General features: G+C 38.8%; 1 protein-coding gene across 2 annotated transcripts; it reads right to left on the reverse strand.

Moving 5' to 3' along the window:
- Nucleotides 1-16820: 16820 nt before the first annotated feature.
- On the reverse strand, nucleotides 16821-59379 carry ccdc71 (coiled-coil domain containing 71). 2 transcript variants are annotated; one of them, XM_051921510.1, is made up of 2 exons: nucleotides 59087-59379; nucleotides 16821-20818 (listed from the first exon to the last, which is right to left on the reverse strand). In XM_051921510.1, the coding sequence occupies exon 2, from the start codon at nucleotides 20759-20761 to the stop codon at nucleotides 19631-19633; it is 1131 nt and encodes a 376-aa protein (XP_051777470.1). In that variant the 5' UTR covers nucleotides 20762-20818; nucleotides 59087-59379; the 3' UTR covers nucleotides 16821-19630. The 2 variants fall into 2 exon arrangements, with proteins under 2 accessions (XP_051777470.1, XP_051777469.1); XM_051921509.1 differs by lacking the exon at nucleotides 59087-59379 and adding an exon at nucleotides 45322-45594.
- Nucleotides 59380-72089: the final 12710 nt, after the last annotated feature.

Consider the following 72089-nt stretch of genomic DNA (forward strand, 5'->3'; position numbering starts at 1 on the left):
GCTTTTTTAATGTCAAAGTGAAAACAAATGGCTGCAAAGTGGTCTAAATTAAGTACAAATAGAAAGCACTAAATAATGGATCACATAAGTACTCACCTCCTTCAGGTCAGTACTTAGTAGATGCACCTTTGGAAGCCATAACAGCCCCTGAGTCTATGTGCTCAGGTCTCCATCAGCTTTGCATATCTGCACACTGCCATTGTCTCGCATACTTCTTTTCAGATCATCTCAGGCCCTGTCAGTTTGAATTGTGAGGGAACAATCTTTATAAAGTCCAGCCAGAAATTCTCAGATGGATTGAGATCTGAACTCTGACTCGGCCACTCCAGGACATTCATATAGTTGTTGTGTTTAAGCCATTCCTCTATAACATTGGCTTTATGCTTGGGGTTGTTGTCAAGCCATCCTTTCCCAAGGTGCAGGTTTCTTCCATGCTTGATCAGGTTATCCTCCAGGATTTCCCTGTATTTTGCTGCATTTTAAAATTAAAAAACGTCTAGGACCCTCTTCAGAGAAGCATCCCCACAGCCTGATGCTGTCACCACCATGCTTCACAGTGTGACACACCCCGTGCTGCTATTCCTCCCCCCTTAAGCCCCCAGTTGCATGAGAAGGCTTCACACCTCAACCGAACCAGAGCAACTGGAGGCACACGTATGCTGCGTGGCTCTATTACTGCACTAAAAAAACAATAAAAGCACTAGAAACAACCTGTTTATAAAACAAAACCCAAGCCCCCTTTATAAAATTGGGACATAAAAAGAATGAGAACTTTAAGTGACTGTAGCTGCGTTTTTCCAAAGTTACCAAAGTTCAGCAGCTCTAACTGACAAAATGGGATTGAACAAAAGCCTGACGTGCAGAAATGATTCCACAGACAAAATATCATTGTTTTTAAAAGTTTAGTTAAAATTCAAAGTAAAACAGTAAAGGAAAATTCTTATGAAGAAAAGTTCTGTACAAAGCTTAAATCTTGTTACATCTGAAATCGTTACTATTTGCTTAACATTTCTGAACCATTTCAAAACGGTCAGAAAACTGAATGCTTATCCCATCTCTGAGTTGAAAACGCGTCTTTCAAGTCCCTGTTTACTGGGACCTGTTCTACACACAACTAGATCTATTATCACACTGTTTCGCAGTTACAGTAATCCCTCCTCCATCGCGGGGGTTGCGTTCCAGGGCCACCCGCGAAATAAGAAAATCCGCGAAGTAGAAACCATATGTTTATATGGTTATTTTTATATTGTCATGCTTGGGTCACAGATTTGCGCAGAAACACAGGAGGTTGTAGAGAGACAGGAACGTTATTCAAACACTGCAAACAAACATTTGTCTCTTTTTCAAAAGTTTAAACTGTGCTCCATGACAAGACAGAGATGACAGTTCTGTCTCACAATTAAAAGAATGCAAACATATCTTCCTCTTCAAAGGAGTGCGCGTCAGGAGCACAGAATGTCAGAAAGACAGAGGAAAGCAAACAAATCAATAGGGCTGTTTGGCTTTTAAGTATGCGAAGCACCGTGGCACAAAGCTGTTGAAGACGGCAGCTCACACCCCCTCCGTCAGGAGCAGGGAGAGAGAGAGAGAGAGAGAGAGAGAGAGATAGAGAGAGAGAGAGAGAGAGAGACAGAGAGAAAAACAAACAATCAAAAATCAATACGTGCCCTTTGAGCTTTTAAGTATGCGAAGCACTGTGCAGCATGTCGCTTCACGAAGCAGCTGCACACAGAAGGTAGCAACGTGAAGATAATCTTTCAGCATTTTTAGACGAGCGTCCGTATCGTCTAGGTGTGCGAACAGCCCCCCTGCTCAATCCCCCTACGTCAGGATCAGAGAAAGTCAGTGCAAGAGAGAGAGAGAGAGAGAAAGTAAGTTGGGTAGCTTCTCAGCCATCTGCCAATAGCGTCCCTTGTATGAAATCAACTGGGCAAACCAACTGAGGAAGCATGTACCAGAAATTAAAAGACCCATTGTCCGCAGAAATCCACGAACCAGCAAGAAATCCGCGATATATATTTAAATATGCTTACATATAAAATCCGCGATTGAGTGAAGCCGCGAAAGGCGAAGCGCGATATAGCGAGGGATCACTGTATAGCAAGAAGGTTCTATCTCTTACTAACTTATAGGGGGAAAAGACCATAGCATTGTTTATGACTATGGAAGAAATTATATTCTATTCAAATTAAGCAAACATTAATATGAGTTTAACTCAAAACTTTAACTTTCTAAGATTAGCTCTTACAGTGACAATAAAAGCAGCAATAAATAAATGTTCATTAAAAAACTCAGATCTAAAGATGTACTCCTAGGCAAGATAAGTTTGTTATAATTTAAAAGGTTTTGCTTGATAGGTAAAATGAATACACCCGTAAGTTAATTAAAACTGGTAGCACAAAGAAGAATGGGGTATGTAACATCCTGTCATAGTTTAAGACATCTATGGTGGATAACTGATGCAAGGTGTGTATTTTTGTTTAGTGCATTATAATACTGAAGAAACATTTTCACTAATCTGGTTAACAATTGTAAAAGATGCCCGAACACAGACAGACACCGAGACAGCCAGATGTCCAAAAAGCACACACGTTTATTCTTCCTTTAATATTCAACGCACAGCACAATACCGCTACAATGAACTCACACGGCTCAGTCCTTTCTTTAATTTCTTTTCTTCTGCCGCCTCCACTCCTCTCTTGCAATCTCAGTCTTCTTCCTTTTAACTCCGGCTCCTCAAATAGAGTGAGGAGGCCCCTTTTATAATTCACCCGGATGTCCTGCAGGTGCTCCCTGATGACCTTCTTGCAGCACTTCCTGTGCACCTGGAAGCACTCCAGGTGTACCTGCTTCCTGGTCCAGCAGCACGTCCTGGTATAGCAGAAGTTCTGCGGTCCAAGGCTCCATAGTCCTTCGGGCACCCCTGGAATTGGTCACGGATCCCCACAGGGTTGGTCCTTCCAGCTCCGTGGCTTCCACACCATCCAGGATGGCTGCCCTCTTGCGACCTAGGGAAGGAATTGCCCCTTTCTAGGTCCCCTGCTTCTCCAGGTCTCCCGGTGGGGTAAGGTCCCTGGCCATCCATCACACAATGTAACGACTTGCTACATTAGCATATCTAGTGGTGATTCACGATGTATGATACAAGACTGGGAACTGAGGGTCTAGGACAGGGTTATTCAATTACAATTTTAGTTGGGCCAGATTTTCAAACCAAGAAATTTAACTGGGCCAGACGTTTTCAGCGGCCGGTAAGCAGCAGGTAATAACAAATTTTAAATCAACACAAATGAATGCATTTAAAAACAAGTAATGTTTATGCATTGTTTCCCTTTTACATTTGGTCACATCTGACACACGCACATCAACAATATACTGTATGTATAAAAAAAACAAAAAAACTATAACTGAATAAATCCACTTAATTCGTTCATTATTCATTATCTCATTGAAATTCACCATTTGGAATTCATGTCCGTCTCATCAGCAGCGCCGTGTAGTTAGAAATATTTTCCTACGCGTGTCTCCAAGTTGAAATATGAGATCCTCCCCTAAATTAAATTTAAATAACAGAGAAGGCACCAGGTATGGCGTGAAAGTGGATTGGTGCATTTATTTTAGTGATTTGTCTTTAAAATGTCTTTGTACACAGTTCTTGGGTGTCAAGTAATGAATTATTACTATTACTATTTTTTTACTAAATCTTATTTTCCTTGTTTTTTTGTTGATGAGCTCCCTTTGAAGAATTTATTGGTAACAGAACATATAGTGCTCACACCAAAACGACTGAAGTAACAACTAACAAAGTGGCATTTTTGATACCATTTTAACAAAGTTTACCATCCATCGTCAATCACACAGCACCCCGGTAAAACGACTGCAATAAACCTTCAACCTTAAAATGCAGACTTCATCACTTCTCTGTGCATGACGAAACAGCGGGTAGGCGACTGCATGTTTGCTGTCGGACAGGCCGCCATTTTGCATGGAGTATGAGTTAAATCAATAGAGAATCGGTATGCAAAGATGCGTGAACACAAGGAGATCGGTGACAATCGCATCATAGTGTGCCATGCTAAATCAGAAGGGACAACCGAATTTCACAAGGCACAGATATCATCATAACAGGGGACCATATGATGAGCAGATGAATTTCAAATGTTTTGCATGCCTACCTTTTGTTTTGTTGACCAGTTATGTCACATTCAGCCCTTCGTTCATTATTCTGGCACAAGCGTAACCAGCCTCATTGAAATTCACCGTTTGGAATACACGATCGTCTCATCAGCAGCACCGTGTACTTAGAAATATTTTCCTGCGTGCGTCTCCAAGTCTGATGTCATTTTCGCCACGACTACCCAGAGTGGGATATAAACCAGCCTTTATACAGCTCAGGGATATTCCAGGGGGAGCCCGTCCCGACACATATGTTAACAACATATCCGCCTAACAATAAACATCCATCCATCCATCTATCCATTTTCCAACCCGCTGAATCCGAACACAGAGGTCACGGGGGTCTGCTGGAGCCAATCCCAGCCAACACAGGGGACAAGGCAGGAACCAATCCCGGGCAGGGTGCCAACCCACCGCAGGACACACACAAACACACCTACACACCAAGCACACACTAGGGCCAATTTAGAATCACCAATCCACCTAACCTGCATGTCTTTGGACTGTGGGAGGAAACCGGAGCGCCCGGAGGAAACCCACGCAGACACGGGGAGAACATGCAAACTCCACGCAGGGAGGACCCGGGAAGCGAACCCGGGTCTCCTAACTGCGAGGCAGCAGCGCTACAACTGCGCCACCATGCCACCTAACAATAAACATCTGTTACAATATACAGTAAAGTCTCGATGATTTCATTCGCAACTGGCGAACTAAGTAGAAATGATAATTGCCAAAGCCTATTTTAGGTTTCATTTGAGACCATTTTAGTTGCAGTCTGGAGCCCTGGTGGGAACATGGGCTGGGCCACTTGGAGGTTGCTTCTGGGGTGGATGTGGCTCATGGGTCGCCATTTGAATAGGCCTGGTCTAGGATTTCCATCAATAGTGTTCTCTATCCTATTATACAGTGGTGTGAAAAACTATTTGCCCCCTTCCTGATTTCTTATTCTTTTGCATGTTTGTCACACAAAATGTTTCTGATCATCAAACACATTTAACCATTAGTCAAATATAACACAAGTAAACACAAAATGCAGTTTTTCAATGATGGTGTTTATTATTTAGGGAGAAAAAAAATCCAAACCTACATGGCCCTGTGTGAAAAAGTAATTGCCCCCTTGTTAAAAAATAACCTAACTGTGGTGTATCACACCTGAGTTCAATTTCCGTAGCCACCCCCAGGCCTGATTACTGCCACACCTGTTTCAATCAAGAAATCACTTAAATAGGAGCTGCCTGACACAGAGAAGTAGACCAAAAGCACCTCAAAAGCTAGACATCATGCCAAGATCCAAAGAAATTCAGGAACAAATGAGAGCAGAAGTAATTGAGATCTATCAGTCTGGTAAAGGTTATAAAGCCATTTCTAAAGCTTTGGGACTCCAGCGAACCACAGTGAGAGCCATTATCCACAAATGGCAAAAACATGGAACAGTGGTGAACCTTCCCAGGAGTGGCCGGCCGACCAAAATTACCCCAAGAGCGCAGAGACGACTCATCCGAGAGGTCACAAAAGACCCCAGGACAACGTCTAAAGAACTGCAGGCCTCACTTGCCTCAATTAAGCTCAGTGTTCACGACTCCACCATAAGAAAGAGACTGGGCAAAAACGGCCTGCATGGCAGATTTCCAAGACGCAAACCACTGTTAAGCAAAAAGAACATTAGGGCTCGTCTCAATTTTGCTAAGAAACATCTCAATGATTGCCAAGACTTTTGGGAAAATACCTTGTGGACTGATGAGTCAAAAGTTGAACTTTTTGGAAGGCAAATGTCCCGTTACATCTGGCGTAAAAGGAACACAGCATTTCAGAAAAAGAACATCATACCAACAGTAAAATATGGTGGTGGTAGTGTGATGGTCTGGGGTTGTTTTGCTGCTTCAGGACCTGGAAGGCTTGCTGTGATAGATGGAATCATGAATTCTACTGTCTACCAAAAAATCCTGAAGGAGAATGTCCGGCCATCTGTTCGTCAACTCAAGCTGAAGCGATCTTGGGTGCTGCAACAGGACAATGACCCAAAACACACCAGCAAATCCACCTCTGAATGGCTGAAGAAAAACAAAATGAAGACTTTGGAGTGGCCTAGTCAAAGTCCTGACCTGAATCCAATTGAGATGCTATGGCATGACCTTAAAAAGGCGGTTCATGCTAGAAAACCCTCAAATAAAGCTGAATTACAACAATTTTGCAAAGATGAGTGGGCCAAAATTCCTCCAGAGCGCTGTAAAAGACTCATTGCAAGTTATCGCAAACGCTTGATTGCAGTTATTGCTGCTAAGGGTGGCCCAACCAGTTATTAGGTTCAGGGGGCAATTACTTTTTCACACAGGGCCATGTAGGTTTGGATTTTTTTTTCTCCCTAAATAATAAACACCATCATTTAAAAACTGCATTTTGTGTTTACTTGTGTTATATTTGACTAATGGTTAAATGTGTTTGATGATCAGAAACATTTTGTGTGACAAACATGCAAAAGAATAAGAAATCAGGAAGGGGGCAAATAGTTTTTCACACCACTGTACATGTGACTAATGCAGCATTGTTTTATGTAATATATTCACTCTACCCTTTCACCCTCCTTAACTCCATTTGTCCTTTGGCCACACAATTTAGTGGCAGTTCAAACCTCTCCAGCTCAGTGGCAGTGTTCTGCAGATGGTGCAGACCTATAAATACCTGGGAGTGCAGCTGGATGATAAATTAGACTGGACTGCCAATACTGATGCTCTGTGTAAGAAAGGACAGAGCCGGCTATACTTCCTTAGAAGGCTGGCGTCCTTCAACATCTGCAATAAGATGCTGCAGATGTTCTATCAGACGGTTGTGGTGAACGCCCTCTTCTACGCAGTGGTGTGCTGGGGAGGCAGTATAAAGAAGAAGGACGCCTCACGCCTGGACAAACTGGTGAGGAAGGCAGGCTCTATTGTAGGCATGGAGCTGGACAGTTTGACATCTGTGGCAGAGCGACGGGCACTCAGCAGGCTCCTGTCAATTATGGAGAATCCACTGCATCCACTAAACAGTATCATCTCCAGACAGAGGAGCAGCTTCAGCGACAGACTGCTGTCACTGTCTTGCTCCACTGACAGACTGAGGAGATCGTTCCTCCCCCAAACTATGCGACTCTTCAGTTCCACACGGGGGGGTAAACATTAACATTATACAAAGTTACTGTCTGTTATACCTGCATTGTTATCACTCTTTAATTTAATATTGTTCTTTATCAGTATGCTGCTGCTGGAATATGTGAATTTCCCCTTGGGATTAATAAAGTATCTATCTATCTATCTATCTATCTATCTATCTATCTATCTATCTATCTATCTATCTATCTATCTATCTATCTATCTATCTATCTATCTATCTATCTATCTATCATGATTCAAAGTGACTGTACCAATGACTCTTGGTCTGCTGCACATAGTAGTTGGTGAAGGTAAGATAGCTGACTGAACAAGACACAGGTCCCTCACATCACACATGAGGCAAGCTGACTGACACAGGGGGCAGACTTGCTAGGTTAGCAATATGACAAGAAGATAAGCAACAACCAGCTGTTCCCTGCCAAGGCAGGATATTCAGGGAAAGAAGGAGTGTGCAGTGACCCAAAAGTGGCTGTTCTATCTTCTGTTAGTGATGAACCAGCAAACCAGAATGTACCCGTGTTTGGAGCTTCCATGATTGCGTTTCAGACTCCTGGACTGTAGAATTTGTGTAACTGCTTAGACATTGCACAGAACAACAGAGCTCCACTATGGAAGGATAGAAGACTTCATTTCTGTCCGTGCCTAAGACAACATCCATCCATCCATCCATCCATTTTCCAACCCGCTGAATCCGAACACAGGGTCACGGGGGTCTGCTGGAGCCAATCCCAGCCAACACAGGGCACAAGGCAGGGAACCACTCCTGGGCAGGGTGCCAACCCACCGCAGGCCTAAGACAACATGCTTTCCCATACTCTGTCTCAAATTTGGACAAGCGCCGATCACAGGAAACCCCGACTGTGTTATCATTTGAGTGTTATGTATTCTTCTGAGTGTTAAGCTTATATTAATCAGAAGCTAGTAGAATTTTCCTTGAGTGTGGCTGATTCTTTATTCCATTTAGAATAATTGTCGTACCGCTAGGGAAAGATACATCTTCATGTATACCGTTGGGTTAGTAATGGCTGCAATCTCTAACAAACCTCTTCAGAGGGTGCATCGATCTCCTTAGGCTGGAGTCTCACAGGTTCTTTAAAAGTCTCGCACCACACCCACTTGCAGTTTCTCCTTCTGTTCTTCATTCCCCACCGCCACGACTCATCCCACCGCTGCCACCAAATGTGACACCCCATGCTGCTTAGACACAGACCCACTGTTTCACAGAGTTGTAGTGTTCAAACATGAAATTTGGTTTGATGGCCAAAAATCTCAATTTTGTTCTCTGGCAATAGAACTTCTTCCAGCTGACTTTGCAGTGCCTGACTTCCATGTGCCTTCTATCGTGATGTTGGGTTAATTTTTTGTTTTATTTTTAACAGTGCTTTGCCACTCTCTAATAAAGCTGAAACTAGTGAAGCTCCCATGCAGCAGTTGTTATCTGCACTGTTATCTGTCTCTCCGGTCTCAGCTGCTGCAGCTTGCAACTCCTTCAGAGTTCATACAGGTCTCCTGATGGCCTGCTTCACTCATCTTCTTCTTGCCTAATCGCCCAGTTTCTGCAGACAGCTTGCTGCAGGTAGATTTACAGCTGTGTCATACTCTTTCCCATTCTCAATGACCGAATCAACAAGCTAATCAAAAGGAACAGCTCAGTTATGGGACACATTCTGGACCCTCCTGGAGGTCGTAGCAACAGCAATATGGCTTTACAATGCCTCGCTGTGACTTCCAAGTCAGAAGTTTTCTTTTCTTTTAATATTTTTGGGTTTTAGTCATTCTGGTGTGGGTTCAGATCATAGTGTGTGAGTGTATTTATTTATGTATGTATTTATTTGAAGAGCTTCTGTAAAAAGACAAATTTGCCCCTGGGAACAAATCGAGTTCTATCTATGTATTTGCATTAGCTTCACCAAGTCAGATTTCATACAACTAACACATTATGTCAATAAAGTATTTACTATTTACAAAACTATTCACAATATTGCAGATGAGGGTTCACAAATGTGCTGAACGGCTTAGTCAGAGTGACCTCCTGTGACTCAGAGCCACCACATCTCACCTCCTGTTTGTCACTTCTGTGCCCTGACAGGATGGGCATACAATGAGTCTGAAGTCCCAAGCCTTACCCCCTAAATGGGGTACCTAAAGCAGCCATCTTTGGCATCCTCAATGTTTTGAACTAAAGTGACCAAACAACCTTTGACTTTGAAGCTTTGTGTATTTTCTTCATAGGTAACTGCCTTTCATTATTATTATTATTATTATTATTATTATTAAACACACAATTTTCTTGGGCCCCTACATACGTTATTTGTTAATAACTCATCTCTGACTCTCCAGCAAATTGCTCTCTGCAGTGTGCACACTTCTCTGTGAGTCTGAAAATAAATGATATATTTGGACAAGTTACCATTCCGATCAATCTATCTGTTGAATACATTATCTATCTATCTTAGTGCCTTTCCCTATCTGTTTATCTATCTAATTATACAGCCTTTCTCTATCTATCTATCTATCTATCCATCCATCCATGCATCCATTCATCAATTTACCAACTCGCTATATCCTAACTACAGGGTGACAGGGGTCTGCTGGAGAGCCAATCCCAGCCAGCGCAAGGCAGGAAACAAACCCCAGGCAGGGTGCCAGCCCACCGCAGGGCACACACACACACACCACAAGCACACACTAGGGACAATTTAGAATCACCAATGCACCTAACCTACATGTCTTTGGACTGTGGGAGGAAACCGGAGCACCCGGAGGAAACCCACACAGACACGGGAAGAACATGCAAACTCCACACAGGGTGGATCCAGGAAGCAAACCCTGGTCTCCTTACTGCGAGGCAGCAGCACTACCCACTGCACCACTGTGCCACTGTTCTATCTATCTATCTATGTAAAATAAGGCCTTTATTTACCTATCTATCTAATATAGAGCCTTTCTCTATTTATCTCTCTATTTATTATAGAGCCTTTATCTATCTATCTACCTATGTAAAATAAGGTCTTTATCTATCTATCTATCTATCTATCTATCTATCTATCTATCTATCTATCTATCTATCTATCTATCTATCTATCTATCTATCTATCTAATATAGAGGCTTTCTCTAGTTATCTGTCTGTCTGTTATAGAGCCTTTTTCTATCTATCTATCTATCTATCTATGTAAAATAAGGCCTTTATCTATCTATCTATCTATCTATCTATCTATCTATCTATCTATCTATCTATATGTAAAATAAGGCCTTTATCGATCTATCTATATAATATAGAGCCTTTCTCTATTTATCTGTCTATTTATTATAGAGCCTTTCTCTATCTATCTATCTATCTATCTATCTATCTATCTATCTATCTATCTATCTATCTATCTATCTATCTATCTATCTATAATATAGAGCCTTTCTCAATCTGTCTATCTATTATAGAGCCTTTCTTTATCTATCTGAGTGACTTGAGTATTTTCTTGTCTCCATCTCCTGACTTGTGCTCTTCACTCCCCTCTTCATGGAGTTGCTTGAAGTATTCTGTGCTCTTCATCGTGTAGTTTAGGACACCACATGTTGGACCTTCCAGATGAGGTGCATTTACAGGATACTAGAAAGAATTGAACCTGCAGACAGGTGGTCTCCACTGTGCTAATTGTGGGACTTCTGAAGCCAACTGGTGGCACCAGTGATATTTAGGGTTGTCATATTGGGTCCTGTGAATACTTTTGAGATCACATATTTTGTGTTTTACATTTGTAGTTAATTTAGATTATTTTGCAGAGATCTGTCTTCATTTTGGCAATTGTCAAAAATGTCAAATTAAATTTAGCGTAATGTGAAGTTGTATAATAATAAGAGGGTGAATACTCTTTCTATGCACCGTATTTAAGATACTATAAAATGACTAGGACGGGGACACCAGCCAGTCGACCAGGGTCATTAAATGTACCTCTCTGATTTATCTGACTGTGCGGTGACTGCCCCATACCCCATCAGCCTTTTAATATTTCAGTTTTGACATTAACACAAGACAGGACAAAGTTCACTAATCACTGTAATTGCTCTGTTCTACGCTGTTTAATGCAGTGCGTCTTTACAGTTTAGTGCTGTTACATTATGGTTGTAAACACGTGCAGACAGTTTGCAGCTTTATTTAGTGATAAGCACAATACAAAAATAAATTGAAACTGAAAACATCAGAGTCACACCTTCAAAGTGGTCCCAGTAGTTTTTGCCTTTACGGTTGTGTTACAGACTGATTGTGGCAAGAAGGGGAAATCAAATGATGTGGAAGAGCTGAAATCTAAGACTTTTGGTTCCTATTCTGTGCCGTCACATTTGACAGTTTCATTTACAATTTTGCAGCATGTAATGGTGTGTTTTAATCATGTAGCAGTTTAAAGTGTGATGGAATTATTGTGCTTTATAAAAGCAAACTCCATATTTGTTAAAACAATCAAATTAGGCTGCAATCACAACACCCTGGATTGAAGTAGGCTGCATAATGGAGGGATGAAAGGGCACTGATTTACGACAGAGGCGTTTTCCATTTGGTCTTGTTTCTTGTTGTTCTACTAATGTTTAAAGTTAGTTATGTACTGCTTAGTGACCTCAAAGGTTGTTTTGCTTAGAGTTGTAGTGAAAGATGGCTTCCACATACTTTTATTGGCATGCTTTGCTCATCTTCAGGATGAATGCTAACACATAAAGAGGACATTGTGACATCAGGGACAGAGAGACGTACGAAACCCAGTGAAGACAGACGATTCTTAGTGGTTTCCAATCATCAAAAGGAACATCAGACTGAAACAGATATGATTCATGCCTTGCAGTCAGTTGTTGATGTTGTGACAGGCGCTGCTCTTCCGGTGAATCATCCCAGCTGCAGACTGGGCCTGACTCTGCCTGCCTCCGTTGGTTTACAAATTGTATCACTTTGGCATCTACCATGAAAATTTCTGTGTAATTTTTTCAGGAAGCCGATGCATAATAATAATCTTTCCTGGAAGGAAAGTCCATCTGCATCTGGACGTTTTAGTTAAGACAATCTCTGATAACCAAGCTGTTGGCAGTGAGCTTTTGCTCCATTCATCATACCTGAACAAACAACTGAAATGAATTAATTCTACAGACTCCGCCATCTCGATGGCGGGGGGCAAAGCAGACACCCTATGCCAGGCACACCTCCTGCAAGTTGCATTTCTTCAGGAGTGGATCCCAACATGGTCCACCAGTGAGCCAGGTCCTTAGGCGAGATTTGGATGGAGATGTTTGAACGCATTCCATGACCGTCTAGTGTGGCACACAAAGTAGCCAGCACATCGGTAATTGGGCTTCATAGCATAGACAATGGCACCTGCCAATACAGACTTCTTCCCGAGGTCATCACTGGTCAGGCCTTCCAGATGATGTAATCCCAGTGCACGGTGAATAGGGGACAGCCTCTCACACCAAGAGCTGTATAACAGAGCTTGGGCAGTAGGACGGTGCTGAAGATGTTTGCCCACAACATGGGGTTCTTCGTCTTCATCAGGACATCCATGATGAAGAATGCCCATGCCACTTCTTCTCACATGCATAAAAATACAAGTACATACGGGTTTAAATATTTTAATAAAGTGACTTAAAAAGACTTAGTTTTACTCACTATGAAACCAAAAATTAGTGGGAGAGCAGATTATTTCCACACAAGAATTCCCAAACATTTTTTACCTTCCTTGTCCCACTATAAATCTCACCATGCGATGGCCTGAGTACAGGACTTCAATAGTGTTGGTGGACGAAATTCCCCAACATGTTTTTCAGTTTATATGCTTGTGACCTCGGTCACCAAATATTTTACTGAAGATCTGTAATGTGGCCAGCTCAGCCAAACATTCTTTTTCCAAGCTCCCCATGATGCTTTGTGAGGCCAGTGTGACGTCTCAGGGAGGTAGCAGCCAATGTTGGACGGGAGAGCCCCGCCCAAGTATATAACGTTGATCCTATTTGTGGGCTTCAAAATGTGACTAAAATCCATTTAAAAACAAAATGCACATGCAGAATGACACTAGAAATGAGTTGGTGTATTTGTGCCTTAACGGTAATTTCTTTTTTGTAAGGACTTCTATTATAGAAACAACAGATGCACATATTACTGAAATAAATCTCCATAAAAGCAACAGGTAGCGTAAACTGCTATATACAATAACACCTTGGGCCACATGTATAACACTTTGCGTAGAATTCACACTAAAATGTGGCGCACAGACAAAACTGGAAATGTGCATACGCACAAAAAATCCAGATGCATAAAAAAAATTGTATGCCAAGTTCCACATACTTACCCTTTATAAATCCCAATGAATGCTAAATGTAACACACGTGAACAGTTTTTGCATGTCTGAATATGCAAATCAATATAAATAGCCCTTTCCATCCAATTGTTTAAGACAATGGAAAAAGAACATAGAGGAAAAAAAGAATTTTAGCGAATGCAAAGTGGAGGGCAAGGAAAGACATACTAGTTGGTGGCTTAAGCAGTGGTATAAGCAACCAAAGGAAAGTGATGGAGTGATACGGAAGTTCAGAGACACTCAAAAAGTCACACTATGCCCAAAATAAAAAAAAAAAAAAAAAAAAAAAAAAAAAAAAAAAGAAGTGGTCAGATATCAAAATTGACATCACATGTTTATTACATTTTAGACAATATTACAAAAGCTGACCACCGCACCGAGGACACGACTCCAGGTTCTTCTGTGCCCAGCACATCTTTCCGCACTGGTTGCACACACATCTCTGCCTCGTAAACCACTGGGTGACCATCTGGCTGTGTGCTGACAGACGCGGTCCTGGAGTCGCAAAATGCAATAGTGGACGCTGAAAGAGTTGTGACCAATGGACTAAGGAAAATAAGGGCTGTACTATGTGATATTGACCACAAATTAAATGAACTGGTTAAAAAATAAATGCTGCATCTTATTACCTGTTTTTACATTCTGCTAATTACATTCAAATGAAGTTGTAAGACTGTCCGATTTGGTTGATCATTTGGTGGGTCAGATTCATAATAGCGCATCTCTTCAATTACGGAAAGCCACAATTATGTGCCACATTATGCTACATGCTTGCACAATGCGACACACTTTCAGTAGACTATTGAGGAGAACATTAATAGAGTGGAAATGCTTTAAATTTTCATAAGCAAATTCATTCTCTGAAGGCCCCTTTACGGATCGATTCTCTACTCTTTACATGACTCTTTGAGGTGACTTACTATCCATATAAGGGACTGCTTACCTGTTGCTGCATTAGTTTGAAAAAGCACCTGCGACTGTACAGAGTTGCCATTTTTATTGGCTCTCCTGCTATAGATGATGTAAGGTCAGCTCATTCTTTTGGCGATTCATCCCTGGCTGATGAGTTGTTCGGCATCATTGCAATAGCATATGTGTGTAGTTGACCACTCCAATTACATTTGGAAGACTGGACGTTGCTGTGAATTGCACTTTGATATTTCCCAGTTCAACCACAGTGTAAGGAAATCTTCTATACAGTAATCCCTCCTCCATCGCGGGGGTTGCGTTCCAGAGCCACCCGTGAAATAAGAAAATCTGCGAAGTAGAAACCATATGTTTATATGGTTATTTTTATATTGTCATGCTTGGGTCACAGATTTGCGCAGAAACACGGGAGGTTGTAGAGAGACAGGAACATTATTCAAACACTGAAAACAAACATTTGTCTCTTTTTCAGAAGTTTAAACTGTGCTCCATGACAAGACAGAGATGACAGTTCTGTCTCACAATTAAAAGAATGCAAACATATCTTCCTCTTCAAAGGAGTGCGCATCAGGAGCACAGACTGTCAGAAACAGAGAGGAAAGCAAACAAATCAATAGGGCTCTTTGGCTTTTAAGTATGCGAAGCACCGCCGGTACAAAGCTGTTGAAGGCGGCAGCTCACACCCCCTCCATCAGGAGCAGGGAGAGAGGGAGAGAGAGAGAGAGAGAGAGAAAAACAAACAGTCAAAAATCAATACGTGCCCTTCGAGCTTTTAAGTATGCGAAGCACCGTGCAGCATGTCGCTTCAGGAAGCAGCTGCACAGAAGATAGCAACGTGAAGATAATCTTTCAGCATTTTTAGACGAGCGTCCGTATTGTCTAGGTGTGCGAACAGCCCCCCTGCTCAATCCCCCTACGTCAGGATCAGAGAAAGTCAGCGCAAGTGAGAGAGAGAGAAAAGTAAGTTGGGTAGCTTCTCAGCCATCTGCCAATAGCGTCCCTTGTATGAAATCAACTGGGTAAACCAACTGAGGAAGCATGTACCAGAAATTAAAAGACCCATTGTCCTCAGAAATCTGCGATATATATTTAAATATGCTTACATATAAAATCCGCGATAGAGTGAAGCCGCGAAAGGCGAAGCGCAATATAGCGAGGGATCACTGTATCTGGATATCTTCTAACAATGCTAAAGCAGCTATGGTAGTTGGAATAGTTTGGCCATTCCGTGCACCATTATATAGTTACGGAATGATTACAATCTAGTGTCTTAAATCTGTAAATGATATGCAGTTAATTTTGATGTATTTGATAAATCCCGCATCATGGATGGGAATACGAAAAAGAAGGGAATGACACAGAAACAAAGGCACTGCTTTGATGCTGGGTGCCGCCAGTTTGCAAAACAAGCTGAATGTGTATGCACAGTGTGAGGCTGCTGTGAAAATATGCGTGGCTTTACACTGTTTAGTTTTTATACATCTCAAAGTGCGCATGGAAATGGGTGTACACAACATTTTTATGTTTATACACCGTTTATAAATGAGGCCCCTAGTGATTCACAGGGTTTAGGGGGATGCAGGACCCCCATGAATGTTTTGGGCCCATGGTTGCGGTATAGTCTAAGTTTATTACACAAAACAAGATGCACAAAGTTGCAAGAAACAAGAGACACGGCTTCACTGTACAATCAAATCACAATTAAAACTGGCGGGCCCCAACAAAGTGTGTAGTTCAGCAATTCTTCAGTGAACTTTAGAATGCTCTTTCCTATGATTTTGTTTATTATTTCCTTGGAGCCATCAGCATTCACAGGATGCATTGGACCTCTGTCAGTATTTGGTCAAACACAAGAGGTGCATTCATGTGTTATACCCCCTCAAAACATATTTAAAAAGAAAATAAGTAAATACTCAAAACAAAAAGGAGATGGAAATATTTTTTTCTCATTAAATTGCATTTCTGAACTTTTTTTCTAGTTTCAATTCCAAAAACACCTACCAATTACAGGTGTAAATTAATATTTGACAATTTTAATTAAGGAACTTTAAGAAAACAAATTAAAGGTCTCATTTATTACAGCAACATATAAAATAATATTTTTCTAAAATTAGTGGTTATGTGTTTGAACAACTCTCTTCATAAAAGCCTGGACACAATGTATGCTCTGATCAGAAGTAAAAACATGAAAACACATTTCTGCGGGCAGCCACACACTACTCAACAAATTTAATGAAAAACAAGTTTTTTATTTCCACAATTGTTGAACAGTAATACCGAATATACAACACTGACAGCACAGCCCGCTAACATATTTGACATTATCCATAAAGCATTACTTGGAATAAGAACAAAAAAAAATGGGAAACAAAGTTAAATCTACCTATGGTTTGAAACATTTTAAGCAAAACAAAATAAAAAAAACAAAAAAAAAACAAATTACCACGGCGTTAGGTATAAAGTTTGAGTCGAATGCTCTTTTATTTACTCCGTGGCAGCAGAACAAAAGTGCAAAATTGTAGAGAATTCACGATTGGCGGCTCCCTGTAGTCAGTGTCCATGCAATACCACATGTTCCTCTAATTCAAACTAGTCAAGACACTCAAAATGCAGACAAGAGTCAAATGACAAATTAAATATAAATTCATTAAAAAGAAAGTAAAAAAAAAATGGTGACAAAAAAAAAAAAGAGAAAAATGAGTAACACTAATCAACCTGCTACAACCTCTTTAGTCCCGTCACTCATGAGACACACAGCTCACTAAGGCTACTGCCACCGAGCTCAAACGCAGGCCACCTTGAGGCACACTATCGACATCAGCCACACTTGCACTACGTGTTGGCTTTCAGAAGCAAACACAAAATCCGTCTTGACTACCTGTTCAGGTCGTGAAAGTCCTACAGCAAAGAAAGTGCACAAGAAAGAAGACTCATTGGCTGTCACCTACCGCACACTGGAAAGAGCACTTTTATTATTTTTTTAACATATTTCAAAATATTTTCTTATTTTAACGGTTTCCGTTGTTGCTCCAAAAATATATGTTTATAAATAAAAGTTCACATAAATGTAGTAATTGAAAAAAGTTACCCCACAATTCTATATACCTAAGGAGCCCTCCCTGCCAAAACTAGTGGGGAAAACATACATACATACATACACACACACACAAATATATATATATATATATATATATATATATATATATATATATATACACACACACACACACATACACACACACACACACACGCATACATAACATGAAATAAATTAATACAAGTGGTCTTTGGATAGCAAACTCAGGTATTCTTTATAGAACTTTTCTGGTTGAGTTCTCTACTGCTTTAACAGTGCAGATCATAATTGCCTTATTTATTGGGAAGCTCAAGCAAATATTATTGACAAAATCATAAAAAAAAAAAAAAAATAAAATAAATTAGGACATAAACAATATAATACAACCGGTGATGAATAAAATGCAAAAAGAAATGTAACACTTCTAGCTTGAAAATACACTTTAAAAATATTTCCTTGCAGCAGCATTTACCAAATAAATATCTTTTACTTTTTGGCCAAAATTGGGGAAAAAAAAAAAAAGAAAAAAATTGATGACATTGACTGCCTTGGCCTTTGATGGAAACCATCATTTACTTTACAATAATAATGCAGGGCGGCACGGTGGCGCAGTGGGTAGCACTGCTGCCTCGCAGTAAGGAGATCTGGGTTCGCTTCCCGGGTCCTCCCCATATCTGCGTGGGTTTCCTCCGGGTGCTCCGGTTTCCTCCCACAGTCCAAAGACATGCAGGTTAGGTGCACTGGGGATTCTAAATTGTCCCTAGTGTGTGCTTGTGGTGTGTGTGTGTGTGTGCGCGCCCTGCCAGGGGTTTGTTTCCTGCCTTGCGCCCTGTGTTGACTGGGATTGGCTCCAGCAGACCCCCGTGACCCTGTAGTTAGGATATAGCGGGTTGGATGATGGATGGATGGATGATAATGCATGCGCACGTTTGTCTGGAAAAATGAACTACTCCTGTAAGCTAATTTTGCATTTTGCAATTTACTATTTATAACTGATTTTCAAGCAATAAGTGCTAACTACATACATTTAAGAAAGATTATTACTAACCTTGCTTTACCTGATGAAAAATGCACTAAACTACCTTTTGCAATTTAAGTAATAACAGTTAGACCTCATAAAGAGCCATAAATATACTACATTGTGCAGAAGGAATAAGCTGTAGTGGAAAATAAAATAAATCAATCATGGCTAACTAATTTCTATGAATCCACACAATTAATAAAAAAACAAAAGAAATCCTAAGAGAAGAAAGCACAGGCCAGAACTAGCATGACACTGTTCAATACAGTATATAACCACCATGCTTCAGGCACATTTTAAACAGATGAACAACACTTAAATATGGATTTCAACCAAGATGGCACCAACAGAAGGAACGCCCTTAAAAAGAAAGGAAAAACAATTATAGCTTGTTACGAATAGAAATCTTACCCTAAAAAAAAAGAATATTTCTGCTCCCTATTAAAAATACATTATCAATGGATACTGCATAGTAAAAAGATGACATGGCTTATCTATCATTCAACATTTTGATCCTTTACAATGGGAATTCAAAAAAGGAAAAAAAAAAGATCACAGTGCAATATATTACAAAGTCCAAGGTTTACTTTTTAACTTCACTTGAAGTCTTCTAAACATCTATGCAAAAACTGCACCATTTTAAAGTAGCAGGGGTGAACAAGTTTTAGAAGGAGAAAAATATATATATATATATTTATGCACACAACAAAAATGACCTCCAGCAGTTCAGTCAGACTTCTATGGAGACCACTGTTATGCCTTCAAGAACCTCTTTTAGTTGCCATGAGTACACGAAGCAAGTCTCTCGCTGCCCCAGCATGGCCTTTCTCAGTCACACTCAAGCAAACATCCAGCCAAGATGGCTCCCCTTAACCAGTCATTTGCTTGTATTTTGAGGCTGGCCTGCACTGGGATTTGTGAAAACAAGCTTTCCCCCTGCAAGGAGTCTCAGTAAGTGGAATATGATACCAGAGGTCTTATTTCTATTACTGGAGAAAGGTTGACCATCAAGATCTTCTGGGCTTTCCGTCTAACGTCTTCATCTGAAGAAGAGTCATCTACCTTGATTACCTTGGATCTCAGGCTGTTTTTGCTTAGGTCTGCTTTATCTTGACTATAATCTGTTATCACTGTAGCTTTGCCCTTTTTTCTTGGGTGCGTTTCTGCAGATTCTTCTGGCCGTTTCCTCTTTATGATATCATGTTCCTGCTGGCCATTCAACACCTTCACAGATTTAGCTCGCCACACATTTGATCTAATTGGAGTGGCTGTGCTTGAACCTTTGCAGTTTTTCACTAACGTGGTTTTGCAGTTGTTGCTTTCCCTCAACACTCTTCCATTCTGACATACTGGTGGGGAGCCGCCAACAAGTTTCACAGTCATTTTAACTGGGCACGAGTTCACTCTCGTTCTCTCCAGTTTCAGTCCATTTGGTGCCTTTTCCAATGGCTCTCCTGGTACAATGCGGGAACCAGGCCTGGAAATTCCTAGTGCTCCAAAATCTGAATGTATCTGTAGTTTGGCTGTAGGGCTCCCTGTTGGCACTGCTATTTTTGTCAACTTCAAGCAGGGCTGCATTCTTTGATCATCTCTGATGCAAGACGTGGAGGATGACTGACTGGCAAGGACTGCTACGGTGCGTCTCAGGGACTCCTTCGAAAGGTTTGTTAACATTATTTTAGGCTGCCTTTTCAGAATGATTTCGGCAGTTGAATTTAGTACAGTACAGTCTTTATCCTTTTTCTTGGATGTTTTTCGGGCACGCTTTTTCACTGGCTTTAATCCCTTTGTAACTTTGGTGCTGGTGTCAATAGGCTTAGAGACCTTCTCTAGTGGTGGCGTCTTAGCCATGCAGGACTCATAACCATAAACGTCTTTACTTCTTAAAATTGTTGCCTTGTGGCCCTCCTCTTTTAGACCTTGAAGAAATGATACCAGCTGTGTTTCAGTGTCAAGAAGGTCTTTGGACATTGGGCTAAACACCCTCAGTGCTTCTAGCAATGCAGTTTCTCCCGCTGATGAAATTCTAGACCATGAATGGACTGCCTTCTTCTCTGCAGTGTCTTCTTTACAACTCATGGCATAAGCCAAAGACTAAGCAGCAAGTCCTTAAAGTAAGTTGTGAGCAGAAGGCCCCTGTGGATAGACAAATAATAAATCAGATCAGAGACCATGTAAAGCAGATTCTCCAACTAAGTACACAACTGAAGGCAGCACATTTACAGTATGTATTTCTTTTTAAACGGCAAAGCATTGTTTAATGGAGAATTTCTTCATTCTGTGTGCTTACTTTTACATCTACCATGTATTTCATGACTAGCAAAGCAAATGCATATTTTTCTAATGGTTGAACAGTAAAAGTTCCCCCATAAAAAACATTTGATTCAAGACACTTATGTTGTCACTGAACTTTTTTTTCCGCAGTTGGTTAATAATTTTCTCAAGGTGTTCTCTTTGATTTCCAATCTGTTTGACAGATGTTCTCAAGGGCTGTAATCGGCCCTCAAGTCACTAAAAAGCAAAAATAAAACAAATGTTTACTTGTAGTCAAAGCAAATGTACCTCATGGTTTTTGTCTTTCATTCAGTGAATATTTCAAATATGTTTCAATTTGAACTTCTGTTTTCTGATCCAGTATTATTTTTTATAAAAGACAAGAGTTATAAAAATATTTACCTAAAACTTTTTTTATAATAAACATCCACTGTAAAGAAAACGACAACTAATTAATCCAACACATCACAATGAATACAATGTGAACGGACTTGGGTATCCTGGGAAAGTATCAGATGTACATTTGATGCATTTTTGCTTCTAAAGATTTCTTAAATCGTGCTTTTGTGCAAACAACACAATAATTGTAAAGCATGAAGCTCCAAACATCAAAAAGTTACACACGGTCATTTGTAACACGGTACATTTAGTGAATAATTCAAGAAAACAATCCCCTTAATGCACAGGCTGGCAAACTATGGACCACATTTGATGTAACCTGTTAATCTGGCACTCTGTCATCCCAACAAAATGTTAAAAGTTAAACCCCCCAAACACCATTAAAGTACACAGTATGAGAATTTAATAAGAAAAGGAAAGAGCACTAGTTATTCGATTTGTAAAAAAGTGACTGACTCATCCACTATTGGTTCCTTTTTAATCAAAATAAATTATGAGTTTGTTACACTCAACTGGTTTAATACAGGATGGAATGATAAAAGAAACAAGTCACTGTTATTTATATAGCCATGCGTGGAGTTTGCATGTGTCTGCATGGGTTTCCTTCCACTTTCCAAAGAAATGCAGGTTAGGTGGATTGGTGATACTAAATTGGCCATAGCTTGTGGTTGGATTGTAGGTGTGTGTTTGCCCTGCGATGGACTTGGTGCCATGTCTGGCACCCTATGCTAGCTGGGAAAGGCTCTGGCAACCCCCTGTGACCCTGTTCAGGACTAAGCAGGTTAGAAAATGACTGACTGATTTATAAAAAATAAAACTCCACTTCAATTATAATAAGAGGCAAATTATTTAGTAATAAACAACATCAGGTTGACACAGGAGGCAAAGCTACGACTTCATGTTTTAATTTATCACAAAATGCGCCACAGAATGACCCACTGGTTAAAGGGCCGGAATGAAAACCTCAGTGGTTAACATTAAAGGGGAAGTTCAAATTGATAGTGTATACACCTAAAATTTATTTTATCATCATCATTGTTAACACAAATTGAGAAAAAGTTGAACACGATTAATGGTTTGTGAATTAGAGCTACTTTCTAAAGTTTAGAAACATGTTTTGTTTATTAAAAAAAAAAAAAAATTCCCCTTGAGACACAGGTACATTTCTTCAGCCTGGAAAGCTCATTGAAAAGCTTAAAAACAGCACTTTTAAGGGCATAATCTTTCCTTTTTTAATATTTTTAGTTATTAAAAAAAATGAAGGGCTTGAATTATACATTTCATATTACATATTATTTCTGAGCTCTGAAAAGTAGATGAAACTTTCATGTTAAATTCATGTCAAGTTTCATCACTATCAAAATTGGTGTTGCAAAAAATAATTACTTGAATTACAAATGAAATAAACCTGCCTGTAAACTTATTTTTACTTGTTCCCGTTAGTCTTGTAATATGTGATGTAGCTATTAACATAACTTGGTTCAGGCACTGTAGTCACACAGTAAAGGAATCCAGTCTAGATAAAATCATTTTTTTTTTCAGTTTTCACTATTTGATCTGTGTCAGCACTTTTCCTAGTAGTTTCAGTGTATCTTGACATTGGGAATATTTTTAATGGTTGCTAAAGAAGATATGCTTTCTTTCATGAAAGTGCTTCAAAAGGTTGAAAGGTTCACACTAATGTGATTGTAGATTACTGATTCTACATTTTTTTGTAATTCAGTGTGTATTTACTTCATGATTTATGTACTTATTTTATGGTTACATGTTTTAACGTTAGATGTGATTAATTGCAATTAATTACATACAATGGTGTCATTAGTTAATTTTTTAATCAATTCTCAGAACTAATTTTATATATATATATATATATATATAATAAAAAGAAATCCTGTCCTGGAAAGCAAAAACCAAGTCTATGATACGTGATCTTCTCGGGAGACATTTTAAAGACCCGCGAGATCAAAGACAAATCCTACTTACAATCTATCAAATAGGACAATAGGCAGCAAAACATTCAGTCTTGTGAAGGATTTGAGCACACACAGATCCAGGGCTCTCAGCGCATATAAAGCGTATAAGGAGAGTACGTTATAAATTAAATGTCGACATATAAGCGAAGAAGAAAGCAGCGCGGAGAAAAGAGACTCAAATGCGTTGCAAAGAAAAAAGAGCAAAAAAGAATAATCGAGGTGCAAATTCGGAAAGTAATTATCAGCCCGGAACAAGTGGAATTGAAAAAAAGCAGGTCCAGTCCGGCTCAGAATTAAATGACAGTGAGTAAAAGACAAAGTAGAACTTCATAAAGACGTTTACAAATGTTGGCGCTAAACACACGCAGAGCAGGTTAGAGAGTATGAAACCAGGGCAATTAGAAAGGCTCAAAAAAAAAAAAAAAAAAAAAACCATTGGCGCTATACACATGTGGAGAAAGTTAAAGGATATGAAAGTAGGAAAATTAGAAAATATAAAAAAGAAAGTAGATAGCAGTAGCGCAAACAAACAAACTGCCTCATTTAACTATGCACCAGTCTAACTTTGGTTTTGCACAATAATTACTACAGTATTGCACCTTAACACTTAATTCTACTTTATTCACATAATTTTACTTATTTATTATGTTCTACTATACTGTTATCTTTCAATCTATGACTTTTTGTTAATCTAACTGATATTCTTCTAACTTTGCAAAGTTTTGGATAAGAGAATCAGGATGCATTTCACTGCGTGTTGTCCTGTATAACTATGCACGTGACAAATAAAGAATCTTGAGAATTTCAAAAATGGAGTTTACCACACATGCATTTATTGGTTACTTTGTTAATTTATCCGTCTGCTTAGTTAAAAAGCTAAATTTACCCCAGGAGTCAAAAATGTTCTGCGTAGCCCTTGTACAAAAACCTAGACAAAAGCTGGGGTATGACCTTGGTAAACCCATGTACTTTTGGAACTGTGAGAGGAAAATAGCACGACTTTACAGACAGGAGTCCAATGCAGAACTCTACTTACTTTTTTACTTTGTAAAAAAAAATTATTAACTGCTGATGATGTCGATCGTTTTGTCTGTGCTGAAACTCCAAACAGAGAAACCTATCCTGACCTCATTAAAAAGATTCAGCATATTGGGACTCGCAAGATTACAAATATTGTTTTTACAGAAGTTCTGAAATAAAAGGAAAACTAATGAAATAGCTACAATAAAAAAGAAAAAAAAATCTTAAAAGTGTGTATCCGGAAAACCAAACACGGGGGTTGGCGAGCGAAGCGAGCAGGGGGCAAAGCCCTAGTTACCAATAATTCCACATCAGCTTTAATGCAGAATGATGAGGGATATAAAAACATAGCACTCTTCTGACTGTAGAAATTGTGGCGGCTTATCAAGTTCCATAAAGAAAGCTGCATTTTTATTATATACACCTAAAAATCATGACCTACTCACATATACACAGTAAACACCTTAAACAGTCACTTTGAGACTAATAATATATTGTTATAATAGTTTCTTAATACATTAAACAGTTTTTAAACTTCTAATTAAGAATGACAATTATCCTTGTTGTAATATAAAACCTTTACTCCTGCCCTGGTTATGTTAAAAAGAGCACCTTGTCACACTTTTTGCCATTATAACTCATTGCATTGTTCGTTCTCACCATCTTGAAACCATCTGCTATTAACTCTCCATGTAAATGACGGGTGTTGGCCTTCCTGCATGACACATATATAGTGATGCATTGCTTAAATGTAAACTGCCGAAATTTCTAAATCCGTAGAATTCTGAGCTAAGGTAAACTAAACAGTTTGCTCTCAGTCCTTAATTATATACTTCATCATTCTGGTGTGCTCAGCCCCCAGACCCCCATTAGTCCTGGACTACTTTTCCCCCCTACATCTAAAAGTTGGTCTTTCTTTAATCCTGAGCACCACAACGTCCTCCACCCCATGACTAAGCTATTTACAAATAATCCTTTTCTCCCCCCTCTGTGGTAGTTATTTTCCTGTCTTCCACACTATAGCTTGTCCTACCATCCCAAATGATACTGAAGTGTAAGATTCTACATTGCTTTTGAAGGACAACATAATTTATACCTTTTCAACTGCCATTTGACATCTCTTAAATAAGTGCTGTAGGGTTGACGTCATCTGATAGATAGTAAGAGTAATATGAAAACAAAGCTAATTACAATTAAAATAAATTTTAAAACAATGTTTCATATGATGAATCATATTAGGTGTACAATTATTTTGTTACTGCTGTAAACAGTACATACTGTAGAAAAATGCCTCTTTGTTAATCAATAACAATAATTACCACTGCAGTGGCAGCAAACACTAGATTTAACTTGAGATGGCTTATCATTTATATTTCCCAGAAACTTATCTGTAGTATGTTAACATAATAATTAGGAGTGCCTTGCTAAATATACAATTGGCTTTCCTACTGGAAAGGGTGTTTCCTTTTCCCTCTGTTAGGCTGTACATAGCTACCAGAAGACTAAAACATTGTTGCTGTATGGTAAGAAGAAAGAATCACACCTGAAAGTACAAAAATATACAGTACATTTTTGGAGGATTACCAAAACATGCATGACACAGAATTTTATCTCAGTACCATATTTGAAGAGAATCGCCAGCTTGCTAGAGTGTATCATGCATTGAACTGATGAATCAAACTATGGAAACTCACACTACAACATAAAAGAGTTGATCATCTCAAACAGTGAACCCCATTCTTTCAATCATAATGCCATTTGATTTTTTGCTATTATGATCATATTTCTGCTTCTTTTCAAACAATTTTGTTACAGATGGCCCAGACAAAGCTGCTGCCGTTACCAGTTTTGCTGCTCTCACAGCATTTTTAAAGTCAGTGTGCTCAGCAGAGTGATGTACCTACAAGTGTCTTATCAAATTAGTCATATCAAACATCAAACACTATGACTAACTTTCCATTACAAATGTCACAGGTAGATATTCTGTTACATTCAGATATCTCCACACTGCAAACATTTTCAACATTTTTCACTGAGCTTAACATATTCTGCATCAAGATCCATCTTACTAACCGAAGGTTGTAAACCGGATATGGACGCAGGGCGCTGGGCACATCGAGGCGCACGCGCACTGCCGCCCGCCACAGAGCAAAAAAAGAAACGAGAGGATTCGAAGGTTGTATTACAGTACAGACGGAATCCCCACAGGTCCATGCTGTGACAACGCGCGCGCCTACAAGCGCTTGCGAAAGGAGTCACGGCTCAAACCAACTGTGACAACGCACGCGCCTACAACGCGCTTGCGAAAGGAGTCACGGCTCAAACCAAACAAAACACAGAAACGAGACTACGACCTGTCAACTACACACAAGCGTGCACGCCGGGTTGTACAGCCGACCGGACGCGACCGCCCACACCACCGCATATACCTTCCATGATATGTCTTCACGCAGCGGCTTCCCACAGAGGCGCATATTGCGCTGTGGCGCTCGCCCCACAGACAGACACAGTGGCTTCCCAGAGTCAGTAGGTGGCCCCCAAACAACACAACCTGTTCAAGAAGTCGGTGTCAGTGAAGGCAACAGACTCGCGTGCACTGCCGCACTGCAACGAGCCCGCCGCCTGTAAACTAGACTTGCTCTAATCCACTGTGCCAGTAATGTACATCACATGACGGTCATTCACTTTTGCGCCCGCCCCAGAGTCCAGCGTCAAACGCAGCGCCGTCCCACAACGCTGTGGCGCCCGCCCCAGAGTCAAACACAGCGACTTCCCGGAGTCAGTAGGTGGCGCCCAAATAACACCGCGTAATGCGCCATGGCGCCCGCCCCAGAGTCAAACACGTCGGCTTCCCAAAACGCAACGGCTTCCCACACTCAGTGGCTGGCAAACGAACACCACAACCTGTAAACTGAACTTGCTGTGCAAAACTCTGCCAGCAGTCGGTGTCAGCACAGGCAACGGAATCACGTCTCCACAAAACGAGACCACTTTACTACAGATATGCTTATGTAGTTAAATGACATTTCCCCAGACGCACCCACCCTCCATGATATGTCATCCATCCAGATATCGGACGGAACAGAAACTGATTGCCATTCTTGGATTTCCGATTCGCGGGCTTACTAGTATCATCAGAATTACAAACCACAGTCTGTTTTAACCTTTTATTGTGAAATCTGCTTATTTTGACTGTGGGCCAATTGATTCACACACCATTAGATGGTATGTAAGTTTACTAGAAAGCCACTGAAAGAAGGCAGCCTGTTACACAGGGCATTTTTAAGAGTTAACACAATGTCACATGGAGCACCTCCCTGTTCAGAGCTGCACGCAAGAGAATAGCCACTTCAGTACAGGATCACGCTAAAACAAAATTTTGCATAATGTACTCTATCTATTGCAAGACTTGGGAGGCTATATTGGATATAGATCAACAAATAATAAAAAAAGAGAGAGAGAGAGAAAACCTATTGCATCTGGGTTTCATGCTGGCATGGGTATATGTGTGCAGGTTTCAGGGCAGATTTTGCTTTGTCAGTGTTCCAAAATTTGAATGCAGATCTTGCCCTATCTCAGCCTGATATACTGTGCAACCAAAGCATTTTTCTCTCTTTTTTTTTTTTATATAAAGAAGTATTTTAACCAATATAAAATAAAAACAATTCACTGTGATAGATATAGAGAGGATTCTTAAATGGCCAATTTTTAAAGTACAGTTAGGTCCTTAAGTATTTGGACAGAGACACAATTTTCATAATTTCGTCTCTACACCAAATGGACTGAATTGAGGAAATAATTATATGATTTTAGTGCACCCCATTTTCAGAGGCTCAAAAGTATTTGGACAATTGACTAACAACCTGTTGGCCAGGTGTGAGCAGGTCCCTCACTATTTCATTAACTGCTAAGCAAGCAGAATGTCTGGAACTGATTCCAAGTGCGAAATTTGCATCTGGAAGCTGTTGCTGTGAACTCTCAATACAAGGTCCAAAGAGCTGTCCATGCAAGTAAAAAAAGGCAATGATTGGGCAGAGAAAACAAAACAAACTCATCCAAGTGATAGTAGAAACATGAGGAGTGGTCAAATCAACCATCTGGTACATTCTTAAAGGAATGCACTGGTGGGCTCTGCAACACCAGAAGACGTGAACACCCATGCAAGACAACTGTGCTGGTTGACTACAGGATTCTTTCATTGGTGAAGGGAAAAAAAAAAAAAAAAAAAATTCATGACATTTACTCAAACCAAGAACACTCGCTGGGAGGTAGGCCTATCATTGCCAAAGTCTACAATCAAGAGAAGATCAAGAAAGTAAAAACAGAGGGTTTACCACAAGGTACAAACCATCGGTAATCCTAAAGCATAGGAAAGACAAACTTTGCCAGAAAATATTTTAAAAAAAGAGTACACTTTTGGAACAGTTGTCTTTGGACTAATTAAGATTATTATGTACAAGAATGATGGATAGAGAAGAGAAGGAATGGCTTATGATCTGCAGCATACCACATCACCTGTGAAACATGGTAGAGGAGGCAATGTTATGGCATGGATATTCGTGACTGCCAACGGATGATTTCTGAAGTATACAGAGCAATACTGTCCCATATGCACTGCAAAACTGATATGAAGACACTTCACAGTACAGATGGACAATGAGCTAAAACATAACAGCAAACTAAGTGCTTTCAAGACAAAGACGTGGAATATTCTTCAATGACCAAGTTAATCAACTGACCTCAACCCAATTGGACATGCATTTTACTTGCTGAAGACAAATCTGATGGCAGAAAGTCCGACAAACAAGCAGCACCTGAAGATAGCAGCAGTAAAGGCCTGGCAAAGCATCACTTGAGTGGAAACCCAGCACTTGGAGAAGGCCATGAGTTCCAGACTTCAGGCAGTCAATGCTTGTAAAGGATTTTCAACCAAGTATTGAAAATGATTGTTATATTCATGATTGTTAGTTAGTTTATCCAAATATTTTTGAGCCCCGGAAAATTAGGTGATCATGTATAAAAAGGTATCCTTCAATAAGGGCGCGCACAAAAAGGCGAGCTTCAAAAGGGCGACCTCAATTGAGTGTGGCGAATAAAATTGTTCGTAGATAATTTAGATAATAATAGTAGATAATAATAAAATATCTACATGGCATTGCACATAATCTACAGCTTCAAGTGTAACACAACAATGAGTAAGAGCAGAAAACAATGAAATAGAGAGAGCTTTAGAAATAGTTTGTTAGAAGTTCATGCATTAATTAATTGGATGTTTTAATATTCTTGCTTTCGCCTTTTTATACGTTCAACCATTGCCTTTATCTAATAAATTTTCTGTAATAATTTTGTTGCGTTTGCCTTTATTCGCCGCACCCAATTGAGGTCGCCCTTTTGAAGCTCGCCTTTTTGTGCGCGCCCTTATTGAATAGAACCGTATAAAAATGGCTGTCTTTTCTAAATGGCTCATACAATGGTTTTGTTAAATGCCTTAAATGAAAACTGCAAGTCTACATTTCAATCACATAATAATCACATTATGGTGCCGCACAGTGCCAAAATGATGAAAACTGTATCATTGTTCAAATACTTATGGACCTAACTGTAAGTCATATTATAGTTAACTAGCCAAGCCGCATTAGTGCTGGGCAGTATACCGGTTCATACCGAAAACCGTTTTTTATTTTTATGATGATATGGATTTTTCTTATACCGCAACACCGGTTTAAATTGCCTAAACGACGTTCGGAACGTGGTGCAGCGGGAAACTGTTCAAGTGGGGACCTTTTTCACTGCTACACTGCTAAACACAGATTTGTTGCACTAGGGCTCTTTTTCACTGCTACACCACCAAATAGTGGGTGGTAGCATAGGAATGCTGCGCGGTGAAAATGGACAGAGAGCCTGGAGATACTTTAGTTTTAAAAGGTCAGATGTGTAAATACTGTTTCTATACTACTGGATAATACTGCAAGCCAAGTTGTACTTGTTTTATTTGTTTTCAATACAGTGTAATGTACCTGGGTGCTGTGTAATAGTGTGACAACATGTTGACTTTATTCTCGCCGTTTATGTCAAGATTAAAGTCGACATGTTGACTTTATTCTCGTAATTTGTCATTAAAGTAGAACATCGTAAACTAAACTTCATCGTAAAATGAATATTTAATTTACTAGATTTTCTCAAACCCCGTCATAAGTTATATAGCACATTAAATGCTTTGTGTTAAGTGATTCTTAAACTGACTTCTTCTTGCACTAAGAGGAGGCGCCGGCAGTGATCGCCGCACAGAATACATTCACTTCATGATCTTCCTTCTCTCTGAACATTTAGAATGCTAAAATAAAAATATAATTTTCATGGTGAAATGCATTATAACATGCATTAATCATATGGGGGCACGGCGGCGTGCCTGCCTTGCATTTGCATGTTTTTCTGGTGGGTTTACTCGGCATGCTTCAGTTTCCTTTCAAAGTCATGTAGGATGTGGGGTTTTGTTGTGCTATATTGACCCTGCTAGTGTATGTTTTGCTTGTATTCATCCTTCGATGTGCTGGCGACTCGTTCAGAGATGGGCGCAACTCTGAATGGATGGCATAATTAAACATGTATAACGAAGATATTTTTAAAGTTCTGAACACTCCGTGGGAAAGTTTATAACTAGTTTTAATTTCACAAAGACGTTTATCGTGTGGTGATTGGTTATGTGGTGAAAGAAAGAGGAAGGATAGGAACTGGGGTTTTGGTAGCCTACGTCAGATAGAGACAGCATGCATGCAATAAAGATAGCCCGCTCAGAAGAACATGCATTGAATTCTGTGTTCGTGTCTCCGACCAGCAGATCACAAACCCAACATTTACACAATATTTAAGTTAAACCTGTGCGATAGCTATTCATACATCCAGTTTTTTGGAGCCTCGTCACACCTGCCATAAAGTTCTCTACACTGAACATACACCTGGGGACCCCTTACTGCGAGGGAGCAGCACTACCGCCTCACTACCATGCATGTGTAATACCTGCTTTAATGCATTTCATCATGAAAATGATATCAAGTATTTATCTTAGCATTCTAAATTTTCAGAAAGCAGGAATATCATGAAGTGAATGGATTCTGTATGGTAATCGCTGTCTTCTCTTAGTGCGGAGGAAGTCAGTTTAAGAAGCGTAGTGATTAACCACTGGGTCGGGGAACGTAACACAAAGCATTTAATGTGCTGCATTAATTTATGACGGGGTAAATTAAGTAATTGATTAAACATTGATTTTAGGAAGAAGTTTAGATAACAACATTCTACTTTAATTATGAAGTAAACTATGAGAATAAAGTGTAGATGTCGACTTTAATCTCGACATAAACGGCGAGAATAAAGTGGAAATGTTGACTTTGTTCTCGACATATAGTTTGGTTTTTCTTCCCAGTATAGCTTAGCTTGAAGTAAGGTCCATATTAATGTAGTTTGCCTAAATGATGGTTCAGTTGGTAAAGATGTCATCACCAAGTTGCACTTGTTTTATTTTATTTTAATTTGGTGAATACTGTGTAATGCACCTGGGCTTGAAGTCTTGAATAGTGCAACTATCAGTAATAATATTATTTATTTTATTGTTATTATTTATTAGTTTAAATATTATGCAGTTTAATGATGATAAAGTTGTTTAAAAAGTCACTTTAACGTGTCAGTGGACAGAGATTGTTAACATTAACAGAAAGTGTAGTTGGTTTACAAAAAATATTTACTATTTATTCCTTTTCTTAAGACATATTCGGTGCAATACAATTTTTGACAAACACTTCTGGATATTTTACTAAGTCTAAATGCCTCTTTGTATTGGTTGAAAATATGTTGTCAAAATTATAGTTTGTTTTTGCAAAATTTGTTCAATAAAAAGGTTCTATATTTTGACTGCATCTGTCATGCAATGTGATACCTTCTCCATTAGTGCCACCCCCTTGAAAACTATCACTTTATGAGGCAATGCAAACTGTATTAATAATTGTGTGCACATTAAAATTTTTTTTTGTACAGTGTACAATACTCTTGACAGTGGAATAGGTTATTCTTAGCCAGTAATTGCAGTGGAAAATGTGGTTAACATCCACTCATGCATGGGGAAAAAAATATCGGCGAATACCGTGAAACCGGGATAATTTAGAAAAATACCGTGATATAGAATTTTGGTCATACCGCCCACCCCTACGCCGCATAATCAGGCTGCTTTTTAAATGATTTTCAAGCACAGGGAAAGAAATGAATATTTGAAAAATCCGTAATTTAATAAACCACCAAGAAAAGTAATATTGTAACAATGCACGGTACGAACCAACATACAATTGTCCATGACTGAAAACTGGAGGACCGCTGTTGCACCTTCTCCCAGAGCGAGGGACGGCGCTCGTGCACGGAACGAACGAGAGGAGAAGGACGCCCATTCCGCCCCCTCCGTCATGCTAGTCTGCTGATTTCTCGTTCAGTACGCACTGCCTGCTCATGTGCCCACCCCCAACTCGTCACCTGAGTCGTTTTTGTCTTTGCACAGTCTACATGCACCTGTGGGTCACGTTGACTGTTCATTTTCCAAACAGCGCCTCATTCGCTTTTGTCTCTGGTACAGTCTAAATGCACCTCTGCACCACGTAAACCTTTCATTGTTCTTTGCGGTTCTGGCTGCTTTTCGATATATAATCCACCAAGTCACCCGACCATGGTAGTAGCGAGGTTTGGGGTGTACAAAGGGCAGGGACGTAATCAGTGCAAGCGTATCACCCGCACTTACTGGGAATTCCTCGTAAGTGGGGAACAATTGCAAGCTCCGATTTCCATCACGAATGGGGTTCAACGGCTTACCCACGCCTCTCTGCGCCAGGTAGACACACGTTGATCCATTCAGTGTAGCGCGTGCAGTTACCTGATGGAGGAAGCTGTATAACATTGAAAGAAGTGTTGTTTCCATGAAAAACATTTGAAGCGGTAGCCATGGAGGGCAAATGAACAGTCAACGTGGCTTACAGCTGGATTTGGACCGCAGCACAGACCAAAGCGAGTGAGTATGTGTTTGATGAGCTGTTCGAGTTGACAGGCAGTGCTCTGAGGTGCGTTCCCTATAATGTGGGAGGAGGGAAAGAGTTTCTGGGCGGGGCTTCGTTGTTCCTTTCCCATGGTTTTCGATGGTGGACACGGTCGGGTGTCGTAACCGAAAAGAATAATGAAAAGTCAACGTGGCTCAGAGGTGCATGTGGACTCCTAGCACAGACGAAAGCGACTTAAGACGAAAAGCGGGGTGGTCTGTGAGTTGTAGCATCCGGGCACATGAGCAGGCAGTGTGAATGCCTAGAGAGTGAGGGTGGACACGGGCCGGGGAATAAGGAGTGTTGGTGGGCGGGGAAACGTTTTCCGTGTTCCTGCAGGACCATCTAAGACGACGCATGTTTGTCACGGATGCGAATTGCTGTATGTAGCGTGTAAAACAGTTTGTGATGGTGCACGCGGTCGTGCGTCGTAACCGAAAAGTCAACGTGGCTCAGAGGTGCATGTGGAGTGTAGCACAAACGAACATAAATGACGGCGTGCTTTCCGAGGCATTGCGAGTTGGTGGGCATGGCTCTGCGAGTTGTTGTCGTATCCAATGGTCTTAAGAGTTGGTGGGCGTGGCTGTCTTGCGTGCTTTCCATGGGTGGCTACTTTTCGGCGGCTTAGTGAATTATATATATATAGATTCCTGAATGTGGTCTTGTTGCAGTTTTATTATAGTTTATTTTTCTGTAAATTATTAAATATTATCACTAACTATACATTTAAGTACATATTACACAATAAGTACAGTAGCACAGAACTGCTGCCTCTTGGATCAGGGGTCCTGGGTATGAATCCAACATCAGGTTGTTGTCTCTGTGGAGTCTGTACAGTCTGTATCTGTGAAGAGTTTTCTTCCACATTTACAAAGATGTGTTTTTTTTTAATGTGGATCGCAAACTCTAAATTGCTCCAATGGTGGGAAAATATGGGTGTGCATGTGTGTACCATGCAATAGATTGGTATGCTTTAAGGATATTTCCTACCTTGTAAACTGTAGTACATGCTGGGATAGTCGCCAGCTCCCGACAACCCAGAATTGGATTAAGCAGGTTTGAAAATATTCTGTATGTTTGCATGGTGTTTTTATGTTCAGCATTGAATATTTTACAGCTTGTAATTTTCTATTCAAGCATGTAGGAAAAGAAAGACCAGGAACAGGAGTACCATCTGTGCAGACTTTACTGTTTTAAAGAGTTAGTTTAAAAATTCAGTTTGAATCAGTCCAGGCCCTGCTAAGTCATCTTTTCACGTAAAAACCTAATACCCAATTCTGGTTAATCTGGACAATATTTTTGGACAGACCGTGCCACGTGTGACGTAAGTGCTTTCTTTTTTTTGTAAACAATGATCTGTACTGAAGTTCTCCCATTAAGCCGAATATTGCTATAATTGTACAAAATTGTGGCAAAACAGTGAGTGCAGGCAAGTCTTTTGTATAAATTCAGCTTCTCTGATTCAGTAAATATCCTGGATCCAACACAGCTGGAACTAGGCACAAGCATTGCTAAGATGAGTAACGGCCTCCACTCTATATTCTAAACAGAACGAAAGATTAAATGTAATCTCTTTAGGTGGATGTGTGTCTTCAAACAATAAAAAATGGAATTCCTATCTACAGGATAAACCTATATTTGGTGTATTGATTTACTGCTTATTGAAATTAACTACTGAAAATAAGTGTTGAACCAATTCCTCTTGTAAACAATTCTAATGTAAAGCAGACTTGATTTCTGTGCTATTAAAGGAGTATCAATATAACAGTTAAAATCTCATACTTTGCTATTGTGCAACTAACAAATGCTTGCTTTGTGATTTTTTTTTTTTTTAATATGCAGCACACTAGACAGTACTATAAAGAGGTTACACAATAGGAAAAGCCTGACAGAAAAAAAAGAATAGAATACTACATTCATTTCTATAAAGGCATTTATGACAATCCTGAATAGCAATACATAAAAAGTGAAAAATGCCAATATAAACTGAAAAGAAATTGAGAGAGGAAAATCATTTACAAAAGACTCCCTGAGGGGGGGGGAAATCATAATGATATTACTGAATTTAGTACTGTTAGATACAAAGCGAATGGTAGGATTAAACCAGTCTTAACATGTTTTAGCAGTTCTTTTCTATGCTACTATATTGAGCACCATGAACTATTTTTCTACTGAACACATTTTACAAAGAAATGAGAAGCATCTCGGTCATCCATTTCTGAATTCTCCTATCCATTTCATGTCAGTAAAAAGATAATGATAGTTACAAGTGTTACAAATATATTTATATACTTAGTTGAGCCTCCTTTTGCAAATATAACAACCTCTAGACACTGTTCTCCTATAGCCTTTGATGAGTGTCTGGATTCTGGATGGAGGTATTTTTGACCATTCTTCCATAAAAAAAATCTCTCCAGTTAAATTTGATGGCTGCCGAGCATGGACAGCCTGCTTCAAATCATTGCTTAGATTTTCGATGATATTCAGTCAGGGGACTGTGACTGCCATTCCAGAACATTGAACTTCACCCTCTGCATGAATGCCTTTGTAGATTTCGAACTGTGTTTTGGGTCATTTGTCTTGTTGGAAAATTCAACCCCTGCGTAACTTCAACTTTGTGACTGATGCTTGAACATTATCCTGAAGAATTTGTTGATATTGGGTTGAATTTATCTGACCCTCGACTTTAACAATGGCCCCAGTCCCTGAACTAGCCACGCCTCCCCACAGGATGATGGAACCTCCACTAAATTTGACAATAGGTAGCAGGTGTTGTTCTTCCGCCATGGAAAGCGCTTTTTGTCATGACCAAATAACTAAATTTTTGTCTCATCGGTCCAAAGCAATTTGTTCCAAAATGAATCTGGCTTGTCTAAATGAGCATTTGCATACAACAAGCAACTTTGTTTGTGGCGTGAGCGCAGAAAGGGCTTCCTTCTCATCACCCTGCCATACAGATGTTCTTTTGTGCAAATTGCGCTGAATTGTAGAACGATGTACAGATACGCCATCTGCAGCAAGATGTTCTAGCAGGTCTTTGGAGGTGATCTGTGGGTTGTCTGTAACCATTCTCACAATCCTGCGCATATGCCGCTCCTGTATTTTTCTTGGCCTGCCAGACCTGCTGGGTTTAACAGCAACTGTGCCTGTGGCCTTCCATTTCCTGATTACATTCCTTACAGTTGAAACGGACAGTTTAAACCTCTGAGATAGCTTTTTGTTGCCTTCCCCTAAACCATGAGACTGAACAATCTTTGTTTTCAGATCTTTTGAGCGTTGCTTTGAGGATCCCATGCTGTCACTCTTCAGAGGAGAGTCAAAGGGAAGCACAACTTGCAATTGGACCACCTTAAATACCTTTATATCTCATGATTGGACACACCTGTCTATGAAGTTCAAGGTTAACAAGCTAATCCAACCAATTTGGTGTTGCAAGTAATCAGCATTGAGCAGTTACATGCATTCAAATCAGCAAAATTACAAGGGGACCCAAATTTGTGCACAGCCAGTTATTCACATTTGATTTAATTTCCTACAACTAAATACTGCTTCACTAAAAGTACTCAGATGTTCCTAGAAAATGAAAGACATACCACTGTTATCTTTCTTGTTGAAAGTAGAGTCAATTATTATGCAGGCTGAGAGGGGTTTCCAAACTTTTTCATATGACTGTATTATTGTCAGTCAGTCATTCTCCAACCCACTATATCCTAACTCAGGGTCATGGGGGTCTGCTGGAGCCAATCCCAGCCAACACCAGGCGCAAGGCATGAACAAATCCCCGGCAGGGTGCCAGCCTACTGCAGGACACACACAACAAGCACACACTAGGGACAATTTAGGATCGCCATTTCACCTAACCTGCACCTCTTTGGACTGTGGGAGGAAACCCACCCAGACACGGGGAGAACATGCAAACTCCACGCAGGGGGGACCCGGGAAGCGAATCCAGGTCTCCTTACTGCGAGGCAAAAGCGCTACCACTGCACCACCATGCCGCCTATTATTATTGTGAGCATTTTAGTATTATGCTTGGTTATACTGGCTATATTGACAGCCCATTTGTAGATTTATTTGTTCTATATTGAAAGTCAACTGCAAATTTTGATTAGCAGCATGGTAAGTAAGAGGAGGTCACCTGTCACCTGCATGTTACAAGGCATAATGAAAATGAAGACAGAGAGATACATCTCAACATGCTAGAGCTACACAGAGATGTGAGCAAAGAAAAATGGTGGAAAACAGATTAAAAAAATTAAAAGACAAACATTTTTCATGGTCAAGAAGAGATTTAAAAATGTATATAAAAAAAAAAAAGAAATAATAATTTAATTCACACCATTCCAGGTACTTAAAAGAAAATCAAGAATCACTTCTAAATGATAGTGAATGTAGGCAATTCGTTAAATTCATAAGGCTGTTCAAAAACCTTTATACATTACCATGAATTTCATATTCTTAAAAGAACAAAAGAAACAAATTAACTATTTCATAAAGTTTTGTTTGCATTTCTGTAAACTGCCATTGATAACGGTGGATACAATCCAAAAACTATTTTTTTTTTTATCCTTGGCAAACTATGTAAATTGATGCCAAATCTTAGGTGTTTTATCTTAGACAATAATATCATTTTGCTGCCTCCCCACTTTCTTCATTTTATTAACATAACCATTACACAGGAGGTTGTAGAGAGACAGGAACGTTATTCAAACACTGCAAACAAACATTTGTCTCTTTTTCAAAAGTTTAAACTGTGCTCCATGATAAGACAGAGATGACAGTTCCGTCTCACAATTAAAAGAATGCAAACATATTTTCCTCTTCAAAGGAGTGCGCGTCAGGAGCAGATCATGTCACAGAGAGAGAAAACCAAACAAATCAATTGGGCTGTTTGGCACAAAGCTGTTGAAGGTGGCAGCTTACACCCCCTCCGTCAGGAGCAGAGAGAAAGAGAGAGAGTTTGTTTTTCAATCAAAAATCAATACGTGCTCTTCGAGCTTTTAAGTATGCGAAGCATCGTGCAGCATGTCGTTTCAGGAAGCAGCTGCACAAAAGATAGCAACATGAAGATAATCTTTCAGCATTTTTAGACGAGCGTCCGTATCGTCTAGGTGTGCGAACAGCCCCCCTGCTCAATCCCCCTACGTCAGGATCAGAGAAAGTCAGCGCAAGAGAGAGAGAGAAAAGTAAGATGGGTAGCTTCTCAGCCATCTGCCAATAGCGTCCCTTGTATGAAATCAACTGGGCAAACCAACCGAGGAAGTGTAATAAAAAAGGTTTTCTCTGTAACAGGAGAAGGGATGAAATAAAGGAGTAAGGGGGGGGGGGGGGGGGGGGGGGGGTTGGTCGCTTCAGTGCAAAACCAGCTACAAAGATTGGAATGTTTGGGATTATAGCGAAAGAATGTGCAAAAACTTGCTTCTCATAAAGAGTTTCAGAATGTTATGGGAATACAGTCAAGGCCATGTACTTGTTTTTCACTTCGAGGGGCTTCATTGCAAGCAACGCTTGTTATTGTGTGTCTTCTGATACTAGGCACCATCTCAGTGAGGGCCAAGTAGAAGAAAAACAATACTGCGTCCCGTGGAAGGGTGTGTGCTGAAACTGATCACTTCTGTATACACTGCTTACACGTAAGCCATTTTGGGTAAGGACACTCAATTAGTATATAAGGGAAGGTTCCGCCCTCAGTTTCTTCGGAAGCTCAACCGTGGGGAACGTGCACACCACCCGGTATTGGACCAGGCTCACGAGTTGATCCTCTGACGAGACTGACACGCGGGCTCCCTCAGTCTACTGGTCTAGGATGATGGCTCTGGGTCTTTTGATATTACTGTAAGTCAATAGTATAATTCATATATCTGTATTACTGTAAGTCAATAGTATAATTCATATATATATATATATATATATATATATATATATATATTTTACTGTGAGTCAATAGTACAATTCCTATATCTGCATGTATATTGCTATTATATTGTATGTAACAGATACTATATTTGAACAAGTAAACAATTGAAGTATTGGACCTTTCCTCTCTGATTCTTGCCTGCTTATTTTCTATTAAAACCTTTGAACCATTTTCCCAAACTAAAACAGGAAGCATGTACCAGAAATTAAAAGACCCATTGTCCGCAGAAATCCGCGAACCAGCAAAAAATCCGCGATATATATTTAAATATGCTTACATATAAAATCCACGATGGAGTGAAGCCGCGAAAGGCGAAGCGCGATATAGCGAGGGATTACTGTACAGAGAACCTTATCCCTATGCTATTTCCAAAAAATACTGGGAATCTGATGAAAGAGTTTTTGGAAAACTTTTCAAGGAGTGTTACAGCAAGACAGTGGTACTGCTATAAAATAGAAAAAAAAAAAAAAAAAAAGCGCCTGAGACACAACATTATTTTGTAAACATTTTCAAAACATTCTTCATCCACTTATGGGCTTCTAGGAAGCCAGTTATGCAACAAGCGCTCATAACTATATTTTTACCTAGTACTACGTTTGATCTAGTGCTAAAGAAGTAATGATTCTTGCCAGGGAAAAATATTGTGGTCAAATTACATTAACAATAGCTGAATATCCATCCATCCATTATCCAAACACACACACCAGGGACAATTTAGGATCGCCAATGCACCTAATCTGCATGTCTTTGGACTGTGGGAGGAAACTGGAGTACCCGGAGGAAATCCACGCAGACACGAGGAGGATTTTCTCAGCTCACTTCTTGTCATTATTAATCCTTTAAACCCAGCCTCAATTTTGTCTGTTTTCTGTCACTTTGAATTAACTGGCCACAAATTCTTCACACTTAATTCAATACACATGTTCTACACATCAAAATGAAGGGTAGACGTTAATCTTTCAGAATATTTACATCTGGGTAAGAAAGTATGTTTTGTATACAAATGACAGTACAGAAAGTTGCAAAACTCACTTTTTACCAATACATACATTTTAAATATTAGCATAAATGTTGGACTATGCTTCCAAACACCATAAAAGTGATGCACAATCTATCAGCAATAGCCAAAAAAAGGTTATGAAATATCCACAGTGAACATGTCCATTTCTATCGTTTTCAAGTTGTAAGGCTGTACTCTGGTCCTAATTCGAGATTCGTACAGACCTAACCCCTCTCTCAAGTAAAAAAAAAAAAAAACCACACCACACCCAGGGTTCATATTTCATCTTTCACGGTATTCAAATCAATGCCTGTATTTTGAGCTTCCTTTACATAAAAGGACAAGTACTACATGTCCAAATGAAGGCCATGCATTGCCATTTTAAAATTTATACATCTGGTGAAATACCTATGTGAAAACATTACAGCACAATAAATTTGCAAACTTACATTTTTACCAAAAAAAATAACTTTGAATGTTACGTTCGTTTGCAAGTTCTTTAGCAAGTTAAAAAAAGGAAATTATTACATCAATATTAACTGAAAGTTAGTTTAAAAAAAACATCTTTTTTCTCATTCATATCTGCAGAACCACCAAATCAAGACTTGCCTGTACATTACTGACAATTACTTGCAGTGTATCAATAAAGTATGCAGCCAAGGCCTGATCCATAGGAGTGAATTAGGAAACCTCAATGCTGTTTTTATTTTCATGAAAACACAATACCACTTTGTGAATACCTATCTCTAGCTAGCTTCTCAGGAACGTTGTTAGCTGTATATCTGGCTAGAACTTTCTCCAGGTTCTGTCCTTTCAATAATTTAACTCAAAATACCAAGCAAACTGTATTCCGACCTGCTACTTATTATAACAAGTTAGAAAATGTGATTTCCTCTGTCCCTGCTTACAGTATGTATTTCTTGCAAAGCTCGACAGACAGCTAAATGAGATAAAATGAAAAGTCAAAGGCTGAAGCAAAAAAATCTCCCCTAGATTTTCTCATATACTCAGATATGGGGATGGATATTTGAGGAGTAAACCGTAAGACAACGATTATATTTTTATATTATGTACATTAAAGAACCATTAACAATAAATCAAATTAATAATATACCGAACAATTATTGTAAAAGTAAAGTTGAATAAATCGGACTCTGCTGAATAAACAATTTGCTATGATAATTGTATTTTTGGCAAATTTGGTAAATTACCACGTTCAGTAAGCAGAAGTTGGTCAACAGTTGCAAGAGACTTTAGTAATGTGTGTAATGTAATACTTGTACATAAAAATTTCATTTACGTAAAGCAAAAACAAACATTCTCAAATATGTATGTATTACCATTTGAATGTCAATCAGAAAATTGTGATTCTCAAAAACCGGTCATTTAAAAAAAAATAAAAAAATGCAAAGACAAAAATTGCTTAGAATGTGGTGTTTTACCATAATACGATGTGAAATTATCAAATTTTTAATATATTTCGGGAAACATTTCAAGTAAAGTACAACTTCCAGCTGGCAGAAATACCTCAAAAGTTGATAGAAATCTACGTTTTGTACCATAAACCTGCATGCAAAATTTGGCCGACCTGAGTGAAAGCATATTGAAGTTATTGTGTTTACAAACACACACACACACACACACACACACACACACAAACAGACATAATTCCAAACATTGTATTTTAGGACACAGGGAGGTCTAAAATGTCGAGATTCATCAAAATCTCGAAATCAAATTTTTGAATGATTCCAATACTTTCCCTATACTTTGTATAAGTACAGGTGCTGGTCATAAAATTAGAATATCATGACAAAGTTGATTTATTTCAGTAATTCCGTTCAAAAAGTGAAACTTGTATATTAGATTCATTCATTACACACAGACTTATGTATTTCAAATGTTTATTTCTTTTAATGTTGATGATTATAACTCACAACTAATGAAAGTCCCAAATTCAGTATCTCGGAAAATTAGAATATTGTGAAAAGGTTCAATATTGAAGACACCTGGTGCCACACTCTAATCAGCTAATTAACTCAAAACACCTGCAAAAGCCTTTAAATGGTCTCTCAGTCTAGTTCTGTAGGCTACACAATCATGGGGAAGACTGCTGACTTGACAGTTGTCTAAAAGACGACCATTGACACCTTGCACAAGGAGGGCAAGACACAAAAGGTCATTGCTAAAGACGCTGGCTGTTCACAGAGCTCGGTGTCCAAGCACATTAATAGAGAGGCGAAGGGAAGGACAAGATGTGGTAGAAAAAAGTGTACAAGCAATAGGGAAAACTGCAACCTTGAGAAGATTGTGAAACAAAACCCTTTCAAAAATGGGGGGGAGATTCACAAAGAGTGGACTGCAGCTGGAGTCAGTGCTTCAAGAACCACCACGCACAGACGTATGCAAGACATGGGTTTCAGCTGTCGCATTCCTTGTGTCAAGCCACTCTTGAACAAGAGACAGCGTCAGAAGCGTCTCGCCTTTGGACTGCTGCTGAGTGGCCCAAAGTTATGTTCTCTGATGAAAGTAAATTTTGCATTTCCTTTGGAAATCAAGGTCCCAGAGTCTGGAGGAAGAGAGGAGAGGCACAGAATCCACGTTGTGCGAGGTCCAGTGTAAAGTTTCCACAGTCAGTGATGGTTTGGGGTGCCATGTCATCTGCTGGTGTTGGTCCATTGTGTTTTCTGAGGTCCAAGGTCAATGCAGCCATCTACCAGGAAGTTTTAGAGCACTTCATGCTTCCTGCTGCTGACAAACTTTATGGAGATGCAGATTTCATTTTCCAACAGGACTTGGCACCTTTATTTTTAATAAATTTGCAAAAACCTCAAGTAAACTTTTTTCACGTTGTCATTATGGGGTGTTGTGTGTAGAATTCTGAGGAAAAAAATGAATTTAATCCATTTTCAGGCAGCACACAGACTTGTTAGTTACTTAAAATGTCTCTAGTTAAGGCATCATTTGTGGACAGCTTTCTTCAGAACAGGCCACATGCCTGTCTCAATATGGCTGCCGAGCTGTGCTCTTCATTATGTTGTCCTTTTCAGTTCACGGTGTGAGATGGTTTTTCATCAATTTGGTAAGAGAGAGAGCTGGGTAAAGCAAGCAAATTTATAGATTTTCTGCCCAACCCCTACAGCCAATAGGGGTTCATGGTACTTAAAGGCTTCTGATATAAGCCAGTTCCAAGTAGCCATACTTCAGACCAATAGGGGGGGGGTTACAGAATACCTTCACACCTGCCACCAAACCATGTGTTAAGGTAAAGCTTGGCAGTTAGGAAGCCTGACTTAGAGACTCCAGCATAGAAATATTAGCCAAACTTGTCTGAGGCACTTCCCCCAACCCCGTCGTAAAATTCACTTTCCTGACTTAGTCCTAAGGAGGGTAAGCATGAATGCTTCTCACTAATGAAACACTAATATTACATTGCTTTGCCCAAGTTACAAATAAAGACATACAAATTATTTATCAACTTGAATGCAAAATTTCACAACATTGTCTAATTAATAAATAAGTCCCATAAAAAAATTAAACTCGCGAGCATAGGGGTGTGCAATATTGGCAAAAAAAAAGTATCTCTCTATATTTTCTGGGACTTTGACAATAATGATGATTAGACTTTTTTCACCCTTTAAAAATGTGTTTGTAAAAGTCTTAATGATGTACCTTGGTCTTGTTACAAGGATATTACTTGTAGCTTACTAATGAGATTAATGGAAACAGTCTTATTTATTTACTTAAAACTGAAGTAAAATAACACAAAAACATTAAAATAACCTAAGTATTACTGAGATCAAACAGTGCAAGTATGAGTAAACCATTTCAAAGTGGCCTACAGGATTTACACAAAAGACCAGCAAAACTATTTTAAGGACAGCATTTTAAACAGACACCTACCCTTAAAGTAAACAAGATATAAATCTAAAGGGAATAAAATAATAATTATAATTGAACTACAGGGCATGAGCATTAGAGTCTGAATAAACAAACTGCTCTGTTGTAATGTGAATTGTAAAGAACACAAGCAAGAATAAAAATCTAGCATACAGTATTGCTGTGCAAAAATCCAAAGTTCTGTCAAGAACTACAAAGGGAAAAAAACTAGCATTTGTAAACAAGTTCTGTCATATATTGCATGAACATACAAAAAAATTCAAACCTATAACATTTTAAACAAAATTACTAACTTCAAGTTCTGTCCAATACTGCACAAAGATAAAGATATCAGATAAAAAAATAAAAACTGTAAAATTCTACTGAGGAAATATCAAGCGGAGTGACAGAAACACCAGTCGGTCAGTTTGAACAAATTACATAATTCATCTGAACTGATTTTTTTTTTTTTTTTGTTTGTCTACACCTACGAGGCTCCATACTTCTTATGCGCTGACCGTCCATGGCTATGTGCTAGCTTTGTGCATATACAGTAGTCTATCCTGTTAGGTTACATAAGACTGTGGATGTGTGGACTCTCAAGATGGGTTTTTGATTGTTTATTGCAAAGTGAGTGACATACTCGATAATTTCAACTTGCACATGGCTAAATCAATTAAGATATTATTATAGATGATACATATCAAACACTCCTACATGAGTAATGTTTTCCAAGATTCAATGTAGGTGAATGGAATGAGATTGCATGACACACTGAAAAGACAAAGTTTTTAAGGCTCCATGCAAAAGGACGGAACGAGACTGGACTATTGCATTTTCCTGAAATGTCACTGAATACTCAAAACATCAGCTACGAATTCTGACCAATTTAAATAAATATCTCTCAGTAAACAGTGAGAGTAAGTAGTTTAATTTTCAGTAGAATGTGCTGGAATGCCACAACATGATCAAATTAAAAATGTGTGCCCTTTAATCGTATAAAACTAAATTCTGCACCATATTATTATATTGCTAGCCACATTACCTGTCAATGATATATCAAATAATGTAATATTTATTTAATTTATTCTCTGTTTCCCTAACTGTACCTTCAATGCCTTTCCTTGGTACTCTCGTGTGTCTGAACCTCTCTTGACAGGTGCTCCCTCTGTCGAGCTTGTTCTCGTAAAGGCTGCTTCTCAGATTCTGTCATTTCGAGGTGCCATGTTCATTTCCTGTCTGCTTTTATACTTCCCCCGTCTTTGATGGCGACACTCAGTGTGCCTTCTTAAGCCTTTGCTCTTCCTTGTGTGTCTCACACTTGCGGACACACTTAAAGACCTTAGTGTTATATTATATACATAGAGACAAAGAGAGAGAGAGAGAGAAACAGATTTAACTTTCATTGTTACTGTTATTTAACTGTTTACTGGTGATAATACACTCAACCTATGACTGAGTGATTTTGAACTTTCAAATAAATGGGTCAATAAAAAACAAAGCACATCTTGAATCAGGACTAACCGGAAACATAGAATCTACTCTGTCAATTTCCATAATCTTGGACTATTCTGAAGAAAAAATGCATTCTAGCAAAATTAAAGCCACAAAAAAAGTAAAAATTGTCCAGCTGTTAAAAAACTTTCAAAAACACTGTTTTGATTTGTTTTATATGGCAAGCATTTTCAAAAATATTTTCATACCCAATTCCGCAAACATATGAATTCAGACTTCCAACAATACTGTAGTAACAATGTGTATTATGCACTCAAAATTACATGACTTCAACTTGGAGAGCACGTCTCACTTGAGGCTGGGCGATATCGATTTTAAAATTCTTAATGGAATCAGAACATAACAAGGTCTTTCAGTAAAATTAGTTGACAACGCGGACTTCAGAATGCCGACGTCTATTTTCTTCTTGCTCAAAAAAGAGGGCACCCCTAGGTGGGTTGGGAGTTCCCCTTGGTATCCAGAGCACACGCTAACTGAGCTATGTAAATGCCATCAGTCGGCGTCCGTAACGCGTGTCCTTAACTTTTATAAATGCCCCTTAGGTGAAATTGACTAATGGATTGGCTGCCATCTATTATTTTGTGTGTGTTTTTTTTTTTAATACCTGGAAAAGTTTTACTTAAAAAGATCATGATAAAAAGATCGAGGAAATGAAGGTCACATCCGTAAGTAAGAATCGTTTAATGTATAAATTTGTAAGCACAAATTTAAATGACACATTCAAATAAAAAAAAAACAAAAAAAAAACCTAGCATGTAGGTGTTCATAGGGTAAAATATCGGCAAATTTATTAAATATATTGAATACGGGTTCAGAAGCATTAATATGAGGGAAGCTCAGCAGTCAGTGCTTTTGCTGAAGGGCAAGTCAAAAATGAACCCTCAACCTCATTAATGCGCTCAGCGAAGTCAAATCATACCTCGAAAAAACCCAAGAAATAAATGAGAAGAGTCTAGCTGCGGTAAACCTCGTAGTTTCGCATGCACAGCATAAATAAAATTTGACTGACATTTACCCCACTACTAGATATGCCCACAATGCCTCCGGACTGCAGAAACCCTTCTCAAGCTCCGCTCTGCTGCAAGAGTATGACAACTATAAGTAAACCATGTGACATAAATGTGCAATCTAAATGGCTGTTTAACAGAGCTCCTGAATTATGATTTTTGGGCCAAGTACAGAAGAAATGTACGTTTTGCTGCTTTTTTATTATTAAATCAAACATGACTTCACTGTAATGAATTTTGCAGATAAAATGGACTTTACTGTATTGAGTTTTTTTTAAATTTTATTTGTTTTTTTAAACATTAAGGGGCTCCACCCCGATCGCCCACTCCTGGGTTTAGGCATGCAGGCACCTGCTATCTCATAGCTGAGTCACTCGAAGGGCATCAGAGCACTCCTCCATTAGAGAAAACGATTGTATTTAAAGAGATGATATATAGAAGAGTATGCATGGCGTAGGACGAAGATAGTATTATAGAGAGAAAATCAGTTACTTCGAGTATTTACTACAACTGTCTCTTTTAAATACCAACGAATAATAAAATGTAGTAAAAAGTGAAAGAAGTAAAACGTAATAAAAAGTAAATAAAAAATTAAATTACATCAACACCTCTTCAAAAACAATATTGTAATGTCCCTTTCCAGGCGGGTGAAATAAATCACAGAGGCAAGTGGTTGTAGCAGTCCAAAACAAAGGGTTTATTGCTTTTCTTTCTTTTGTCTTGGACAATGCAAACTAATAGAAGAAAAAAAAATGGATGAAGAACAACAAACCCTCAAAAGCGTTTGTTTTGTTTTTTTTTTTTTTTTTTACACTAAGGGGAAAAATAACACCAAATGGAACTTCCTTAACAATTTCCACATCCCAGTGGCTGCTTTATTTAGTGGCTCCTCTGCCTGTCTGTTTCCACGGCACTCTGAGGAACCACAGTTGCATGGCTTTTTACAACACACTGCCTTGGTGGTAATTTCTTTTTCAGATTGTTACACTATTATGAATTACTTTATCCTCTAACTTACATTCTATAAACAATGCTGTTTTGTATTTGTTTTTACATTGTGATATTTTTCTCTTATGTTTATTAGACGATTCTCTTTGTTCTTCAGTTTCATTAAATGCAGCTCTTTTATGTTCATTTTCTTTTTTTCGATGTCCATTATCAGCTCTTGTATCTTTTTCTATCGCAATCTACAATTCGACGTTCTTGAATAGAACATTTGCTTTTCTGCCTTGCCATTACAACTGACTGCATTGAAGGGGCAGCACTGAGAGTGTCACTGGGTGGTGACGGAGAGAGGATGTGCGCAGTAGGAGTAATGACTGGTCAAGCGGTGTGGAGGGGAGTGGTCAAGTCTGAATAATGCAGACACGGCAAAAAACTTTTTTTAATATAATGCATAGATTAGTTATATAGGAAATTGGCCAGGACCAAAAAAAAAAAAAAAGTGTTAAAATAAGTTGTGTTAAAACACTTTGTTCTAATCATTTAACCTGTAACAGCAAAGAGAATTTTTTTTTTTCCAACTTTCAAAATGTAAGTTTCATGAATAGCTGTGCCTCAAAGAAATAATTCAAATAACAGTCTCCCCAGATATTTTTGTTTATACAAGTATATCCTTTACTAATATTTGAGTTTCTATTGTATATACTGCATCTGTGTCTATCAGCCAGTAAACACTGCTCATGCTCTCTCTCTGACTGGTTAATATAAGAAAAGACATAGCTATTGATATGTTATCTTGCTAAAGATAATACATGTACGAACGTATGTTAAATATATATCATTTTATGATTAACATCATTAGAAATGGTTCCAAATTATGTATATGTATATCATCTGCTTTTTCTTGTCTGCAACAGTCTCTATGTGTGCTTGTATTTTATAAATATTGGCAGTAAAGTAAGTATGATGGGGGCAGATACCAGTATAATTAACCGCCAGGAAATTCGAGTGTTATTACACTGCTTCATATTTTAATCAATGTAACTGTTGTCGACTACTGTATTTTTATATAACACGTTATGCGTAAAATCACTACCAGGCATTCACTATAAAGCATGTAATTATGCATGCAAAATAGGCATCTAGCGTTCTTTGACCAAAGACAGTGACAGTGATTCCAGAGCTCTTTCTCCCATCAAAGAGGATTAGGTTTGAAGTATGGTCCTATTTTGGTTTTTTGAAAAGTTCTGAGAAGAAAATTAATTGTAGAAGCCTCTCAAATCTACAGAACATTCAGAAAGAAATTTGCACCAAAAGGGGGAAATGCACCAAATTTACTGATTCATGTCCTACATTATCGTAAACTGCTATACAGCCATTAAAAGCAAGGCAATCTTTAAATCAATGCTGTTTAACTTGCTAATCAATCATCAGTACAATGCCTTAATGTTATATTTTGCAGAAAGTATTGGACTTTGCATACATTGTTCTGATGTTTATGTTACCCATGTCTCTGCACTGTTTATTGAACAGGTTGATCCATCCAGTATATACTGTTCATTCAAACTACTACAAGTCTTAAAACAGGCTACATTTACGTCCAGCCTTATGAAACCACCAAAAGTTATTTGTCAATTAAAACCATTCAAATAATCACAGAGATTTAAATACATTGATTTGACTGGACAAAGTGGTGAACATTTTAAGTATTACCCAGTGCTTGAAATTTAATGTGGTATTGTGGATATTTCATTCAGATGTAGCAAATCCCGCAAATTTGGATTTTTAACGCGTGAATTTCAAGGACATATTATTTAAACAGTTAATTCCTTTTTTTTTTTTTTTTTTTAAATTGCTACTTTAAAGTAGTACTTAAGTAACAAGGCACAATTACACACACATTATGTTTTGTTAAGCCTAAATGCATAGGGTATCACTATGTGTTGTAGCTACGTTCAGTCAGAGCATGCAGCTACAGCCATGGCAATTGATTTTTCAGTGGAGCTGTGCAAGTGTGCAGTAGAAATTAAAGATGTGAGGCGTGTGGTGCCCTTTGATGAAAATGGTCTTTAGTAAAAATTTGACTAAAAGGTTCTTAATGAGAAGGATAAAATTAGGCTTAGGTATGTTCTTGTGCTAAAACTAATACAAATATTGAGGAAACTGAATTGCATTGTTTAATAAATTTGCATTCAGTTTTGTTCCTTTTTATTTGACGAACTGATTGTTGTAAGAAAATAAAATTATTAATGTCTGTGGCAAACCAACAGCCTTTAAAACTGAAACTGAAAGGTGAAATCGGTGATACAGAATTATATGAACAATGCTCAAAAATAACTTCAAGAAAATAGGCTATAGCATGGTTAGGGCTGCCATCTCACCAACTTTAAAGGAAGAGAAATGAGGACTTTGAAGAATGCCTTTCATCGGTCTTTTAGAAATGCCCTTTAGTTTTGGCAAATGTTCATGCTAATTTCAAAGCAAATACGTTCATTGGCAAGCTAGTCAAGTCCTAATCATTCTTAAACACACTCCATTTCAGAGGAGCATGGATAAACAATAGTGTTGAAAGAACCATCTGAAAAAAACGTCACTGAAATTAAACATTGTGCTAAATGTAATTATGTAAGTGTAATTAATAGCTGCGCTGACAGAACTGAGCAGAAGTTTTGCAAGTCTCATACATTTAAGTTATCGTTCACTGCCATCCATTCAACCAGAAGAGGATCAAGTAAGGAGGCAGAAGGGCCATGCATCAGAGTTATGTCACCTTGCCAAGGTTTCTAGCAAGATATATGTATTCCTGCAACCATTGTACCATCAAAGAGACTGTTCAGTGGCAGTGGGCACAACTGAAAAAATTAAATATGTTAATAATAATAATAATACATTTTATTTATATAGCGCCTTTCCCATGCTCAAGGCACTTACAGAATAAATAAAGAACGGCAGAATATACAGTATATAGCATTGTACAAACCAGATAAATAAACAAAGAAGATTAAGACAGTAAATTCTGAAAAAAAAAAACAAAAAAAAAAAAAACAGACAACATAATTAATGGTCTCGCACACACATACAGGTTACACGAGCATCTTGACAGAGAAGTAAACTGAGAGAAAGGTAATAAAGTCAAGTAGAGCTAAAAGCCTTCCTGAACAGATGAGTTTTGAGTTGTTTTTTAAAAGAATTCATGGAGTCAGCTGACCTGATTAATTTTGGTAGGTCATTCCAGAGTCTGGGCGCTATACAGCTGAAGGCCCTGTCACCCATAGAGTGTAGATTAGTGACGGGCACAACAAGATTACCAGAATCAGAGGACCTTAGTGGGCGGGCAGGCACATAGTGATGGAGAAGGTCACTGATGTAGTTTGGCGCGAGGTTATTTAAAGCTTTGTAGGTTATTAGTAGAATTTTATATTCGATTCTGTAGGACACAGGGAGCCAGTGAAGGCGGAGTAGGATGGGTGTGATGTGCTCGCTGCTGCTGGCTCGAGTAAGGACTCTTGCAGCTGAGTTTTGAATAAGCTGGAGCTGTGATATAAGATTAGAAGGGGCACCTGCCAGTAAGGAATTACAATAATCGATGCGGGATGTGATAAAAGCATGGACAAGTTTCTCAGCATTAGAGAAGGAGAGGAAGGAGCGAACACGGGATATGTTACGGAGGTGAAAGTAAGAAAGTTTCTTAATGTGATTTATGTGGGCGGAATAAGTGAGGGAGGAGTCAAAAATGACACCAAGATTTTTTACAGTAGAAGCAGGTCTGATGAGATCACTGCCAAGATGGACTGGGAAGGAGCTCATTTTATTAAGTTGCATTTTAGTCCCAATTTGCGGGAGTTCAGTTTTATTGCAATTTAATTTTAAAGAGTTCTGCTCCATCCAGGTTTTAATTTCACTAAGGCAGGTTGTGAGCTGAGAAAGCTCTGATGAAGTTCCACTTTTAACATTGAAGTAGAGCTGAGTATCATCTGCATAAAAATGATAACCCAATCCATAACTACGGATAATATGGCCAAGGGGAAGCATATAAATACAGAAAAGCAGAGGACCGAGGACAGAGCCCTGAGGGACTCCTTGTGTGACTGGCGCTGAGCTGGATCTACTGTTGCCAAGACTAACAAACTCTTGCCTATCAGTCAGATAGGACTTGAACCACTGGAGGGCAGTGCCAGAGATACCCAGCATGTTCTCCATTCTGAACAGTAGGATGTCATGTCTGACAGTGTCAAATGCTGCACTGAGGTCTAACAGAATTAATATGCTGGTTTGTCCAGAGTCTGCTGCCATAAGCAAATCATTGGTTACCCGTAGCAGAGCAGTTTCACAGCTGTGCCGCACCCTGAAACCAGACTGAAAGGGTTCCATCAAAATTATTAGAGGTTAGGTAATTGGTGAGTTGGGAAGCTACAACACGCTCAAGAACTTTTGACAGGAAAGGTAAGTGGGAAATAGGCCGGAAATTGTTAAGATTGTCAGCATCAAGGCCAGACTTTTTTAACGTTGGGGTTACAGAAGCAATTTTAAAAGTGAGCGGCACAGAGCCAGTGTCAAGGGAAGAGTTTATTATTGTTGTAACAGTCGGGATTATGGCATGAAGGCAGGATTTAAGTAGTGTGGTGGGGATGGGGTCCGGGACAAAAGTAGTCGGCCTCATCTTATAAAGCAGGTCATTAACAAACGCAGATGTGACTGGTGAGAACTTAGAGAAGGAGCTGGATGGAGTGGGAAAACAGGGAGAGATATAAACAGATGATGTATTTATGTTGGTTGAATTATTTAGATCTTTAATTTTGTTACGGAAAAAAGTGGAGGAATTCCTCACAGACTTCAGTAGAAGAGGTAGTTGGACCAGATGCGGGTTCGAGTAGTTTATTAACTACAGAGAACAAAACCCTTGGGTTATCATGGCTACTTTCTATTATTCTGCCATAATGGGTGTTCTTGGCAGAAGTTAGTGCTTCTCTGTAAGCTCCTTGGTGGTCAGAGAAAGCCTGGATGTGCACGGTGAGGCCAGTCTTACGTGACATTCTCTCAAGGCGTCGGCCAGCTGCTTTCATAGATCGCAATTCTGAGTTATACCAAGGAGCTGAACGTTTAAAGGAAACCTCCTTATGTTTTAAAGGAGCTGTTTTATCTAATGCTGAGTGAAGGGCTGTGTTATAGTGGTGAACAAAACTATCTAGTGTTGATGGAATAGGTGCAGAGAGTAAAAGATCAGAAATGGATCCAGAAAGGATAGAGGGACAGATATTTTTAAGGTTTCTGTAAGAAATTTGTCGTTTACAGGTAAGAGGTGGGAGAGGTAATGAGACAGTGAAAAATACTGCTTTATGGTCAGAGAGTCCCAAATCAGTGCTGTAAATGTTGGCAACAGATAGTCCAGAAGTGCAGATCAGGTCCAATATATGACCGCCACAATGGATTGGAAAATCAACATGTTGTGTCAAGTCAAAACAGTCCAGTAAGGACAGGAATTCATTTCTCAGTTTAGATGTGGGGGTGTCAATATGGATGTTGAAATCACCAAGAAGGATAATTCTCTGAGAGTAAGAGCTTAGGTGGGTCAAAAGTTCAATCAGATCGGATAAGAAGGATGCATTGTATTTTGGGGGACGATAAAGAACAATGAGTGAGACAGGACCTGATTCCGTTGTTAGTTTAAGAGCCAGGCACTCAAAAGACAATGGGCAGTCAATTGGGATTCTTTTAACGTTTAATTGTTAATTGTTGGCAATTTACAAAATATACAGTGCATCCGGAAAGTATTCACAGCGCATCACTTTTTCCACATTTTGTTATGTTACAGCCTTATTCCAAAATGGATTAAATTCATTTTTTTCCTCAGAATTCTAACACACAACACCCCATAATGACAATGTGAAAAAAGTTTACTTGAGGTTTTTGCAAATTTATTAAAAATAAAAAAAATTGAGAAAGCACATGTACATAAGTATTCACAGCCTTTGCCATGAAGCTCAAAATTGAGCTCAGGTGCATCCTGTTTCCCCTGATCATCCTTGAGATGTTTCTGCAGCTTAATTGGAGTCCACCTGTGGCAAATTCAGTTGATTGGACATGATTTGGAAAGGCACACACCTGTCTATATAAGGTCCTACAGTTGACAGTTCATGTCAGAGCACAAACCAAGCATGAAGTCAAAGGAATTGTCTGTAGACCTCCGAGACAGGATTGTCTCGAGGCACAAATCTGGGGAAGGTTACAGAAAAATATCTGCTGCTTTGAAGGTCCCAATGAGCACAGTGGCCTCCATCATCCGTAAGTGGAAGAAATTTGAAACCACCAGGACTCTTCCTAGAGCTGGCTGGCCATCTAAACTGAGCGATCAGGGGAGAAGGGCCTTAGTCAGGGAGGTGACCAAGAACCCGATGGTCACTCTGTCAGAGCTCCAGAGGTCCTCTGTGGAGAGAGGAGAACCTTCCAGAAGGACAACCATCTCTGCAGCAATCCACCAATCAGGCCAGTATGGTAGAGTGGCCAGACGGAAGCCACTCCTTAGTAAAAAGGCACATGGCAGCCCACCTGGAGTTTGCCAAAAGGCACCTGAAGGACTCTCAGACCATGAGAAAGAAAATTCTCTGGTCTGATGAGACAAAGATTGAACTCTTTGGTGTGAATGCCAGGCGTCATGTTTGGAAAAACAGGCACCATGCCTACAGTGAAGCATGGTGGTGGCAGCATCATGCTGTGGGGATGTTTTTCAGCGGCAGGGACTGGGAAACTAGTCAGGATAAACGGAAAGATGACTGCAGCAATGTACAGAGACATCCTGGATGAAAACCTGCTCCAGAGCGCTCTTGACCTAAGACTGGGGCGACGGTTCATCTTTCAGCAGGACAACGACCCTAAGCACACAGCCAAGATATCAAAGGAGTGGCTTCAGGACAACTCTGTGAATGTCCTTGAGTGGCCCAGCCAGAGCCCAGACTTCAATCCGATTGAACATCTCTGGAGAGATCTTAAAATGGCTGTGCACCGACGCTTCCCATCCAACCTGATGGAGCTTGAGAGATGCTGCAAAGAGAAATGGGGCGAAACTGGCCAAGGATAGGCATGCCAAGCTTGTGGCATCATATTCAACAAGACTTGAGGCTGTAATTGCTGCCAAAGGTGCATTAACAAAGTATTGAGCAAAGGCTGTGAATACTTAAGTACATGTGATTTCTCAGTTTTTTTATTTTTAATAAATTTGCAAAAACCTCAAGTAAACTTTTTTCGTGTTGTCATTATGGGGTGTTGTGTGTAGAATTCTGAGGAAAAAAATGAATTTAATCCATTTTGGAATAAGGCTGTAACATAACAAAATGTTGAAAAAGTGATGCGCTGTGAATATGAGATTTGGCCAGAAGCACTTTATTTATTTATTAGGAAATGCTGAGACTGTGGGTGCTCAAAGAAAGATGGATCATGCACTTCTTATGAATCACAGCACCCCAGGTCACTCTGGAAAGTCTGTTGCCACTTCTTTCATGCCCAAATTGCATATGTAACTATCTTTTGTGCTCAGAGTGTATGACTGGTGTTTGTGATGAAAACAATTGGTCTGCCTGTGTAATGTGCTTCCCTGTTAGCAGATGTCTGTATGGTTCTTTTCCTGTCAGCCATGTTATGTGGCTATGCTTCTGCTTGACGTTAGAGGAACCCGAAGCTCAATTATGTGATGTAGGTAGCCCCCTATTCCAGTTCTTTGGTCGTGTATAACTATCTTTTGTGCTTGGAGTGTATCACTCACATTTGCAATGAAAACACTGTCCACAGATGTCACCATAATTCTATTCCCGTCAACAATGTGGCGTGCCCGTACCCCTGCTTGCCCTGAGAAGGTTCTGAAACCCAATTATGTGGTCAAGGAAGCTTGTACCACCAAATTGTGAGTCATGTTACACATATAAAGTCATAAGCTCTTGATTAAGACCAAGATCAAGGTCCAGTGGTTTGCGTGCTTTTACGCGACAGACTGACAAGACAGGCAGATTTAAAATTATTGCTTTATTTAATTTGTTTACATTTGTGATCTTTTTTATTTTTAGCTGTTGCATATCTGAGTGGTTTATGTAGGTGTTTTGATATTGTTAAATCTGCATTTTGTGTGTGTACTTGCGAGTACTGGAAACTGGACATAAATGCTGCTCATGCAAGTTACTTGTGTTTCATGCATGTCTCATGGTTTAAAATATTTGAAACAGTTCATTTGTTTTTTTTAAAAGACAATTATTTATGTTCTGTTTCAATATAAAATGTGGTGAAATTATCTAAATGTGTATATGTTTTTTGAAATTACCCCATTTTTCACAATACAGTGGTGATACCAAAAAAACTAATAATTTTGATTACTATGATCATCAATTTGGACAACATCAGATCACTATAATCACAATATGAAATTGTGATATAGTACCAATCCTAACACATCACAGTCTCAAAATGAGCAATTTTTAAAAAGTCAGTGTGGCAACATTTTTGGATTAAGTGTCCAAAACAGCTGCATGTAAATCACATGTCTTATTGTAAGAAGAATGTCTACTGCTGTTGTCTTTATAATGGTTTACATAAAATTACCAAGTTCCACAGATACTACAATTCAGTTCATTAATAATAAACTTTGCAGTACAATGAAAAGCATTTATTGCTATTCTCCTGCGCCAGGCCCGGCAAATGAATCGACAAAATCAAAGGCTCGATACAGCAACATAGTGTAACAAACAAACACCATTAAATGAAGAAAGGTTTGTAAAGACAAACTCTACCGTAACTTTTACTGACAACAGTGGTTTATTTATTTACTGCTGGAAAATATGGGGTGACATAGAACACTAGCTCAGAAAACTACAGTGGTCTTATGCCCCCCTTAACCACACTTTAAGATATGTACATACTTACGGTTAAACAGATATGCAGTTTATTTAACTCAGCAAGAGGCAGTCTCTCCAATTATACAGTGTGGCATGCACATGTACCCTTCACCTGTGTATGCCAATTCCTTCATGACAAGAAATATCCACAACACATGAGGGGTCTGCTGAGATATATTTAGTGATCATTCAAGTAGCACAGAAGTCTAGCCTTAATGAAGGCCACGGTGACAAAATGGAGGATTGGATGCACCAGGCCAGTCAAGCCTCTGCAACAGTTTGTATGCAATCTAGGGAAATATCTAAGTACGCTTCAGCCCGCCAAGCGATATAATCTCTCCAGGCTGTCCCTGGTTTTCTCCAAGTGCTCCACACCAAGGGGGAATCCTTGCTTGATGCACAAACAACTCACATGCCTAAAGATATAACAGCTTCATTGTCATATAATTGAAATATTATTGACTTCACTTTAGAAATAAATTTTGCCTTTGAGTATCACATTTGAAAAATTCAATAAAAATCATCCTATAGTTAAATATATTTCCTGATACAGTTTCATGAGTAATGAAGATGGCATCTACCATCCTAATAGCCTTGCATACGTTCTTTTTTCCAGGTGGGTCATAAACATTAAGCCCAAAACATTCACAAAAATCCACCATAAAATGAAGACAAGCCCACATATAACATGCTAACGTGTATGCCATGATCATGCTGAGAGTTGGGATTTGACCTTTTTTTTCTTCTCTATCGACAAGGACAATAACAAATGTTGACTGATAAATCAATAAGTAATTTACACCGAGTGCCTACCATCAATTAGCAATTGATGACAGGGCATGCAATTAAATGCCATGCTTTTTTGACAAAAGTTAAAGTTATGAGACAGTTGACCGTTTTTACAGTTTTTTGATTCTTGTTTTTACTTAAAGTTGCAAAAGTTAAGATGCCGAATTCTGGATGGGCATGTTGTCTTAAAAAAATTCTGCCCCAAAACATATAAAAGTGAACCAACAAAGTTAAGGAACAGAATTTGGGGAACAACTAAAACGAAATAATACTATCAACATGTTGTTGAAACCCAAGCAAATTATGATCATGTAGATCATAAGACAGGAAGAGCAAAGATTATAATCAGTTAATTCATGGATAACACTGGCATTAAAACCGTTAAACAAGACAAGGGCAGCAACTTCGTACAGTCCTGCGAAGTGACGATGCACCAGCTGGAACTCCTTGTCTTAACCCCTCCCAACTTATCTAATTTCTACGCTTATTACACAACAGGGAAGCCGCTTGACACGATCCTTCCGCTGGAAAAAAAGAAGTCCCAACAGTTGCTGCAGTCTTAGGAGTTCTAATCGCAAGAGGGAAAAAACCGGTTGCAAAATCCACCTTGTCGCTAACCGGCAAAACTGCACGCTTTGTCAGTAAGAGTTCCCCTGTCTACGTGTTGTATGAAGTAATTATCATTAAGATCTTTAGCACAAATTGAACTGAATCAGTGTTCCATTAGCAATCCCTTTTGAATTCTTTCAGTAACACGGAAGGCTAGCAATCTAAAAAGTTCTCAAAACTCAACGCAGACGTATTCTGGATACTCAAATACAAAGTTAAATATAAAAAAAAAAACGTTAAATTGTTACGACAAAGTTTTTTTTAAAATCAAGCACAGCAAATAGTAAAGAAACTAAAGGGACATCGAACACGTCAAACTGAAGATGCACTGCTTTAGCAACGAGTCGCAATTAAAACCCGAAATACAAGCTGTCATAAGTAAAATGGGATGAGACTAAGGCAGGGTGTGATTTCATACGGTCACTCACAACTGAAAGATAAAAATCAAAAGCACACACTTAAACCCGATCGCTAAATCTGCACGCAACAAAGGAACAGACGTGATTACCTGTCAATATGCTCCATTTCACTTAATAGCGCCACGCAATGCGTAAAAATGTTCCCATAAACAAGAAAGTCCTAAAGTCGTCAAAATAAAAAATGACGAATCTTTGTTATTCTCCACACGTTCGGACTGTCAAGCATATGTTTATCATCCGTACAGTAACTCTTACATGCACGCGACACACCAATCTGAGGTCACTGAAAAAGAACGCACAGAAAGTTCCACTTTGCAAAACACAACAAAACAATACTTCGCACCCAAACACGTGCGTCTTAAAAATTTAAATCACACAAGAACACGTGCACCTTATAAAACTGAAATACTGTCATTAAAGAGTTAACAAAAATTTTCAATATACGCAGACACCGGACTATTTTAAAACAGCTTCTCGTGGAGAGGAACTGTATACACAGTCAATGCAAGATAATGCATACACTCTTTCACTGAGTGCATTTAATCAGAATAAAATCTGCAGAAACCCTTCCCTTCCCCATTTTAAATAGTCTCTTCTACTCTCCCAGATTCTCTTGACCCGCCGTGCACATCTTTCAAAAACTTAGCATGCAATTAATAATAAATAACAGCGTTAAGAAAGAGATGAAATACAGATTGGCACGGATCGATACATTACCTTTAATCCGGGTAAGGGAAAGGGGGGTAAGCCAAATGCACAACAGTCTGTATAGTAAACCAAAACAGACGTACTGTCAAGTTGGATGGGCTTTTCAAAACAATTACAAAAAACGGACACGGGATTTGGTGATGGAAGGAAAGGGAAACAAAAAACTCCAGATCCTCCTGTCTTCCCCTCGACTGTCTTTTGTTAACGCAAAGTCAGTGTCTTTAGCGGTTGCTATTTCCGAGCAGTCGAGAGAGAAGGCAACCAAATTAAAATGGCTGCCACCACACAGCAAGAGGAGTTTCCTTTAGAATTACAGATAGAGAAGGGAGGCGGGGCATGGTTAATAAAGGCGGCAAGGGTTAACTTACTATAAAAGGGCATAAAGTGGGCGGGCATCAACGCTGTAAGGAGCCACAGGGCGCCATATGGGCGGGCATTATGTCCTTTTATGGAGCGGAACGGGAGGGGATAGGCGGGACAAGAGTGACGTTCAGCAGAAGAAAGAAATGCGTCAGGAAATGGGCGGGGAAAGTCAAAATACCGCCCACAAAGGCGGAACGAGGCGGGGGAATAAGTGTGAGCGACAGGTAGACGGAACAAGGAGGGGAGGAGGAGGAGCTTGAAATACCGGAAGAGGAAGAGGAAGAGGAGGAGTTAGGTGTCACAAACGTGATTTTTTTTTCTCTTTTGGGAATATTATTTTTTTCTTATTCTTAAACATATATACTTAAATTTTACTTGCTAAATAACTCTAAAAGCGATTTCTAAGTAAAAAATAAGTGTTGGGTTATTCCATCAAGATTCACCCAATTTAAATAAAGTTGCAGCTTTATAGCTTTCAAAAAATCTGAAACTTTTCCCATTCATTTGTATGGTTGATTGATGGTCAATAATATATATTTTTTTTTCCTTACCCTGATCCCAACTAGACTCCCTTAAAAATGTCGGCTATCACCATTTTAGCATTCAATAGCCTTTCCAAGGTGTCAGATATCTCCTGAACCAATAAAAATATTTAAATAATTCAGAAAAGTTTTTGCTCCATATAAACTGAGGATTTGTTTTTATTATCCAAACACTTTTGACAAATGAAAGTTATGTAAACAGGGTTTTCTTGTGTTTTTTTAGACAAAAGATTGTTAATTTTTAACTTGTGATAAATATAATGAAAATGTAATTTGTTATTACTGTTTAAAACCATATTATGTATAGGCTAATAACCTAATATTTTATCTAACTTATCTCAAAATTAGGCTAAACACAATAACCAATTTTGATGAGTGAACTACTATCATATAGATTAATATTACACAAAAAAAAAAAATATATATATATATATATATATATATATATATATATATATATATATATATATATATATACAGTCGATTCCGCTTATTTGGGCCAAATCTCAAGGAATGAAAACCAAAATAATAAACTAATACATAATTTAAACGCTTAATTGGGACAACATTCTGCTTAATTGGGACAGTAGCAGATGCGTGCTGCAAGTCAGTCATCTATCGTCGCCCGTTGAAGAAGCACTGATAGATAGATAGATAGATAGATAGATAGATAGATAGATAGATAGATAGATAGATAGATAGATAGATAGATACTTTATTAATCCCAATGGGAAATTTAGATAGTACAATCTTAGAGTGGAGTAGCACATGTCTGCTTAATAGTCTACCGTCACCACTACCGAACCGTATTCAGTTACCCCTACACCACCTCGCGTGTACGTATAACGTATAAGTAAACTTTTTTTTTGTCAATTTTATTTATAAAATTACAACCCTTGCCAAGATGCCAAGAAATTATTTTACGCTTTCAAGTAAAATTGCTTTGCTGGATAAAATTAAAAGCCAGCTATTTAATACAAGCCATCGTAGGGTCGCTGAGATAACTGGTGTATCAAAATATACCATAGTGCGTCTCTTACAACAGGAAAATCAACTGCTTGAGGAATGGGCATTACAGAAAAGACGAACTGCAAAGGACAAAGTACAAACTTACAAAAATAAAAGACAGACTACACTTGATGCATTTTTGCAGCATTAAATTGTATGTACATACCTAATTATTTTACTTTAGAATTTATTATTATTTTTTCTTCACAGGTTATATTATTTTCTTATAATTTATATTTGGGTTCAATAATTTTATTAAAATATTGAAAGAAAATTATTTATTTTTTAATTTTATGTGGAATTCACTTAATTGGAGCAGCAGCCACTTAATTGGGACAAAATGCCCTAGTTCTAATGTGTCCCAATTAAGAGGAATCGACTGTATATATATATATATATATATATATATATATATATATATATATATATATATATATATATATATATATATATATATATATATATATAAATACTGTGGTTTGTATTGTCAAATGCTGCACTCAGGCCTAGACGAACAAACACAGATTAGCTATCAATGTCAGCAATAAACCCACTAGTCATTCACTACTTCATCTAGTACAGTTTCTTTCCAATGATTTGTTCTAAACCCTGTCTGAAACTTATCAAGAACAGAATGTTTTTTTCAAGTAGTCATTTAATTGCTGAAAAACCGCTTTTTCTAGAATTGTACTTGAGAAAGACAGATTAGAAATAGGTCTAAAGTTGTCAAAGACAGAAGAGTCTTGATTATTTTTCTTAAGCAGAGGTTCCAAGTCATGTTTAACACAGTCAGTAAACACGAGCACATGCTGTGAACACATAATTACAAATAACCCATCACTAATGCCGTTCCAAAAAACTGCATTAAGTGAAAGGGTAAATACCAAAGTTTTTAACAGTTACCTTACAGTGATGTCATCTCACTCAAAATATCGTTACCGATGGAAAAATGATTTTGCATTGTCTTTTATCATAAACCAAATCAAGTCTGAATTAATTTCAGTTCTTGACTGTTAAACAAAGCCATCAGTTTGTGGATTATGCATACAACAAGGGGGCTCCGCCCCCTGCTCACTTCGCTCGCCTACCCCCAGGGTTGGGTAACCTGAAATACATTGATGAATCTCTGAGATATATCGAATTGTAAAGGTGTAGATGACGAACAAAGGAAGTAAAGAACCCATAGCATGGCACATTAGAAGGATCTATTGGAATACTTCTTTATACACAACATTTGTAGTAAAATCGTTGATAGAGTGCGTCATCTAGATCTAACACGTAGATCTGTGCATATTTGCGTTCGTGATTTGGCTCAGGGTGCACTGTTCCAATCCAATGTAATATTTGTCTACATACGCGAAAGCAGTATGGGCCATTGCCAGCTGGTGGCCTTATATTTACCCCGGTAGATGTAAAAGCAAATGAACTATTGTAGGGTCTAATGCAGTCCATAATGTTTTTACTTTCGGGTACATTGTTAGTTAGAAACATCTGTAGATATTAAGGATATTCATCTAAAGGAGGCAGTCTAACCTGACCTCTTTGACAACAACGTGTAAACTCATTAGTTGTATTGCCAGTTGTCTTTTCAGGGAAGTTAAGTGAATGACAATGACAGCAAATGATATTCATTAATCCTAATGAATGTTCATTAATAGTGGATGCACTTAAAACCAAAAAGCCATCAACCCTGATGATTAATCACCTTTTGTTTGCGGTAATGCAATCGTTTCTATCTTTTCTTTGATACTGTAGTGACTGACATGACAAAGTGTCACAAAAGTTTTACCTGAACAATCGCTGAGTTCCTAAGCCCAAACATAACTTTCTAGCAGCCTCTCCAACGCCCCCCCCCCCCCCCATTACTGCATGAAATTAATACCCCGCTATCAGTCCTCCGTGCTGTACTCCGCCTTCCCTCAATCGGACCTAACAGTCACTTAAAACCAAAAAGCCCTCAACCAGGGTGGGACGCTACAATACTTTTGAATTTTACTGCTTCCATATTCTGCACCTTTGTCTGGATGTGTATCGCGCCATCGTTTGTTTAAGCCTTTCGAATTCCACTGTTTTCATAATCTCTTATCTGCCTTTTTTTCTCTCCAATGCCTTTGGGTCTCTATTCTCCGTATTGTGCTTATAAGCTTTCTATGCGCTGAGAGCACATGATTTGTGTGTACTATGTGCTTTTACACAATTGATTTTTTTTTGATCGCTGTGCTCTTATATATTCCGTACTATCTTTGTGGACCTATGCGGACCCCGTAGTGTCTTAACCCGTGCCTGCTTTGCTTCCGCAGTTTCTGATGCTCGTTGTAGGCGCCTGCGTTCATTGATCTTATCCAGGTGGGCTCGTGTGTGTATCGTTGAGCTGTATTGTGTTTGAATTTGGTGTAAAGCGTTCCGCGGTTTGTACAATCTCAAGCAGCACATTATTCCTAAACTCACTCCGCAGTAGTGCCACTCACAATATGGCGGTTCTTTTATTTGCTATTTCCGTTAGTTGAGCTGTACGCGCCTGCGCAGTATGTCTCATGGTCCCATCGCCGTGTACCTGTGTCCATGCCATCCAGTTTACCATTCTCGGTTAGTAATATGGATTACAAGGGCAAAAGTACAGCTGAGGAAGCAACTGCTGAATGTACACCATGCCTGTTCCAAGACTCCGTACAAGCGGCTAGTAAATGAAAAGCTTGGAATTTTTGGCTGATTTGTAACAATGTGGTAGAAGTTGTTCACAAAATTCTGACATATCCTATATTTACATTTAGCTTTTATCGTGACATTCAAGGAATTTGACTTTCTTAATTACTCATTTGGTTTATCAGCATGTCTTTTTATGGTGGATCACTGAAGAAGATACTTTGAGTTAATCTTTAATTATGTCTAATCTTTTAAATCTCGCGGATACACCTCTTCATTGGGAAGAAACACTACTTGTAATTTGGATTAAATTTATTCCCGTTGTCTTGGTCATTTTTCTGAAGATTGCATCTTCTAATGTTCAGATCTTGAGTGCAGACTCCTCTTTATTCGGCAGCTGATACACCTTGTTTCCTTTGTTCATATTTTCACCTCCTTCAATTTATACAGTAACTATGATGTAATTCCTTACATCTGTTCCCCAGAACTGGCAATATGCCTTTACCTGGTGTTCCAAAGTGAATAAGAGCAAATGGATTTACCCCAGCCCTTGCCAAGAGCTTATCCACACTACTACCATGTCAAATGGAGTACGATGTAGTACTCATTACCTCACAAATTGTGAAAGACACTGACATTAATAAAGAAGCTTTAAAATAATTGATAAACATTGCCAAGTATGTGGTTTGGCATTAATGGATTTGAGATATTGACATTGCAAGAAATAATACATGGGGAGCACAACAATGACATAAATAGTAGAAAATTCTGAAATTATAGTGGGGAAAAAACTTTCCCCCATCTTCAAAGAAGGCACAGAGCCAAGGTCAGCATGCAAAACATTTCTTTATTTGCATACAGTTATGCACAAATGTCTCAGTCCATGCAGTGAGCAATCAATTAAACAATTCAACGTCTTTTATAGTTTTTCTAATTATCATCACCTCATTTAATACATTATGTCATCTGACTCTTATTATGGAGATCATTATTACCTTCTCCAATCAACTAACGTCACCAATAATTTCTGCCTCATGTCCATCCATTTTCCAACCCGCTGAATCAGAACACAGGGTCACGGGGGTCTGCTGGAGCCAATCCCAGCCAACACAGGGCACAAGGCAGGAAACAAGCCTGGGCAGGGTGCCAACCCACCGCAGGACACACACAAACACACCCACACACCAAGCACACACTAGGGCCAATTTAGAATCACCAATCCACCTAACCTGCACGTCTTTGGACTGTGGGAGGAAACCGGAGCCCCCGGAGGAAACCCACGCAGACACGGGGAGAACATGCAAACTCCACGCAGGGAGGACCCGGGAATTGAACCCAGGTCCCCAGATCTCCCAACTGCGAGGCAGCAGCGCTACCCACTGCGCCACCGTGCCGCCTGCCTCATGTCAATTTTCCCATTATTCTGAACATCGCTTCATTAAGAGGTGTGTTTTTTGGATTGTCCTATTGATCTGATCACCTCTTGCCTCATTTCTGAAGGGGTGTTTGGTACTCATTTACCTCATTCTAACCTTGGAAAATTACATTGGTAATTTGTTTAAGACAAGGCAGAGACCTATTGCACTTTCAGCTATAAGTTACATGTAGTTAACCCTTGAGTTACATTCAGTGCTTCTCTTTGCCTTTAATAATTCATTCTGCTTTGGCCTTTTTTATATATATATATATATATATATATATATATATATATATATATATATATATATACATACATATACTAGGTGCTTGCTTCACTCGCCAAAACGTGCCAGACACTTATGAAGAGGGGGGCTGTATGCAACAGTATGTATTCTGTTTTTTTTTTTTTACCTCCTCTTTGCTCGATCAGCTGCTGGCTTGCTGCTGCCGCCATGCCGCGTGATCTGCATCTCGTGTGGCGCTTTGTACATTTAAAAGCATGTACAGCAGCTGTCCTTTTGTCTCACTGCCTTGTCTCTCTTCTCCCCCAGACATCCTCTGCTCCTCTCGGGGGTCCCCTCCGATTACACCTGGAGCTCGATTCACTCCTGAAAGAGACTTATGTTTGTTTGAAGTGTTTGAATAACGTTTCTGTCTCTAAAATCTCCTGTGTATCTGTGCAACTCTGTGACCCAAGCATGACAGCGAATGTGGATTTCACTTTCACCAAACAACAAATCTTTTAATTCTCGCGGATACGCCTCTTTATTGGGAAGAAACACTACTTTTCCCTGATGGCAACACGAATTAGACGATCTACAAGTCTCCGACTTAAAGTTTAAATCTGAACAATATATTTGATCTCTTTTCGCTGTTCCATTATTTCACTGAGTAATAATTTCAGTTTGTTTGCACTAATGCGATCTTTACTATCATTTTTTGAGACTTTTGAATTTTCGTACTTCAATTATCTTTAACCTGCTCTGCATGTGTATCACGCCATTTTTGAATTCTTTACGATGTTCTACTTTGTCATCTACTCGTTGTCTTTTATTTCCTTCCATGGTTAAATCTCTTGGCACAAAGTCTCGTCTCGCGGGACGTGAAAGTGTCTCTCTAAGAAAGTCATGTCCCGTCTCTCTGAAAAAGTCTCATCTCATCCCAAGATTTCTTTATTTAATAGAGATATTTATTTATTTATTTATTTATTTATTTATTATTCTTGTAATAAACTGTAAATAATTATTATATATTAACTAAAAATTCCACAGAATTTGAACAACAAAAAAGTAAAATAGACCCATTAATTCATATTTACTAGAGTTTTTTAAACAATTTTAAAATTCAAGTTTAATTCCAATTGAAATCCATCATACTCAAGGTAGAGTAAACTCTGGACAGTGCCAGCCTAGTGCATGGTGCAATTACTAACACTACACCCCTGTTCTGTGCCCACTTATACACACCTGAGGAAATTCACATAGAATAGAGAAGACCATTCTAGCTCCAAAACAAAGTGACTTTGTGCCAGATTCAAACCCAGGATGTTGGATCAATGAGGCAGCAGTGCTAATCTACTCGTAAGACTGGCCTCACCGTGCACATCCAGGCTTTCTCTGACCACCAAAGAGCTTACAGAGAAGCACTAACTTCTGCCAAGAACACCCATTATGGCAGAATAATAGAAAGTGGCCATGATAACCCAAGGGTTTTGTTCTCTGTAGTTAATAAACTACTCGAACCCGCATCTGGTCCAACTACCTCTTCTACTGAAGTCTGTGAGGAATTCCTCCACTTTTTCCGTAACAAAATTAAAGATCTAAATAATTCAACTAACATAAATATATCATCTGTTTATATCTCTCCCTGTTTTCCCACTCCATCCAGCTCCTTCTCTAAGTTCTCACCAGTCACCTCTGCGTTTGTTAATAACCTGCTTTGTAAGATGAGGCCGACTACTTGTGTACTGGACCCCATCCCCACCACATTACTTAAATCCTGCCTTCATGCCATAATCCCAACTGTTACAACAATAATAAACTCATCCCTTGACACTGGCTCCGTGCCACTCACTTTTAAAATTGCTTCTGTAACCCCAATGTTAAAAAAGTCTGGCCTTGATGCTGACAATCTTAACAATTTCCGGCCTATTTCCCACTTACCTTTCCTGTCAAAAGTTCTTGAGCGTGTTGTAGCTTCCCAACTCACCAATTACCTAACCTCTAATAACTTGATGGAACCCTTTCAGTCTGGTTTCAGGGCGCGGCACAGCTGTGAAACTGCTCTGCTACGGGTAACCAATGATTTGCTTATGGCAGCAGACTCTGGACAAACTAGCATATTAATTCTGTTAGACCTCAGTGCAGCATTTGACACTGTCAGACATGACATCCTACTGTCCAGAATGGAGAACATGCTGGGTATCTCTGGCACTGCCCTCCAGTGGTTCAAGTCCTATCTGAGTGATAGGCAAGAGTTTGTTAGTCTTGGCAACAGCAGATCCAACTCCGTGCCAGTCACACAAGGAGTTCCTCAGGGCTCTGTCCTTGGTCCTCTGCTTTTCTGTATTTATATGCTTCCCCTTGGCCATATTATCCGTAGTTATGGATTGGGTTATCATTTTTATGCAGATGATACCCAGCTCTACTTCAATGTTAAAAGTGGAACTTCATCAGAGCTTTCTCAGCTCACAACCTGCCTTAGTGAAATTAAAACCTGGATGGAGCAGAACTCTTTAAAATTAAATTGCAATAAAACTGAACTCCTGCAAATTGGGACTAAAATGCAACTTAATAAAATGAGCTCCTTCCCAGTCCATCTTGGCAGTGATCTCATCAGACCTGCACCTACTGTAAAAAATCTTGGTGTCATTTTTGATTCCTCCCTCACTTATTCCACCCACATAAATCACATTAAGAAACTTTCTTACTTTCACCTCCGTAACATATCCCGTGTTCGCTCCTTTCTCTCCTTCTCTAATGCTGAGAAACTTGTCCATGCTTTTATCACATCCCGCATCGATTATTGTAATTCCCTACTGGCAGGTGCCCCTTCTAATCTTATATCACAGCTCCAGCTTATTCAAAACTCAGCTGCAAGAGTCCTTACTCGAACCAGCAGCAGCGAGCACATCACACCCATCCTGCTCCGTCTTCACTGGCTCCCTGTGTCCTACAGAATCGAATATAAAATCCTACTAATAACCTACAAAGCTTTAAATAACCTCACGCCAAACTACATCAGTGACCTCCTCCATCACTATGTGCCTGCCCGCCCACTAAGGTCCTCTGATTCTGGTAATCTTGTTGTGCCCCTCACTAATCTACACTCCATGGGTGACAGGGCCTTCAGCTGTATAGCGCCCAGACTCTGGAATGACCTACCAAAATTAATCAGGTCAGCTGACTCCATGAATTCTTTTAAAAAACAACTCAAAACTCATCTGTTCAGGAAGGCTTTTAGCTCTACTTGACTTTATTACCTTTCTCTCAGTTTACTTCTCTGTCAAGATGCTAATGTAACCTGTGTGTGTGTGCTAGACCATCAGTTATGTTGTCTGTTTTTTTCAGAATTTACTGTCTTAATCTTCTTTATTTATTTATCTGGTTTGTACAATGCTATATACTGTATATTCTGCCGTTCTTTATTATATTCTGTAAGTGCCTTGAGCATGGGAAAGGCGCTATATAAATAAAATGTATTATTATTATTATTAATCACTGTTTTACCATGCTTCTTTGTTTGGAGTGGAATATGTGAGTAAAAGCATACTTTTCTTTTAAAAAATACATTATAGTACTGCTTGTTTGTGCATGAAGGAAAGCAAAAACCGTGAAACAATTATCATTAATTAAATGACTTAAATTATCTGAAACAAAGCTACCTAATTCTGCAATGTATTTTGTTTTTTAGTGAGAAAGTTAGTACACCAGCTTGTATTTTTTAATACATGTGAAAACGTGAACATATTTAAAGACAATGAATTGACTGCCTCATTTAACAAATAACTCTGAAATATTGCACTTTGGCAGAACATCCAGTGAGAATATGAAAATTCAATATAGACATTGGCCAGGCTTGAAATCAAATCCAGGGCCATAGGGCTGTCACTTAATGTGAATAAGCTTCTCCAATTATTTAGTGGAGACCTGGCCAGGCAGCATCTCCTGAAGTCGTGTTGTTTTTTCATTTATTTTAATTAGTTTCTACTTTGTTTCTGATGTATTTGAACCACTTCATATCCTTATATGTGATAATTCTGTATTTACTGAGTGGTATAATATATTCTTGCATTTTGCCTTGTAGTTTCTACTATTGTATTTCTATTTCTGAGGTGGCAATGATAGATTGGCCATCTAGCTCTGTGAAGAGGATTACTTGTGTTCTGTATAGTGTGTTATAGTTACCCCATTTTTTGAAACCAATTGCACGCCCAACCTACCTGGAAGTCGGTCTCTCTCTGAATTGCCTTTCCCAAGATGTCTTCCATTTTTTTCTTTATAAGGTTTTCCTTTGGGAGTTTTTTCTTGTCTTCTTAGGGAGTCAAAGCTAGGGGGCTATCAAAGAACAGGCCTGGTTAAAGCCCATTGAGGCATTCCTTGTGTATTCCTTTTGGGCCACACAAGAAATACATTTCTGTTGTTGTTGAAGTCCAGTGACACAGATCACAATTCCTGTAATGTGCTGACACCCTGTCGGGGATTGTTCCTGCTAGATACCTAATGCTTCCTGGGATAGGCTCCAGCTTCCCTGTGACCCTGCTCTGGATAAGCAGGTTTAGAAATTGGATAGATGGATGAAGATCGTCTGATTAAGAGCCGAAATAAAATAATATGAATAGACATACAGACATAAGCAATTTATAATACTCTGCCATAAGGAATATGTAAGAAATAGTTAAACAAAAGTCCAACCATAAAAGATGATTTTAAGAAACGTGCATTGTACAGTATATGACATGCACAGTAAGTGTTCTCCATTTCCTTATTATTAAATTATTTAATTTAAATTTGTTTATATGAATGTTTGGTTTATATTTATTTATTTTTTAACTTTCCTACCCTAGCTGCTCATCTATTTTCTGCCTTCTCCGTCTCTTGTTATTTATTGCCTATCTATTATTAATTCTATTACCAATTATCTGCACAATACAGTATTTATTTATTGATTGATTGATTGTCTGTATTATTTGTCCTGTGAGTTTGTATCCTTGTTTTGTTTCTGCTGCTGTATGCATTTGAATTTCCCTACACATTAATAAAGTTTATGTAATCAAATCCATCCATCCATCCATTTTCCAACCCGCTGAATCCGAACACAGGGTCATGGGGGTCTGCTGGAGCCAATCCCAGCCAACACAGGACACAAGGCAGGAACCAATCCCGGGCAGGGTGCCAACCCACCGCAGGTAATCAAATCTGTTAGTTTTATTACTATTATTATTAATTTAATGATCTTTTTCTGCTCATTACTTTTATTAATACTACTTTTGTTTCTGCTCTGCATTATTATTCTATTTATCATTTATTAAAAATAGGCAAAATGTCATTTGAATGTTAATACAGGTGGGTTATGGAGGAAAGAGAGAGAGAACAAGCCACATTTACCTTATTCTCAGTCAATGTCATCATTTTCAGACATTACTGGTTGTAGTGCTTGGCAGGTTAAACATTTCAAAAGTTCCAAGACAGACAGAAAAATGTAAAATTTACATGTTTTAAACGTTTTTAAGTGAAGATTGTTTTCTTTTTCAACATATAAAAATGAACCCTTAAGGAAATTATATTGATCAATTACTGTAATAAATTTTATAGGCTGGAACACTGAAAAATGACAGGGGAATGGAGTATATCTCAAGCCCCAGAGACCTCCTCCTTGTAGACGTTCCTCAGCATGGCTCCCTATGCGGCACAATATCTGCATCAAGCAGGACGTGTGCACTTTCACACACACACACACACACACACACACAGAATGCTACAAATTGTATTCAGAATTTAGAAGACAACCCTTTTGTCTAAGTAAAACATTTAATTATTACATCCTTAGGAATATAATATTAATGCAATATCATGACATTGTATTTATACTGTATGTGTGCTGTATATGCAATAGAGAAATTACTACTAAGGGGGGCGGTTTACCATACCTTAAATGTTTAAACATCATTGAGAGGTTTTGTCGCGGCACATATTTCTTCCAGCTCAAGTCTGTTGGCATGGTTTTGTCAGCACACCCATGACAGTACTTTTCCTCTTGAGGGGTGATTTTCAGACATGCCAAATCCACCAGATAGTTAAAAGCTAATGGCAGAAGCTGTTTTTAGGATTTTATTTAAAAAGCCATAGGTAACTCACGCGCACAAGTTCTGCTCTGGTTGGGGACATCACCTTTTACACCAAAGACCTTTTGCTAAATGGGAAAAAAATATCAAGAGCATGTTTATATAATATGCGTAATATGGCCATAAATTGAGTAACAACAGTAGTCTTATGGAGGACATCTACAGATTTTTTTGTTAGGCTCCAGTTTGTTAACCTCCAGATAAGATATAACTTTGAAAGGAGGAATACAGTATGTCAACTCAGGCACCTAAATCCTTTCCTTCAATAAACTTGAGGCTAACCCCCACCAAAGATGGTGTGTGGGGGTAACATTAGTAATAGATGGATCAAAAAGTGAGACTGCAGCAGCCACAAGACCAGTGTGGTTAGACACACGACCTAACACAAAAAAAAAACTCTTACCTATAATAAATCAATGTAAAACTGACAATTGTCTACTGCAACAAGTTTACAGATTAAATGGAATTTGCGCAATGGCTTTTATGTCAGTAACCATCTAAAGATACGTTTCTTGGAATAATTCTCAGTAGATTGCATAGTAACACCTTGCATTTTTTTGTTCTTTCAGAAGCACGTTACACAGCTTGTATCCCATGCTGAATCACTATAAATTAGGACTTATTCAGATTATTGAAGGGAAGAGATTAAGGACATGGACCAAGTATTACAAAGCAGGCAGGACAGTGTCAGTAC

Source organism: Erpetoichthys calabaricus, chromosome 18, assembly GCF_900747795.2.
Source record: "Erpetoichthys calabaricus chromosome 18, fErpCal1.3, whole genome shotgun sequence".
Classification (NCBI taxonomy): Eukaryota; Metazoa; Chordata; class Cladistia; order Polypteriformes; family Polypteridae; genus Erpetoichthys; species Erpetoichthys calabaricus.

Bases quoted from the DNA above. Each gene is read 5' to 3' on its own strand.
- ccdc71 (XM_051921510.1), bottom strand. From the start codon at position 20,761: ATGAGTTGTAAAGAAGACACTGCAGAGAAGAAGGCAGTCCATTCATGG.